The 72,089-nt window shown below is 43.4% G+C and overlaps 1 protein-coding gene across 3 annotated transcripts; it reads left to right on the top strand.

Annotated features, from left to right (window-relative positions):
- The first annotated feature begins 10,580 nt into the window (after positions 1-10,580).
- Iyd (iodotyrosine deiodinase) lies at positions 10,581-22,200 on the top strand. Of its 3 annotated transcripts, none has more exons than XM_042688300.1 (5): positions 10,581-10,781; positions 12,854-13,045; positions 14,815-14,977; positions 17,624-17,780; positions 21,661-22,200. In XM_042688300.1, the coding sequence occupies exons 1-5, from the start codon at positions 10,616-10,618 to the stop codon at positions 21,841-21,843; spliced, it is 861 nt and encodes a 286-aa protein (XP_042544234.1). In that variant the 5' UTR covers positions 10,581-10,615; the 3' UTR covers positions 21,844-22,200. The 3 variants fall into 3 exon arrangements, with proteins under 3 accessions (XP_042544234.1, XP_042544312.1, XP_042544340.1); XM_042688378.1 differs by having other exon boundaries at positions 14,818-14,977; XM_042688406.1 differs by lacking the exon at positions 10,581-10,781 and having other exon boundaries at positions 12,854-12,977; positions 14,818-14,977.
- The last annotated feature ends 49,889 nt before the right edge of the window (positions 22,201-72,089 follow it).

Genomic DNA, 72,089 nt, shown 5'->3' on the forward strand with positions numbered 1-72,089 from the left:
AAAACATGGGACATGTTTGTTAATTTTTCTTTTGTTTGGATGGTATATTAAGTTGAACCTTTTTAAGTTAGTAGAGAAATTGTTAGGTAGGATTTGTAAGTAAATTCTCGGTAGGATTCTGGGTTTGATTTGTTCACATGCTCATCTTTCTATCTGACCCTCTGGGACCTTCAGAATGTAAATAAACAAAGCTACTCCTCTGCTCTTAGCAGACTGTGAGTCCTGTACATCTTATGGAACAATCTCTATCACCCAGGTGAGAAAAAGCAAAACTAAAGCCAGAGATTTATGACAGATGGGGCTGGGGCTGGTAGGGACCCTGTGGAAGGAGAAGGGAGTTGGGGGAGAAAGGCTAGACAGGCAGGCCACCCCTCAATCCCCAACCCCCAACCCCCGCTGCCCAGGGCCCAAGCTTCAGTCCAGCTGAGCCATAGTCTCCTCGGCCAGCTGGCCTGTCCCCTGGGCTGGGAGAGGAAGCCGTGGTCCATCCCAGGCTTTCCACTGCTGGTCTGTCTGTTCACCTACCTCGCTCTGAAGCTGCAATGTCTGGAAATAGCCCATTGCATGGTATTTGCGTTAGGGCACTCCTGTTGCTAAATTATTTTTCTACATCTTTAAGTGTTTGGAAGAACCGTATGTCACAATCTAGCAGAGAGGATTAGAAGGTGCCTTCATCTATAGGTACATGGCTTGGGGGGGGGGGGAGAGTGAGGGGAGTGGGGACAGAGGCAGAGAATGACTCTGGGGTAGTAGCAACAACAAGAAGAGTTTGTTTGGAGTAACTCCCAGGGTCTAGAGGGGCCCCATCTGAAGGAATCCCTGGGGCAGCCATGGTCTGCAGGTCCTGCCTAGACACGCCTGGACATTGGGGTGGCTTCTGAGAATGATCATTGGATGGTAGATGGATGATCCCCTGAGCCTAGTGTGGAATGTTCTGGGGACTTCTTTTTATTTTAGTGGTGTAGTGGAAGTCCATAGCTTGAGATCTGGGAAGCTCCTCCTGGTCCCCTCTCTGTGGCTGACCACGCCCCCACTCTGCCTCCCTCACTGGGGGGTTGTGGAAGGGTCTTCTTCTCATCCCACTGGGAGCTGGATTGAGGGACACGGACTGGAAGGCAAGCAGCGCAGCAGGGAGCTAGGTTCTGCATTGTCCTGTGCAAGTCGAGTGGAGAGGAGCGGAAGGCCTCATCTCCACCTACCAGGAATGAACTCGGATCCCCTCCCAGGAGACCAGAGGAGACGCTGGAACTGACTTAACTCATGAGACTCGGGGTTAAATAGCTGCCCTGTGGGCGGGCGCTGGCTGCTGTGGGAGGAGCAGAGGGCACAGGGTAAAAACCTAACCTGGAGCCAAAGGCCCTGGGCTGCGGCTCGCTTCCACCAGGACCCCAGACACTTCATTCACACGTTGCATTTTTATCACTGTGGAGTTGGGGGTAACGGGTCCTTGTGAGTCAGGGGTGCTACAACCAAGTCAGTGTTCTGTCACTTGAGCCACACTCTCAGCCCCATTCTCCGCCTTTTTTTCTTTTAGCTTTCCAGAGAGGGTCTTGTGCTAACTTGGCCAAGATTGGCCTCAACCCATGATTCTCCTACCTCCACCTCCTGATGCTAAAGCCTCAGCTGTTCACCACCGCGCCCAGCTTTCCTGTGTTCCAGACTCTTCCATTCCCACGTTCTCTCCTCGGGTGCATTTAACTTGTGGAGCTGCTCACAGGCCTTGGGGACACTTTAGTAGTTTATTATGAAGGATGTTACTATAAGGGTATGAGAGAGAGAATTGTGGGGTGAGGTGTGGGAGAAAGGAGCAGAACTTCCATGCTCTCTCCAGAGTTACCATTCTCTAGAAACTTCCATGCATTTAGTCATAAGGAAGCTCTGTGAACACTGTCTTGTGGGTTTATTACGTATGTGTGATGGATACGTCCTCGGCCTCTGCGATCATCTGAACCTTTGGTTCCTCTCCTCCCTGGACTTTCAGTCACAACCTCTTCGTCCTGCCTTCATCTTGGTCTTTCTGGCGAGCAGGCCCCCATCCTGAGCAACCTCAGGGCTGCCACCATCACCAGCCTGCTTTAGCATGGGAAGACACTCTGGGCGATTCCAAGGATTTGGGGAATTTTTGCTTGGAAGTCCAAATATACATCTGATAGCTCACTTTCCATCTCCCAAAGAATCCACATTCCTGAGTCAAATGGAGGGGGACCGTGATTTCCACAGACTCACCAGGGGCCCTTGAAAAAAAAAATCATATTCAGCCAGCCACACCAGTGTTCTGTTGGAGCCCTGCTCATTTCCCAAGTTGAAGCTTTGCTCAGTGATGCCGGAAGTTCAGCCTCATCTGACCGTAAATTCCCACCTCCAACACATCCAGGCCCACCCTCATCCCAGGTTTGTATCTGTATACATGGCAGAAATAAAGTAGCACTGGGGAGCCCTCCTCCTCGTGAGTCACGGCTAGCCCCCACCTCTGGGGACTCAAGTCTAGTTTAGTTCCACTGCTCTAGTAGTGAGGGTGGTGGGAGAAGAGCAGCCATAAATGGCAGCTGCCTCCAGGGGGTCATTACCAATCTGTTCAGGGGAAATCTCAGAAGGACTGGAAATGTAGACATCACCTGGGTCTCATGCTTACTAGGCAAGCTTGAACTGAAGTCACTTTCCACCCTTGAATTCAACAGAAGCTGTGGGGAAAATCTGCCTGGGACCCAGAGTTCTGGGCTTGCAGCTTGCTTCTGCCCTGTCCTCAGTTACTTCCTATTTAGGTTTTCTTTACCCTGGTTTTGGCCTTGATTGTACCACACTAGCCCCACCCTGTGGCCATTTGGATGTAATGCAGGGCCCATTCTTCACTGGGACCTCCAGAAAAATGAATCTGTATTTGGAAATGCTAACCTCACAATTATTTTTGAGAGTGCTATTATTAAGGGAAGAGAGGAGGGATTGTTTATGGCCTAGTTTAGTACAGTAGTATCCAATCTTGGTAAAAAAAAATTCTGGGGATCCATATGGGATCCTTTTGCTTTTTTGTCTTTTCTGGTAATTACTTATACCAACAAGCTCAAGTAGGAGGAACTGCCTCAAGGAATGTTATCTAGAACATAAATTTGTGTGTGTAATTATGTGGTAATCACTGGATTAAATTCAAGTTTCATGGAAAAGTGTGAGGTATAAACAAAATGATAGTCTTCAAACAAATCCGAATGACAAGTTTTTCTGTTGTTTTGTTTTCCCCAAATAGACATCCTGGTGTAGAGTACAGAGCATAAAAATAAAGTGTGTTTTATAAAGGTTCCTTAGCTGTGGGATTTTTGTTTTTAAATCGATCCTTGGGGTATAAGGTGATTCTTCAAGCTTTTTTGTAGGGAAACAGGAGCATGTGCTGGGTGTGAAACATATTAGAATTTCTAATAAAAATTTTAAAAAGTAAATAGCAAATAGTATAAAGTAAATAATAAGCTAGGCACTGGTGATTCACACCTGTAATCCTAGCTAATCAGGAGGCTGAGATCTGATGATTTTGGTTTGAAGTCGGGGGAGGGGGGTGGGGGATGGGAAGGAAAGTCCACGAGAGTTTTGTCTTCAATTAACTATTAAAACAAAAATAATCCAGAAGCTGGGTGCCAGTGGCTCATGCCTGTAATCCTAACTACTCAGGAGGCTGAGATCTGAGGATCACGGTTCAAAGCCAGCCCGGGCAAGGAAGCTCTGTGAGACTCTTATCTCCAATAAACCACCAGAAAACTGGAAGTGGCACTGTGGCTCAAGTGGTAGAGTGCTTGCCTTGAGCTGAGGAGCTGAGGGACAGTGCCCAGGCCCAGAGTTCAAGCCCTACAACTGACCAAAAAAAAATCCAGAAATGGAGCTATGGTTCAAGTGGTAGAACACTAGCCTTGAGCAAAAAAGCTCAGAAACAGTGCCCATATCCTGAGTTCAAGCTCCAAGATTGGCACGAGGGGCAAATAAAAAGGTAAATAGTAATATATATATATAACAAAATGGGAATAGTAAAAAGTAAATAGCTAAATATTTTTCTATTGAGTATTTACTGTTCATTTATTTATTCCTTCAGTATATATTGTCAGTGCCTGTTATGGGAGGCACCTTGCTAGTGACATGCATTTTTTATTTCTTGATTATATTCAATTTCAGACTTAGTATTGGAATAAAATATAGCACAAATAATGATGCTTATTATTTCTCATGTTTGCAAATGGAAACTATTATTGGAACTATTTTATAGAGGAAACTTGAAGCCAGAAAAAACAGTTCACTAGCTTATAGTAACTATCCTTTCTCTTACATCTCACATAGGATGCAAGTATTACCAGGGCACTGGAAACCCCTCAGACGCTCCCTCTCCTCCATGGTCTCCTTCACTCTTAGGCAGGTGCTAGAAAGAGTGGGAAACAAGGGAGATGTCAGTATGCTTCAAGAAGTTTGACAGCAAATCTGATGCCAAGAACTCTGACATTCCTAAATTATATCAAGTTCTGTACACTCACATCTTTAAAAAATCAAAGTTTGGGAACTTCTGTTACTCTCTGTCAGGAAATCAGCGAGTCAGAGTCCTACTGTCTTGTCATCTATCATCTGCACATATTTACCATCTCATCCATAGAGAGGAAGTCCCACCCACAGAAAGAAGGTTCCATCTACAGAAAGTCTGCCCATCCAGAGTGTAAAATGTGAAATCAGAGATGGAATAAAATTATTAATTATTAAGGATAGGGCAAAGCATGAAAGGGAAATTCCAGAGGTCTAAAGACCCAAAGTAAAGAATGAAACAATAAACAAGTTAAACATCAGGTTACTGAAACATAGCAGAACTCAGGAAAAGCCCAGAAACCTTAGTTTGGCCTTAGACTTGGTAAATAGGGATCTTGGAAGGTGTGAAAGGTGTTTCAGTAAATAGGATGCTTTTGGGGGAGGTGTGAAAGATGTTTTGGTAAATAGGAAGCTTGGGAGGTGTGAAATGTGTTTTTAGTAAATAGGATGTTTTTGTAAATAAGCTTGGGGCATGTTTTGATAAACATCAGTCACACCCCTAACAAAGGGAAAACCTGGAATGTGGTGTTTGTTTCCGACTTATCATCGCTTTGTTTCATAGGAAACTGCTATTTGTCACTGGCCACTGAAAGCCTTTTCTGTGCATGACCACTTTCCCATATAAGCCACGATGTGAGAGAGCATGACTGCTATGCTTCCCCACCCGATGACTGGGGCATAGTCGCCCCCAAGTTCTGTGATTCTCCCTACTGGCAGGATGTATAGTCATCCGTGTGCCTTTTCCATTGATTTCTAGAAGGAATTTCCCAAGATATGGCTTAATAATTTACAGTGGAATTACTTTCTTTTCTTTAAGTATAAAAAGCTGAAAAGCTGCTAGGGAATTAGCAAAATTCCCCAGTATTCCCAAGGCTCTTTAAGTAATTCGTACTGCCTGAATCCAGAGTTAAGCTCTGGTTTTGTTTTAGGCTGTTGGCAAGCTGCCTAATTATAATATGGCAGGGATCTCTCTTGTGTGTTACACAACAATTAGTTTTGCCTGCACTTTTTTCTTAGGGAAATGGTTATTTTTAGAATGTGAGTCATGAGCTGGCAGTGACAAACTTTGAATTCTGGGTGTTGTAACCCAGAATTGTCTATTTCCTTTTCACCCCCAATATAAACCACATTTTCTTCTGTAACTTTCCTACCAATGCTTTTGACGCTGCCAATTGGCTTTTCCCCCATTAATAATGAGACTCAGCTTGCCTTGATTTCTATGGTAGCTTCTTGCCAAAAGAAATAAACACACTCACCTTCTATAAGCTCCATGGGAAACGTATGTGAAGACACGGGTTTTGTTTGGCTAAGGTAGCCACCAATACTCTCTCCTGCTGTCCTGGGACTCTCTACCTCTGATCAGCAACACCTTTCTCCTCTCCTGGGACCATCCTGCTCTTACCATTGCTGTGTGATTTCTTAACGGTAGTGCAGCGGTAATTAACACGAATGCTCTATTACACAGTGAGAGGAGGGACCTGAAGTGTCTTCATCGCCAGGAATCTAATTCTATCATGCTTGTTGAGACATTCTCCCTTCTGATTTCATTTTATTCTGCTGGATTCCCTATGGTGACAGCTCCTGATTCTCACTCAGTTGTCATTCACTTGAGGGCACTTTCTAGAAGGAGATAAGATTCTCTTTTCCTCACATGGATTCAAGTGCTGAGGGGGGGAAGACACAGACACTATCCAGCATCCAACAGAAAACAGGGTGTGTCATCTTGCTGGCAGCTGACAAAGGGTAGGGAAGAGGAGGATGCTGGGCTGTGAGGCTATTCCCCTAGAGCCCACACACCTTCCCACAGGTGGGGCCCTTAGAGCTGCCCAGGTTTGGTGTCAAGGGCTGGGTTGTTGAATGTGAGTCAGGACTCACCAAGTCTGTTGCCAGGCAAAAGCCAGGGAGCATGGCAGCTGGGCCGAGCGGCACTAGTTGGATAGCACCATAGGTTTCAAAGTCAGCCTGTCCCCTGCCCTCCGGCCACTTCAGCGCCCTTCTATTACCAGTCACAATATTTCTTGCTCTGGCCAGATACCAACAATTTTCCATTGAATGTGACCTGACCAAAAACACCGTGAAAAGTCGGGAATAGATTCTCCTCCTCCCTTCCTGGGGCCACATGGAAGGATTTCCGACCCAGCAACCTTGTAGCATTCTGACAGCCCCTGGAGGACCATGGTCTAGCCAGTTCCTGATTTTGCCAGCAGGTATCGCTATTGCTCCACGGGCCACAAGAAGACAGCCTTCCCATTAAAAGCCATGCATTCAGTAACATCTCTGTGGTGTTTGTTAAGCACATTTCTCCGCTATGACGCTATCATGAGGATGGTGTTATATGTGTTCTCACAGACCTGGCTGGGCAGGTCACCTCTGACATCTGAAATACTCTAACAGGAAAAATAAGGAGTGAGTGACCAGTCACTTGCTTTCTAGGTGAGGAAAACTACCACCAGTGCAGCTCAGTTGTGTAGCAAATGGGCCTGGCTGGCAAGGACTGCGCCCCCCAGCGGGAATGAACTTTTTCTTCTTGTTCTTCATAACAGGAACTACCATTTCCCACTGTTTATTCACATGCTTCCCATATATGTTAACCCTGTTTCTCTGGAGTAGGGTAAGAATGCCACACTGCCTCCCTTCCCATCCTGATTTGTCGCTTTCCAGTCCGATGCTCTCTTTGTGCCTCCATTTCCCCCTCTGTATAATGGCGCTCAGCCCAAAGGGCGTTGTGAAGTGTGGCAGAGGCAGAGGCTGGAGCGAGGCTATAAGCCCAGGAAGAACAGGGCCTGGCCACAAACTCCAGTAAGGGAGGGCCTGGGGGCCCTCCGAGCCTTCGGGGGACCTGGAGTTGACACTTCCACTTCTTTTCTGCCAACCTCGGCCCCCCTCCCCGCCGTCATGTAGACACCATCTTTTCTACGACCCCTGAAACGTAAGAAATCGTTATTGGTGGCTCACCTTCAAAACTGTTTCTGATCCCACCCTGAGTTCACAGCGCAGCCGTAAAGTTCCTATGGCCAAAAGGTCCCTAGACAAACAGATTGGCCAATCAGAAAGGACCAACCAGCAGGGGAGGGGAGGGGGCCATGATAACATGAGAAAACAAGTAAAACCTCTGTACATGCCAGAAAAGTCCATACCCAGAAAAGTCTTCCTGCCACCAGAGAACAAAGTGGGGGCGGGGGGCGGCGTGGAGACAACCAAGCCCCCTTTTAAAATTCAGCCAAGCCTACCAGGTGCCTGTATTCAAGTTACCCAAAGAAAATAATGAGAGTTAGGTGGCGCTGGGGAAGGTTGTCCACCCACGGCACTCAGCCAATGAGAAGCTGGGGGCGGGCCTGTGCACTAGGAAGGGGAAATGCTTGCTTTGACTCCACTGGCCGTGTCTTTCCACCAGACACCCCCCCCCCCCCATCTTGTGAGACCACCATTAATCATCAAGCCTCACGTTTGCTGTATTTCATCTCTCCAAGTCCGTTTTCTGAGCTTGGATGAGTGAATGTGTTTCTCCCAGAACTATATGCAAAGTCCTTCAACTTGCTTCCCAATGGAGACCCCTGCTACCTCTGATTTGAACCACTACACACCTTTTTTTTGAGGGAGGGGGTGGTCGGTCGTGGGGCCTGAACTCTGGGCTTGGGCGCTGTCCCTCAGCTCTTCAGCTCAACGCTCGTGCTCTACCACTTGAGCCACAGCGCCACTTCCGGCTTTTTCTGCTTATGTGGTGCTGAGGAATCGAACCCAGGGCCTCATGCATGCAAGGCAAGCACTCTACCACTGAGCCACCTTCCCAGCCCAACACACATTTTTAAATGAGCTCTCTGCCCACAGCCGTTTGTGACTCCTGACTTTTTGGCCAGGTTAATCTTCACATACTATCAAAAATGCATGCATTTCTATTCTTTATAAACTGTGAATTTGCATGTATCAGGACTTTATCCTTTGCAAAATACTGTGTATTTTGTTGGGACATCATGTAGGAACATGTTTCAGTAAACATTTGATGATTTAGAAGACTGTTTTTTGGAAAGTGCAAGGCAAGCTGGGAAGGTGGCTCAGTGGTAGAGCACTTGCCTTGCATGCATGAGGCCCTGGGTTTGATTCCTCAGCATCACATAAGCAAAAAGGAAAGTGCAAGGCATCACTGAGTCTGAACAATACAAATTGGGGTAAAACTGGGGAGAGGAAGGGGCTCTCTTCTAGTCCAGTGGTGCTCACACTTTAGTAGGCACCAAATTCACCTGCAGGACTGGTCGGCGGAACACAAGTTGCTGAGCTTTCCTCCAGAGTATCTAATTCCAGTGGCCTGGGGATGCCCGGGATTTGCATCTATAACCGGCTCCCAGGTGAAGCAGGTGGGGCTGGGTCAGATCCCTGCTCTACCTGTGAACTGCACTGCCGCCATGTGTAGCCCCTCCTTCTCTTTCCTTGTCAGGAGAGTGGAGCATCCTATAAAGCTTCTCATCTTGTGGACTCAATGGGTTGAAGACTGGCATTCTTCTACCCTCAGAGCACCAGGTAGGAGAGACAGAGACAGAGAGACACAGAGAGAGAAGGGGAGAGAGGGAGGGAGAGACCTGACATTCGTAGGGTGCTTACTCACCCGTTGAGGAGACCATGTTGGAATCAAAGCCATGTTTGCCTTCCACCAGGGGAGGCTCAGCCTTGGATATGACCTTGCGTCGGGCACTTCTACCAAGGAGGGCATTTCCAAGAAGCAGAGCTGCCTGAAGGCTCCACCTTGCAGAGACCTCTGGTGCTTCAGCACAAGAGGCTCTGGAACGCGGCCCAGTGGCCCAGCGGCCCAGCGGCCCAGCCCGCTGATCTCCGCTCCCGGCTCCACTCCCTGCTCCGCTCGCCTCTCCCTGAGGACAGCCGCCAGCATGGCGTCCTCTGTGCCCCGCTTGCAGTTTGAGAGGCTTTTCTGCATGCCCCTTAAGCTGAGCACGAGTCCGGTACCTCCTGTCCCCACACGGAGACCTGTGCACCCCACTGTCTGCCCCCTCTCAAGCTGGTCCCTCAAGGGTAGGCAAATGCACAGGAAATGTTTTTGGCTCACTTATTTAATCCTGACCTTTGGCAGACTAGTTAGCCTGTTTGGCCTCAGTTTACTCCTGTGAAAAATGAGGATAATCATGGGATTGATTGAATGAAGTTTTTAATGTCCTATGAGTGTTAACATGAATAGAATTTACCCTATGAATATCATCTCTCTTCCCCTCTCTTCTCTGTGAATACAGAGGGAGAAGACAGCCAATAAACACACACCAGGAAGAACAGAATCTGCTGATAATTCGATCTAAAACTTGCCAACCTCCAGCGTACATCTTGTAATCGAAGTCACTAAGTTAATCGTATTTTGCTAACAGCAGTCAGAAGGAAGACATTTGCTGAAGCACAGGGCAACACAAACACCTGTGGAAAGTTATGTAACCGGTCATTTAAATGGTTTGCTGCCATCTGTTTGGGATGGCAGCTTTCTCCAATGGAAGGCAATGCTTCCCCTTGTTACTCCATGTGTTAGCAGAGGCTTATTTAGGAAAGAAGACACAACTTCGGGGCAGCGCCTCTCACACACATCTTTCAAATACAGCTGAGTGCTGTACTTCTCTTTCTGGAAGTTTTCTTTCAGCAGATCTGAGTTGGAATCCTGAAATCTTTTTTTTTTTTTTTTTTTTTTTCATTTTTCTTCTCAAAATGTTCAGGGCCTGTCTAGCAAGTTGAAAAAAAATATCAGAGAAAAGTTGCACAGGAGGACGATTCAATGCCCTTCTGAGTGCTAGCAGGATTTCATGCTAGAGGGTTGGTGATGTTTCCCGGTAAGGACTAAGAACACAGTGATCAGCACCCGATTCCAAACACCGGTGCCTTGGCCCATCACCAAACCCACCCTCGCCCCGCACGCTGCACCTGCAGCCGCTGCGCCTGTGCAGTGTCGTCATGGAGTCTGAGAGGCCTGCACTTTGCTCCTTCCTGGCTCACCTCCCCGTCACTCTGGCCTTCCACTCCCAGCACTCCCTGCTTCTGTCTCATTTAAATGAAGCGTGAGCCTCATCACGGCCAGGCTCCGACCATGTCTTTCCTGACTCCTGTCTTGGTGGCTGTTGTCTGCATTTTGATTGTGTGGATCTATAAAAGTGCTGACAGACGTCTGCAGAGAAAGAAGGAGGGGACCCCAACTCCCCCGTGGGTGGATGAAGACTTGAAAGATACCACTGACCCCCAGCAGGCTGAGGAAGGTAAGGTGTGTGCCGGCCTGGCACCCCCTGGTGCAGAACTTAAGGAGAGGAAGGGGCTGGGCAGTCTTGTCATCGCTGGCACTGCTAGGCAAAAGCTGCTGGGGCTCACATTGTCCTCCTTTAGCTCTCTGAAGGGGCTCATTACAGGCTGGCAGGGCATGGGAGTAGGTTTTGATCAAGAACTCAGAAATGGAGTGCAGGGCATGGTGGCTCATGCCACCACCTTGCAAATCTGGGGCTAGAAACTGGGAGGATTGTGGGGCAAAAAGAGTGGGAGCAAAACTATGAGTGAGGCCCCCAGCTCAACCAATAAGCCAAGTGAAATGGTGCATACCTGGGCGCCCAGCTTCATGGGTGGCAGAGGTAGGAGGGCTGCAGTCTAAGATCAGTCCTGGGGTGAGGAGTAGAGAATGTGAGACTTTCTCCCCCCCCAAAAGTAACTAAAGGTGTGCAACAAGTGGTAGATAGCCTCCCTAGTGAACATGGGCCCTGAGTGCAAAACCCAGCATTTGTATTGTGGGTTAAGGACAAGCCCGGGCTCCTTCCTCCATAGGTGTGAGTCCAGTTCAGGAGAAGACACTGCAAGGACTTGGGGGAAGGTATTGAAGGTAGGTTGGAGGATGGGCAGGAAATGCATAGTAGTAGCAGGGAGTAGATCAGGGAGGGGAAGGAGCTTGAGCTAGGGAAGGCCTGGGAGAGATGGGGAGAAGTGAGGAGGATCCACAGAGAGGAGGAGGAGAAAGAGCCCTCCACCATGCTAGAAGCCTCCTGGCAGGCTGAGGTGTTTATAAGCTACACCTCCCTGAGGAGGCCATAGGCATGTGAGAGTTCTCAGTGTGCGTTCAGACCTGTGGCCTTTGATGTTTGCTTTGCTCTTGATCCCTGAAGATATAAAAATGAAACTTCAAATTGGTAAAGGCAAATCAGGGAAAATGGACCTTTGGGGCTTAATTTTGTAAGTTCCTATTTTCCTTTTGGTGTTGGCCTTGGGATTGTTTGCTATTTTGTCAGCTCAATGATGTTAGAAAGGACTTAAAGTAATACCTTGGTTGAGGGCCTGCCTAGCAAGCAGGAGGCCCTGAATTTCAAATCCAGTCCCACCAAAACCCAAAACTCATCTCATGCAGTGAGCTGAGTGATTTATTGATTTATTTTTACTTTTCACTGGTCCTGGGGCTTGAACTCAGGGCTTGGGCACCATCCCTGAGCCTCTTTGTGCTCAGGGCTAGTGCTCTACCACTTGAGCCACAGCACCATTTTGGTGTTTGAGTGGTTAGTTGGAGAGAAAAGTCTCATAGGGACTTTTCTGCCCAGGCTGGTTTTGCTCTGCAATCCTCAGATCTCCGCTTCCTGAGTAGCTAGGATTATAGGCATGAGCCACTGACACCTGGCTGAAAACAACTTTTAAAGGCATATGTCAATCATCAAAATGATTTCTCTGAACACTGCTTTTAAGTGAAACTAAATAGTAAGAATAAAGAACACTTTTGAAGCCTGTTTCTTTCCTTTCCTTTTCTATTTTTTTTTAAACGTCCGTCATGGGGCTTGAACTGTAGGTCTGGGTGCTCTCCCTGAGTTCTTCAGCTCAAGGCAAGGACTCTACCACTTGAGCCATAGCTCCACTTCCAGTTTTCTGGTGGTTAACTGGAGATAAGCGTTTCATGGACTTTCCTGCCCAGGGTTGGCTTTGAACTGTGATCCTTAGACCTCAGCCTCCTGAGTAGCTAGAATTATAGGCGTGAGCCACCAGCACCCAACAATCTGAGTGATTTTTAAGCTGATGAGTAATTGTTCCAATTGACCTAATTCACCATAACAGAAACTTGAATTTATCACTTTTTTATTTTGGTAGGTAAAATTTTCCTTTCTCTCGATGTAGAACAAGATGAGAACTTGAAGGTCAACAAAGATCATGGTCAGAATTCTGTAGATCTCTCCTTTTTTTTTTTTTTAAATTTGGAGCTGATGTGACCTTACAGACATTTTTGGGAACCTTATTTCCTTCTCTCCAGCGCCCACCTTGGGACCCAGAAAGTCGGTTGGATCTGCATCCCTTCTTGTCGTCTTTGCAGATGCTGATGAGTGGCCAGAGGTGGAAGAAAGTGTTGAGCTCATCCCGTACCATCACACTCGCTATCCAGAGGAGGAAATGGCCACAAGGTCCCGGGAGTTTTATGAACTCCTCCGCCAGCGACGGTCCGTGCGGTCCATCAGCGAGGAGCAAGTGCCCATGGAAGTCATTGAAAACATCATCAAAGCGGCAGGTTGGTCATGATCCAACATCAGCTACCAGGCTGCTGTAGAAATGGAAGGCCAAAATGTGAATAAAGCTAGGAGTGAGATCTTTATAAAGTCTCTACCCACTGGTAAGCAAGTGCCAGGAGCAGTGGTTCTGCTCTCTACATTGTAACTGTTGCGAAAATCTTCAAAGCAGATGTGACAGCTGGTCAACACTTTGACATTAGCCAACCTTCAGGAACTTTAATGTAAAAGTAAGGTTTCTGAAACATACTAGTAGAGAGTAGAGGAGAAATATCTATCTTCTTTCATGTCTTTCCCTTTAAAACAACTCTCCTTTCACACACACACACACACACACACACACACACACACACACACACACACACACACACATTTATTTTCTTGGCAACAAACTGTTTATATGACACATCCTGATTTTCTACATTTATTCTAATGAGCTAGGAAAATCTACCCTTGTAAATTTTTAAAGCAAACCAAGCAAACCTCTTTTAATGTAAATTAACACTTTCTATAAAGGGAAAAATGAAATGCTTCACAGAAAAAGGGGAGGAGCTGGAAGAGAGAGAGACTCCTATTTGGAGTCTCCTTTGAGTCCTAGTCTTTTCTAAAGCAAATTCAAGTTCGCTTGCGAAAATTATTGCACACCCATTGTGTGAAGAAATCAAGAATCAACTACTTCCTTTCAGATAAAAAGATGGCAACATAGTTTATCTAACTAGGAGTAGTTTCTCTAGATTTCCTCTTGATATCCGAGAATATACACAAGAAGTTAAAACAAATTTTGCACAATTGAGAATAATACAGAGAAAACTAGTTGCTATGTGTACAGGTGCACATATTGGTGAATCAGTAATGTGAATACCAAGTAACTGAAATCGCTCAGCAAGAAGGTAGGCATCCTTCCGTAGTTGAAGTGGTATATGCCACCTAAGAGCTCCACCGAGTCCACGGGCCTCTTGCCCTCCCTCTGTGGGTGGAGCTTGTTCTACTAAACTACTCACATGGGAGGAAGAAATCACTGATTATGAGATACCCCACCTGCGGGTCACGTGGTCCATCTTTGGGAAAGGTGGGCTCTCTTTAGGACAGAGGCCTCAGATCGAGGTCAGCAGTTAGCTCCCAGTCTCCCAGTGGAATGTCAAAAGGAATTCAAGTCCCTTGCACCAGGGTGGTACACAGGAGTTCTGTCCTGGAACAGATCCAGGAGTGAGTGGAAGGCTCTCAGAGCTATGGGAGCAGAAAGACACTGTTCTGTGTATTAGACACTCAGGAGCAGGACTTCCCTAACTCCTGTGTGACCCTAGCAAGGTCACAAAGCCCACCGTGTAGCCACTCGGAGCTTTGAGAGAGCACTAAACAATGTGTAGCATGGTTATCCTTTTCACCATTGACACTCTACCACCTCTAGTAAGGTTGATACTTCATGCTTCTTCCAGGATACTACAACCAATGGTCAACTGGAGAATTTGGGCTGTATAATGAGAGCATCCCTTGAGATTCCTCAGTGGCCATGTGTCATTAGGCTGTTTTCTCCTCCATGATGTGAACATTAGGGATATATTCCCACAGTCTTGCAACCCCTGGCCTTGCTATGAGTCAGGTTGGGAGATACCACAGCGGGAATGAATGAATCGAGTCAGCAGCTGAGTGCTGGAGCGCACTTTGAGATCATCTGACCTCATTTTGAGCAAGGACAACCTGTTATGTTTACTCTTAATAAACAGACTCACACTCCCCTACTGTTAACTTCTGGCTTTAATTGATTGGGCGCCAGGAACAGCACCGAGCGGGGCCCACACGGAGCCCTGGACCTTTGTGGTCGTGAAGGACCCGGTTGTGAAGCATAAAATCCGGGAGATTATTGAGGAGGAAGAGGAAATTAACTACATGAAAAGAATGGGACGCCGATGGGTCACAGACGTGAAGAAACTGAGGTACCAAGATGCCGCAGGGATGTTTGCCTTGCTGGGTTTACTGTTTTATTTTCGATTAGCATGTATTAAGTGTGCATATTACTGTGCTTCAGTGTGGTATTTCAACACATGCATGTAACTAGCATTGATCAAATCCCATCCCATTCCTCCTGTTTTTTTAAGACATCGGATTCTACCTCTGGAAGGAACAGAGGAAATGAAGTCAGTCTGAACCCTTGTAGACGCTCTGACCCAAATAATTGCTCCCTAAGTAAGGTGTCCAGGAGTGACTTCAAGTTTCATCATCTGGAACATGAGATTGCAAAATACTTTTCAAGGGCTTGAGTGATCTGATCTTGCAAATGATTTTACTTGGCATGCTTTAGGTCAAGGACAAGTTTAGTACAGAAAAATCTCTGGTAGGCCTTGGTCACACCAGGCTTCCGGATCTCTAAGGAAGCTAGAGTGAGCTAGAGGGAAGGTGGCTGGAGGCTTACAGGTGCGAGACTCTGGCTAACAGTATTTTAAATCATTGACCTGTTTTAGGATACAGGTAAATTGCTTAATGTTCATCTACCTTTTTGGAACTTACGGTATTTTCCCTCTCTATGTAATTTATATGCTCTGAAAATTACGTTTTCTAATATACAAATCAGAATTTTTAAATTGTGAGACGAACTATAAAGAATGCAAGGTTGCTCAACTTGGCCAAGCTAGTCTGACTCCAGAATTGATCTCCCAAACTATTAACCTTCTGCTTCTCTGTAAGGAAAAAAAAAAGAAGCAATAACACTCAATGGGATGAAGCCAGTTGCAGTATGATAAAATGGCTCCGAAGTATAACAGATAGATGCTAATAGTGTTCAGAACCACAGGAAACAATGCCCACGTGCCTCTGGCCATGCAAAATAATATCTATCAAAATGAATTCCAGGAAATAGAAACAAACAAAAGGAACCACAAAAAAATGTGCAGGTGGGCTGGGGAGTTGGCTCAGTGGTAGAGTGCTTGCCTTGCATGCATGAGGCCTTGGGTTCGATTCCTCAGCACCACATAAGCAAAAAGAAAAAAGCCGGAAGTGGCACTGTGGCTCAAGTGGTAGAGTGCTAGCCTTGAGCTGAAGAGCTGAAGGACAGCACCCAGGCCCAGAGTTCAGGCCCCACGACCAACCAAAAAAAACAAAACACAAAATGTGCAGGTGACTCTGATGTACTACAAATCAGGGAAGCATAGCCAGGCTAACATGGAAATACATCTCTCACCAATGACACAAAACGTCTTAAGGAAAATTCCCAATATATTGGATTGTATGACCTTATTAAATATATCCTTAGAATATTCTAGAATGGGATTTCTGCCCAAATGCATAGGTCAGGACAGTGGTATCAAGAAAGGTGTTCTGAGCTGCAGCAGAAGGATTCCAAGTTCACACTTTCTGGTGCACCCGCCAAAGCTTCCTTCCTGTTTTCTGAACCAAGCTTCTGTCCTTTCCTCGCCTGCTCTGTCCTGGTTCTCTCCGCTTTGGCCTCTACCCGTCTCTCTTCCAACTTCTCCTTGCCTCCCAGGTCCAACCCCTTCTGCCTGGGCTGTTACCATGGTTTCCCATGTGGTTTTCCTCCCTCTGGGAGGACTCTGTAGTTCTTGACATTTCAGGGTCAGCCTTGGTGATAGCACTGTCTGCCTCACCCTCCATCTCTTTCTGAAGTAGATCTGATTGTGTGAGTCTGCAGTGCATCTCCGTGGCTTCCCATTCGAAGGCCAGACCCTGGAAACTCTGCATACATCCCACCGCCATTCCCAGCAGGCATCCCCTCCTGCAGCTGGCCAACCCTCTGGAACTAACTATCATGCATTCTCCTTCCTGCCTCTGCCTTCTCTTACCCCTGCACCCTGCCTGGGATGTTTTCCCCAAGCCTCCTTCTCTACCTAGTTTTCAATGCCCATCCAGAGGCCATTTCTATGGATGTTTCTTAACCTTCTTGGTGTCCCTCCCAACTCTTATACCAGAGTTTGAACTCAGGACCTCGAGCTTACTAGGTTTCTGCTCTACCTCCAAACTAGCTTTTTGCTAGATATTCTAGAGAGAAAGCCTCTTGGAATTTTCTGCCCTGTCTGGCCTCAAACCTCTGCCTCCAGAGTAGCGAGGCTACAAGTGCAAGGCACTCTGGGTTTTTAATTAATTCCTATTGTTGTTGTTTTGAGACAGAATCTTCCTTTTTAGTACAAGCTAGCCTCAAACTCAATATGCAGTCCAGGCTGGCCTCAAAGTCTTGATCCTCTTGCCTTAGCTCCCCGGGTCCTGGGATCACAGCTGTGTAGTTTTTCCTGATCTTGTTCAAAATGAAAATGTCAGGTTTTGGGGTACTCCTAAAGTACATGGCCTCTCTGTTTTGTTGGCCCTCCAAGGCTTCAGTAACTTAGTAACTTGTAGCCTGTAAGAGTTATCTCTATATCTTTCAGCAGTTCATAACTTTATCATACTAGACACTAATGCATGATTTTTAAATTCAATGACCTTGTGTGGAAAGAAATGAATAAGACAAAGCTCGGGATTTCTCCTCTTTTGACTTAAATATCAAAGACAAGTAAATGTATTTTTAAAAATCATAAATAAGCTAAGGTAATAAACCAAGAGCACATGTCTTCCTGAATCTCTCTCCATTCCAGAACGAATTGGATTAAAGAATATTTGGACACTGCCCCTGTTTTGATTCTCATTTTTAAACAAGTGCATGGTTTTGCTGAGAATGGCAGGAGAAAAGTGCACTACTACAATGAGATCAGCGTTTCCATCGCCTGCGGCATCCTGCTGTCCGCACTGCAGGTATGTTGTCCATCCACAGGCCCCTGGGGGAGAGGTGAGACTTGAAGCCCCACCACAGCCTTAACAGAAAATGTCAGCTGACTTCCAACCCAGAGTCACTTGGAGACTTGTTTATCAAAAGCTGAACTGACAAGGTAGCTCCGATGTGAAAACGGACACTGGAAACCTGGATTGTTGGGTGTGATTGTTCAGTAAGGGGGAATTCATAACACTGTGTGTTGTGTTTTCACTCTTTTGTAACAACATGTAGCTTCAGCGGTTTAGAAGACACACAGGAAGAACTTCAGAGCCTCAAAGTCACAGAGTAACGTCCCTTGGTATGAGGCTGTTATTACCTGAGCTGATGGAATTACTAAAAAGCTGTAAGGAAGGCTTGAGGACAGTTAACACTGTGTTGGAAAGATGATGATATGTTCACACAGATTTCTCTCTACATAAGAACTAGAGCAGTGCTACCACAGCAGGGCTGTGGAGAAATGGAGCAGGATAGAGCTGTACCTTTCAAACCATGGAACATTCCTGGAAGGCTCTGGGGTAGGCTAGCTCAGGAGCTCTCTGCCAGGGTGGGGCCCATGTCTAGGTAGAGGATGGAGAGATGGTATAAACTCATAAAAGAAGGCAAAAAGATTTTAAGAGCGAAAGATCCTACTTTCAAGAGATAATTCAAAAGAAATATTAGGAGCTTCCTCAATCTCATAAAGAGAATTTTGGAAGTCAGTAACACCTTACAAGACGCAGTCCTGGTTGCAGAGAAGAGAAACAGGCTTTTAGACTATTTTGAAAATTGACTTGATGAAGATGGCATTTGTTTTCCTTTTTTAATCTGCTTTCTTGTTGAGTTTGCTGTCCTCTAGTGGCCACCAGGCATAATTCCTTTTTTTTTTTTTAAATTGGTTGTGGGGCCTGAACTCTGGGCCTGGGCACTACCCCTTTGCTCTTCAGCTCAAGGCTAGCGCTCTACCACTTGAGCCACAGCGCCACTTCTGGCTTTTTCTGCTTATGTGGTGCTGAGGAATTGAACCCAGGGCCTCATGCATGCACTCTACCACTGAGCCACCTTCTCAGCCCGGGCATAATTCTTTTTTAACAAATATTTTACTGAAAAGGTGATGTACAGAGGAGTTATAGTTATGTAAGGTAATGAATACATTTCTTTTCAAACAGTGTTACCCCTCCCTCATTTTCTCCCACTTTCCCTCCCCCTGACTCCTCTCCCCCACAAGTTGTAAAGTTCACTTTCAACGTAGTGTCTAGCAAATATTGCGGTTACATTGGCTCACCTTTTGTCTCACCATTTCTGTGATTCTCCTTTCCTTACCTAAATCAGATAAACTTACACACAAGACAAAGGGTACCAAAATCAGAAACAGTGACCACGGGGAATAAACCAGAGGAGGAAGAAAAAAGACAAAAGCAATCACTGCAAACAATATATTAAAAAAGAAAAACAAAACAACCACCAAAAACCTCTCTAGTTTCTATATCATGGAGTTCATTTCGATTAGGATCATTTTTTATGGTCAGATGTACATAGCTGTTGGGCTATTGTGATCCTCTGCTAGGACTATCCTCGGTGTATACTAATTATTACAAATGAGGGAAACCATGGGACCTATGTTTCTTTGGGTCTGGCTTACTTCACTTATATGATTTTTTCCCAAGCCTTTCCATTTCCTTATGAATGGGGAGATGTCATTCTTTCTGATGGAAGTATAGAATTCGGTTGTGTATATATACCATATTTTCTTGATCATTCATTTACTGAGGGGCATCTGGGTTGGTTCCATGTCTTAGCTATGGTCAATAGTCACCAGGCATAATTTTAAGGGTAGGCTACTGCATAGAAAGAAGAGAGAAATATTCAGGGAGCCTCATCTTGAACACGTGACCTGGCTCAATGAGCTCCCTGTGCAGCCCCGGACCATTTTGGCTCAGGCTTCAAGGTGGTGATGTGGTTGGAAAAGCAAAGTCAGGGAAGAGAGCAGTTGGAGAAGTGTCTAGAAGCAGCCCATTGGTTTTACTTAGGTGTCCATTATTTAGAAGCTTAAGGAGAGATGGATGGGAGGGGGATTGCCCACCCTCAGAGCCCCACGCTCCAGAGTGTTTTCAATAGGACAGTTCATTACTTCCATTTGTTGGTTCTGTGGTTATCGGACCACCTTGGCCATGTTGTTGTTCAGAATAAAATATGTAAACCTTTATTAATAACATATTAAGATATAGCATTCAACACTTTAAAGTTATGAATATGGTGATATTTTAGGAGTACCATATATTACCATGTGATATGTAAATGCAATTTATTTTCTCCAGTACTGAGGCTTGAACTCAGGGCTGCTCTTTCATCCAGGACTGGTGCTCTACCACTTGAGCCATACCTCTAGTTCAGCATTTTGCTAATTCATTGGGGATAAGAGTTTCTTGGCTCTGTCTACCTGGGCTGGCTTCAAATCTCAATGCTCAGATCTCAGCTTATTAAGCAGCTAGGACTGACAGGTGTGGGTTAACACAAGAGCCCAGGCTGGCCTTGCCTGTCCAGCCTACCTCAGCCTCTCAAATGCTAGGATTACAGATGTGGACCACGGGCACTCAGCTTCATGTCTGTGAACGTAGTGGGTGACAAATCTTAAATGTTGCTAATGCTCCTAGGATTTGTCATTTATGTTTATAACCAAGTAACTGCTAAATTTCAGTTAGAGGTTAGAGCACAAAGATCTAGTTCCTTTTCCACGTTCAAAGACCTGTTGAATTCAATCCTTGGCCCTTCGTGGGTCTGAGGATTCCAGGTATAAAACTCTGACCAATGGTAAAATGAAATAATCACATTAAGAGAGATTGATACTAACAGAAATCAGCTTTACATTAACAAAAGAAACCGGAGAATATACTTGGTGTTCTTACTGCTTGTACTGCCAAAGATTCACAGAATTCCATATGGAGTCAAAGCTGTGTCTTGAAGGCTAACTAAAATATCAAGTAACAGTGAGTAAACACATTAATATTTTCTTGGTGAAAGGTCAAGATTTGACTATTCCAAACTCAAGTACAACATGATATGACTAAAGAAGAGAAATGACATCATGAGGTAGAGACAGTCTAAGCTCACAGAAAGAAGCCAGTAGATTTTTCAATGCACAAGCTGTTGAGAACAGCCCTGCAGACGGCATAAACGCCACGGGACGATGCAGTGCTCTGTGTGAGCTCTTCAGAGGAGATGAGACCAAGCCATGCCAGGGCCCCACACTTTTGTGAATTCACATATTTATATGACCGCTATTGACAGCCAACCACAGCCAGATGGATGGCTGGAGTTGAGGGAAGAGTATTTAGCAGGAAAGTCATAGTCGAATCAGGGCCAGAATATTGCAATAGTCGACTGCAGCTACCAGCATGGCCATGTTTGGAGCATCGAGCGACCCCTTAGCTCAGAAGGAATTCTCTGGGTATTCTGCCATTCCTCGGGTACAGCCGGATCCTCACATTTCTTTTTGCTTATGTGGTGCTGAGGAATCGAACCTAGGGCCTCATGCATGCAAGGCAAGCGCTCTACCACTGAGCCACCTTCCCAGCCCGTCACATTTCTTTCTACAAAATGTAACCATTCCGAATGCTCAAGCGTGGCTGAAAAGATAAAGCTGCCATTAGTTCTTCTTTCACGTGCTTCCCCGTGCTTGGGTTGAAGAAGGCGGAGGGAAGTAGAGGAGCACAGGTGAGATTCTTGACACCTGTGACCTGAGCTCGCCTCCTCTCTGCGGTCCACGTTCCAGGAAATGCTGGTGTGAGCAGGCGCAGTGGGGATGCGAGGGAGCAGAGCTGTGATTTTAAAAATTATTTCCTGTAACTGACTTTTAACTGTGCCGCTGTCTCTCTCCCATTCTAGAATGCAGGGCTGGTGACGGTCACCACCACGCCCCTCAACTGCGGTCCTCGTCTCAGGGTGCTCCTGGACCGCCCCACAAATGAGAAGCTGCTGGTGCTGCTCCCTGTGGGGTACCCCGGCAAAGAGGCCCTGGTACCCAACCTCAGCAGGAAAGCCCTGGACCAGATCATGGTGACAGTGTAGGCAGGAGCCCGCGGGGGAGCTGCTCAGACGGGCCTGCTCTCCTCCTCTCCCCTCTGCTCTCGCGCTCAGCCAGGCCTCTCCAGGCCCAGTCAGGCCTCTCCAGGCCGGCCTCAGGGAGGCTGTTCCTCATGACACTGATCTCCGCTCTCCAGCACGTTGAGTCCAATGTTCTCACCAGCTGTGTGAGGCGGGGAATGGAGGCACAAGAGACCATCAAGGATGTCCACTTGCATTTCTTATCTACACCGGAAGTGCCTTGATGCTGTACTAAGAATATGCCCCACCTCGTACATGTTAAAAACCATTGTCGAAAATCACTGGTAGCATTTTAAATTAAAACAACACAACAGCAACCAACTCTCTTGCTGGTGCCAGTAGCTCATGTCTGTCATCTTAGCTACTCAGGAGGCTGAGATCTGAAGATCATGGTTCGAAGTCAGCCTGGGTGCGAGTGTGTGTGTAAAAGGAGTCTCTCCAATGAATTAGCAAAAAAAAAGCCAGAAGTAGAAGTCTGGATCAAGTGGTAGAGCACTAGCCTGGAGCAAAAAGCTCAAGGGCAGCACCTAGGCCCTGAGTTCAAGGCTCAGGACTAGCACCTCCCCCCCCCCCCCCCCCGCCCCACTATACCTCAGAGAAATATGTAATCAGAAAGTTTAATATAGTAAGCATTCAACTATGTGATGATTCTTCAGTTTAATTTGTAGGGAAATAAATAACTTCCCACCCTCTGAGCTCCGGTGCTCTAAAGGAAGGATATGCCTTTGTGATGTACTCTTTTACTGAACTTCGTGGATATTTTTGCAAGTTTTGAATACATATTTTACACATTTTAACTTTACATAGACAAGAGCATGCATTATATACTATTCAACACGTTTCCTAAGTCATGCTTTTAATCTACACAGGTGCAGGCAGATCTAGGTCCTTCATTTTCATGGCTCTCGACCTCTATCTGAATTTACTGTATGCTCTTCATTTTCTTTTGACATCCTGTTCCTTTCATCCTTTTTCCTTGAGTAAATACTTAGCACTTCTCTAAAGGACATATCTAGGAAAGCATTGCTGGGTTGAAGTATATTCATCCTTCCACATGAATCGCAATATCTTTATCCAGCTATTGACACATTATCCTGCAATACCTTTTTGCTTCCTAAAATACTTAAAATCCCATTTTCTTTAACGTTTCTTCCATAACCCGATGGCAAATTGGGCCGTGGTTTAGGTATAATTTAGGTATGGTGTGATTGTCCTTCATGTATCCGTGTGCTTGGTCTCCTGGCTGTTGGTCCTGGAGGATGATAGAATTTTCCAGATGGTAGGCTCTGTGGAGAATCTTCAGGAAGGTGTGAACTAAGTTAGCTCTCATGCCACCCTTTAGTAGTCTTTGAAAGAGGCCTGTTGTAAAAAGAGCAAGCTTAATCCCTCCCCCTCGTGTTCTGGTTCAAGTAATCTATCTGAGGTATAACATTATAGCAACAAAAACAAACCAGCACAAACCCTAAGACATCTCATTGGTCACACATCTCTGTGCCCCTGGTCCCTAGAACAGTGGCTGTTTGTTGAATGGTTGAGTAAATGGAGGCCCAGGGCTGTTGCGTCTGGTCTTAGTGTCACATCATGGCGACCCAGTGGAATTCAAGTCCAGACTGCTGACCCCATAAAACGTGGCTAAGAGGAAGCAGCTATTGTTAAGGCCATCCAAGGTATGGCTCTAAAGGCTCTGTCCACTTTCCATGACTTCATACTGAGGGCCAGGCACCTTTCCCTTAGTGTGTTTGTATTGCTATGAGCCAGACACATTCTCCTAGTGCACAGTGGAGTTGAAATTCTAGAAGATTCTTCAACAGATCAGGCCTGAACTCAAGGAATTAGGAACAGAGCTTCTGGGGCCAGGGAACTGCAAAGCCCCAGGATCCTGGCAGTGGCAAAGAGCAGGGGACACGAGCCACTGTGGACCCAGCAGAGGTCTCTTGTGGAAAGCTGGAGGTCACATAGGTCTTTAAAAGGCAAAGAAGAAATCACAAAGAGGCTTTTCCCTCAGCCGTCCGTACATCCCACATTGCTTTGAGCCAAGATGGAGAGCCCTAGAGAGACAGCTCAGAGGTATACACAGGCTTGGAGACGGTTGGTTTGGGGTCTTTTCCTTTGTGTTGATTCTGGCCTTTCTTTCCAGTCATTTGCATGTGGTTTCCCTCCCACATTGTTTTGGAATCCAGCCTGGAATGTATAAATTACTTACTGAGCAAGCAAACAGCGGGGCCACCAAAGGAATTGAAAATAAAACCCCCTGAAGTGGGGTTGAGGAAGGGCAGTGAGGAGGGGGAAGAGTGAGGGCAGCCTGGAGAAGGGGAGGTTAAAAAAGAAAGGCTGAGGGCATGAACTCCAAGCGACTGTGACACCAACCCCTGGTCCCGAGAGGACCTGTTCCAGCAAGCAGATACTTGGAGAGAGAGAGGGAGAAAGCGACAAGACCAGAGACAGAGAGGACACAACATATATACAGGAGGAGCCGGGGAGACCACAGACCCCAAGATCCCACATGGGTGATAGTCAAACTCCCGTGGAAGTCTGGGTTAGTCAGATTGGATTCTGCGCTGTGTCCCTCGAGTCCTTGCGTCTGTCTCTCAGGAAGATGAACATCATGGATAGATTAGTCCCTGGACGTTGAATGGTCCCCCTGGATGGTTTGAAGACTTCAGCAAAGCCTTTTCTGCATTTTAGGTGGGAGACTATTGGGGTGAAAGTATCTGAGCCTCAGATTTTGGAGCTGGATGAGCCAGCTTCAACAGAGCCCGCATAATTATGGGGAGTGTGGGCGTCTGTGTGTGCAAGGTGGGACTGTGGGAAGAAACTGAACTATTACAACTTCCACTGGTGGGAATCTGGGGTTCTAATGTCATTTCTCGTCATACAGGGAGCAGGGGAGGGATTAAAGAGGATGCTTGTTGTAAAGTTTTGGACTGAAAAAAAAAGGAATTGAAAGGCTATTTCTAAGTCCATATTCCACCAGAGGGAGGGATGAAAGACCCGTGGTATTAGACTCCAAAAAACAGATCAGAGGACACACGGGACAGACCCCAGCCAGCTAGACAGACACTGTTCTGTTTCCAGAAGAAGAATCCTAAGACAAGAAGTTGGTTACAGAAGTTATGGGGATTCTGGAACATCAAAGGGGGCAGCGAGGGAGCAGTGCGCACCCTTCCCTTCTCCCTCTTACTGCTACCGGGATGGCTGCAAACCACAGCCTTCTAGCTAGGGGCAGATGCCAGGCAAGGCAACCACAGCCAGGAATCCTGCCTGAGGCAGAGGGGCAGACATGCTCTGACTTGTCTCTCCCTCTCTCCCCGTATTCAATTCGCTGAAGCAGTCTCCCTCTCCCTTCCTCCTTCTTTCTCCTTCCTTCCTACTTTTACTTGAAGACAAAAACCTTTAAGAGAAGGAAAACATTGATAGCGTCCTAGTAATAAGAAAATAGCATACACACACACACACACACACACACACACACACACACACACACACACACACACACACACACACACACACACCCCTTCTCTGTCACTATGCCAGCAATGAGGTTATATAAGTATCTTTCTTCCCTGACCCCAGAACACCACACCACGCTGTCTTGTTTTATCCAGCTCACAGGGGGACTCATGGATCCCTGGAACCCTAGCACCTGGTTCTACTCCTGACTGTGATCTTGGGAAAGAATTTCAACATCCCCATCAGGTATTTCCTTTTTGGGAAAGGAGGAAATGGCAGCTGCGTGCCATCCCTCAAAGGATGATGGGTTCTGCTGCGTGGGGTGGGGGCGGGTGTAGGGGGAACGAACAGCCTCTGGCCACAGGACCTGAGTTCCCATCCCGAGAAGACACCACAGTGGTCCAGGGCTCGGCTGTCCTCAGGCAGAGTCTGACCAAAAGACAAAGCTGCTTCAGTCATCCTCCTCCTGCAGGGGCAATGTGTGGACTTGGAGATCAAGTCACATCCATTTTTAGCCTTTAATCAACCACGCAGGTTCTCCCAGTGGGAGTCTAGTGTCCCACTGGTTTCCTGCCAAATGTCGCCTGGCTAGAATTAAATGAGAAACAGGTAGTAGGAAAGATGAAACAAGTCCCCCTTCCCTTGGTCTCTGAATGGCATCCCAATGACTAGCAAATTCAGCCTCTGTCCCAGCACAAATCCCGTTTGAAGTGCTGCACCTTTAGAGTTAGGGCCCTGAGGTCTGAGGCCACCGGGGGCCAGGCCAGAGAGGCCCGGCCAGTGGGTGAGTATCTGGGCCCCACCATTTGGTTGGCAGGTTTGGCCAGTCTATCTAAAGCCTGTGACATGGCAGGTTGGCTTCTCAGTATGGCTCTCCATTGGTTCCAGAAAGCTCCTTTCCAATCTAGAGTCTATATTAATACCATCATTAATAATGCACTCCTTTCTGAAGGAGTAAACATTGAGCTGGTGATTTCAAAGGCATCTGTGGCCTTCTGGCTTCACAAAATAAATCACTGAACTAAAACAAGACTATCAAATATGCAAGACCTCACAGATATCAAGAGTTTGGTTCATAAAATTGAAATGAGGCTTTTGAAACTCGTCTATGTGTCACACACTCTTTTGTGTACTTGAAGCTAGTGGACTTCAGCTTTTCGGTTAGGTGTTTAAATGTAATTAAATGAACACTTCTGCCTTTCTCTTAATTAAGGGCTAAGAAATGAAGTGATTTAACTTATGCCAATTTTCACCCATACATGATTGTTTTTTCCATGTTGAAAGCAGACCTCAGAGTTTCCTAGCTTAGAGGCAGAAACTAAACCAGAGCCAGCATGAACCCTGGCAGTGACCTATAAAAGGAAAATGGTGGAGGAGATGCTAGGAAGAACAGGAAAGATAGCCACTAATTAAAACTCATACAGGATATGAAAATCAAAGGCGATGGATGGTAGCTTTCATTCTTTAAGATTTTCTATCTCAAGGCTTGTTTCCATGGCCATGTCCATACTTGATGCATATTTGTTAAATGCATGCAATGTTCCTCATTTATATCCATCAGCCCCATTTCATGCTGGTGATTGAATTCAGGGCATTGCACATGTCAGCAAGCACTCTGCTACTAAGACCCAGCCCTAGCTTTCACTTATTTTTTTTTTAAATATCTATTCTCAATAAAGATTTAAGGCAGCTGGTTAAATTGAAGTTATTTGAAAGCCACAGACCAGAATAAGCAGAAGGATTTAAGACGATAAGAAGACTACTTCTGAAGCCATGCTCCACTTCAGCACTGAGTGCAAATGTATAAAACTTAATTCAAGATGATTGCATTGCACCATGTTATCTACGCACGGGATCTCTTGAGAATTGTCCAACTGTAGCAAGACTTCTCTAAAGAGTACTTACTCTAAAGAGTACTTCTGTGTTTGTTCTTTGCCACATAAAAATTTAGCCTCCACACATTTTAACTCAGCACATGGCATCTCAGTCACAGCAGAAGTTATTTATCACAGTCATTGAGATAAATGGCTCACTTCAAAATGATAAAGTAGACTGAGGTATTGAGACATCTCCAAGTCTCACATACAAGCAGATAGGATTTGTATTGCCATTGCTATGATGGATCATGGAAAGCAAACTGGACGACATGCCAGCCAATAACAGATCTATCTTTTTAAAGATGAGTTTTGAAGGAGGCTCTCCTGGCCCACTGACTTTTTTCTGTACTTATGTGTGGTGGTTATTTATTAATTTATAGAATCAGAACCTATAATGAAGATGCTTTATCTTTTTAAAATTAAGAGGCGAATGTAGGCAAAAACTGTTAGTCCAACAGGAATTATAGGCTTGAATTTTAACAGTGAGATTTAATAGGCATGAAGAAAAGGTCTCATAAGCTTCAAAAAAAAAAAAGACCAGTAAGTTCATTGAAAAAATCTTGGGGTTTTTAGCTGATTGGTACAAGTACAATTTGAGCCAATCTATTACACAGTAGCAAATATCATATAGTCTTAAGCTGTATTATTAGGAGAAACAGCAGTGCAGCTATATGCCGCATTGTAATGCTCTCATTGTATTCTCCAATGGCCAGAGCACATTTTGTGCATATTTGAGGGCTGACTACCTGTTTTCAATATTGACACATTTTTAATACCCAGAGAAACACATCAGAGATGGTAAAGTGATGGGACCATGGCTTATTATTTTTTTTTTGGGTCCAGTCGTGGGGCCTGAACTCTGGGCCTGGGCGCTGTCCCTCAGCTCTTCAGCTCAAGGCTAGCGCTCTACCACTTGAGCCACAGCGCCACTTCCGGCTTTTTTCTTTTTGCTTATGTGGTGCTGAGGAATCGAACCCAGGGCCTCAGGCATGCAAGGTAAGCGCTCTACCACTGAGCCACCCTCCCAGCCCCATATGGCTTATTTTTTAAGAAAGAAAGTACAGGTCTGAAGATCTTGGCTTTAGGGAAAGGAGGATTGAGGACAGGGGCATCCTGACATCATTTTAAAATGTATCACATGATCTCAAGCTTTACAGAAGGTTATAAGGCAACAGACTTTAAGTATAAGAAAGGACTTTCAAGATATTACAAATAAAATGGATAAGACTTATGAAGGAAAGGAGTCCCCTGTCAGTGGGTAAATCTAATGAGAGGATTACCAATTGTAGGGAACTAGCCAGGCTTGGGGGCACACACCTGAAATTTAAGCCCTCAGGAGGCTGGAACATGGAGATCATGGTCTGAGACCAGCCTTGGGCAAAAGTGACACCCTGTTTGACAAATAATGAACACAAAAAGGACCAGGAGTATGGCTCAAGTAGTAGAATATTTGCCTAGCAAGTGTGAAATCCTGAGTGCAAACTCCAGTTCCATAAAAACAACAAGGAAACACCCACACCCAAATAGCAAGTGTTGGCAAGAGTGTAATGTAATTGGCATCTCATCATTGTTGGTGGGAATACAAACTTACAGCGACTGTGCAAAACAACCTGGCAATTCTTCCAAGAGCTAAACATGGAATTACTAAGTGATGTAGCAATTCTATTCTTCAGTTACACACCCAAGAGCATTGATTGATTCCATATGTGTGTAGAACCTGCACAGGAATATTTATAGTGACATTATTCAAAATAGTCAAGCAAGTAGAAATAGCCACTAACGGATATGCAAATAAAGCATGGGATGACCACAAGAGGGAATATTATTCAGCCATGAATAACAAAGAAGGAAGAAAGAATTGCAATATTACGAGAGAGATGAACTTTGAAAGTGAGAGAATCCAGACATCAAAGGTTGCCTGGAGGATTCCATTTATTCCACTGACCAGGCACCGGTGGCTCACACCTGTCATCCTAGCTACTCAGGAGGCTGAGATCTGAGGACCACAGTTCAAAGCCAACCTGGACAAGAAAGGTTGTAAGACTCTTTATCGCCAAATAACCACCAAAAAGCTGCAAATGGAGCTGTTGCTCAAGGGATAGAGAGCTAGCCTTGATCAAGGAACCTGAGTTCAAGCCCCAGGACAAGCACAAAAAAGAATAAAAAAAAAAGAATTCTATCTTCATGGAATGTCCTGAATGGGCAAATCCATAAAGACAGAAGGCAGAATTTTGGTTTCCAGAGTCTGGATCAGGAAAGGGGAATGAGAAGCTACTGCTGTGGGTCCAAAGCGTCTTCAGGGAGTAATAAAAGTGTTATAAAATTAGTCTGAGGTACTATACAACTAATGAGCAGTGACCTTTCAAAATGGTGAACTTCATGTTATGTGAATTGTACACCAATAAGTACCAATAAATGTCAATGATTTGGAATATTCTGATTTCAAAAGTAGACTTTGTTATTTTGAAATAGTTTCTAAGATAAACTGTAACTCTTTCTTCCCTGGAGAATATTTCCTGGTTTTTTTTTCTTCTTCTCTGGGTTTCTTCTACATCTTTCAGCATTAAGAATCCTGGAAGTTGTGCCAGGTGCCGGTGGCTCACACCTGTAATCCTAGCTACTCAGGAGGCTGAGATCTGAGGATCACGGTTCAAAGCCAGCCCAGGCAGGAGAGCCCATGAGATTCTTATCTCAAATAAACCACTCAGAAAACCAGAAGTGGCTCTGTGGCTCAAGTGGTAGAGTGCTAGCCTTGAGCTGAAGAGCTGAGGGACAGCGCCTAAGTCCAGAGTTCAAGTCCTACAACTGACAAAAAAAAAAAAAAGAATCCTGGCAGTTGAGCAGGCGTTTAAGCAGGGCCCTGTCAACAAATGGGGTCATTTCAGAGCTGTGGACAAATTTGAGTCCTGAGTTGAACACAGGTCAGAACATGGGAGATTCCGAGTACAGGAGGGTACAGCTAGAAGCTTTAGGGCTGAGCTCCAACACGAGAGCTGGAATTATTTAAATTACATCCAAATTGCAGAACAGGAAATTTGTAAGGCTCGTCTTATTATCCTGTGTATCTTAAGTCTAGCCTCTGCTTATTTGAAGTTGGCCACTGAGTTTGGGGTTTCTTCTGTGTTCCCATTAGTTGTTCCCTGTAGTGTACACCAAGTGATGATGACATTAGAGGTTTGAAATTAGGTGTTTGATGTTTGGGAGCGATCATTCTGGACCTAGCATAAATAATCTGGAAGGGCTGCATGAGGATGCCATATATCCTATAGCTAGGAAGCACCTTTTGGAACTGAATCTGATTCACATGGAACCACTAGGTGGCGCAGTTGTGCTGGATGTGAGCAAGACTTGAGCAGGGATGAGGAAAATGAGTTTTGCTAGATAACTTCATCGGATACTTAAGGAGCTGAGTTTACTGGCTTTTTTTTTCCCCCCAGAATTTTCCTAAGTGTTGGTAATTTATGTCTTGCAAATCATATAAATACAAAAGTGTTAGTCATTGAAAGCCATAGTTAAGTCACTCCAGCCAGGCTATAAAAAGGGCCACTTCTCTTTGTGTTTGGTTCAAGTATTTTGACTATTCCTCTGGCACCCATTCATTTGTTTTCCATACAGTTCCATCAGCGGCCCTGGGTTGCTTTCCCTTTGTACACATGCTGCTAGAGAATAAAGTGACTCATCTTTAACATACTAAAAATTCTTTAACACCACATAAATTTTCTAAACCTCTTAAACATGTCATTCATTTTTCTTTTGTACTGTTTTTTTTTTAGGGAGTTGCAGTTTGGGGAAGATGTTAAGGAAAAAAAAAAGAAATGTCCCCAGACATAGAATAAATGATGTATCTTATTTATAGTTTTTAAAGGGGGAAGCTTCATTCACAGGCAGGGGCTACACTGGCAAGGCCGGGCAGGTTAGACAGCTCCATGATCACAGGTGATGATCATCTTAACACAGCCCCTTGCTCCCATCAGAGGTCACTACAGACAAACACACTTGGACCCCAGGGAGAAATTTGGGAGGTCTTCATCTGGGGCAATGAAGTTCAAGTCAACGAAAGAAAACGACTTACGAGCAAGCATAGACTCATTTAGCCCGAGGCCCTGGTGCCAGCCATGTGGCTAGTGGAGGAGTCTAGTGTGGAGTCTAAAAGCCACAGCAGCCTTCAAGCTCCGAAGCCCAGTGGAAGCTGGGAATTCCAGGTCAGGAAGCATGAAGAAGCCCCACTGAGGTGGTGGTAGCTCCAAAGTACAGGGTGCTACAGAAAAGACAGCACAGTCCCAGGCACCAGTAGCCCATGTGGACAATCCCAGCTCCCAGGAGGCTAAGATCTGAAGGTCTACGTTTGGAAGAAAGTCTCCATCTCCATAATAACCAGCAAAAAACCAGGCATTGCTTGAGACATTGCTCAAGTGTTGGGAGGGAGGGAAGGAGAGAGAGTAAAAGGAAGGAAGAAAGAATGAGAAAGCAAGCAAGCAAAAAAGCCAGGGAGAAAGAGAACAGCGTATGTGAGAGGGAGGAAGGTAGATTGTTGTCCAAGCTCTCCCCTTCGTGGTGCTCGGTGTCCCCAGTTTAAAGACAAAAATGAAATCTAAATTATAAAAGAAGGGTGTGATCTCAGCTTTTATTGGATTGAGAAACAGCCCTTGATTGTGCAGACAGGATTTTAGAGGCTATGTATAAGTGTGTTGCTGAGGTCTCCAGAGATGACCTTTAATTCTAGAACTCTATAGTTCAAGATTTTGTTGGTTTCCCCCACCCCCCTTACTGGCTCTGTCTTTGGGATATAAAAAGAACTTTGTGGTACTGTGATATTTATTAAGTGGTGCAGTGCCCTTAAATTCTGAGTACATTGGATCAATTTTTATACAGTATTGCATCTTTGTAGCCTTTAATTACTTTTTATTTTTAACTCGTACCTTCCTGTCTATTCTTTTGATCCAGCTGTCAGTAATAAGTTGTGACATTATACATCAGCAGCTCAGCACACTTAGTATTATTTTTTTAAATGGCAAATACTATGAGAAAACACAAATGTTAGGAAAGTAAACAGGGATCCAGTTTCATCCTGATGAACTCAAATCTCAGGATGGTGAAGATTGAAATGTGATTTGTACTTGACATTACTCCCGGCAAGCAATGCTGACTGCATTAAGAAAAATCCCAAACATGCCAGGACTCCACACAATGAAAGTTGATTTCTTGTTGTCATCTCAGTACAGTGTGGATGCCTCAGGTCAGGAAGGAGCCCGGCTCCGCACACTTACCCAGGATCCCGGTTCTTTGGACAGAAACGCCTTTTTCATCCTACCAACCAATGAAAATCAAAGGGAGAAGGTAAATAAGCCACACTGCACATCTAACTTCTGTTTACATTCCATTAGTGTGAATAATAACAGAAGACTGAAGTCCAGGAAGAAGAGAACCTGGATATTAATGTAATATATTCTGGCATCTATTAAACACACACACACACACATACACAGGACATACTGAGTTCAAGAGGTCACTGGACTCTTAGTTTTGAGATAGGAAATGCCAGTTGCCCTCTTTAGTAAACGATGAGTACCTGCCCGCTCACGCCATACCTATTAATACGAAAATTCTGGCCTTGGGAAATAGTGTCCTCTTTCCAGCATCTGTCTAAACTTAAGAAATCTGGGCATAGTATAGACCAAAGGGCTTTTGAGTAAAACAGTATCTTTTCCAAGTTGGTGTAAGCCTTTTATTAACATGGTAGTTACTCAAAATAGCTTTTTCTTTAAGTCCCTTGTTGATGTGGGTACCACCAACAGTCCTGCAGCCTGGTCTAGTCATATCCTGTGGCCATGCTGTCTCCTCTCATGGCTTGTGGGAAATTCAGAGCCTGTAGCCATGGGAAGGGCTCGCTAGCAAGAGGCAGGAGGACCACACTTGGCCCTTCGTCGAAACATCAGGGAAATATGCCCTCCCTCCCAGAATGCTCAAGTAGCGGTCCATGCTGTTTCCCATTCCAGCTGCTGAATGGTCATCTCCTAGATGAGGTGACTTATAAACAACACACATTTCTTTCTTACAATCCCAGAATCTGGGAAGTCCAAGGGCAAGGCTCTGGCACCTTGGAATTTGGTGAGATGAGTTCGCTTTCTGGTTTCCTGGATTGCCGCCTCGCTCTGTGTCCTCACACGGCGGCAGGGGAATGGCAGGACCTCTTTTATAGGGCATCCGTCTCGTCTACGAGGACTCTGCCTTTGTGACCTCTTTACCTTCCTAAGGTTCCACCTCCTCCTCACATCAACCTTCATAAACTGAGATTTACAGTGTCTCGCCAGGCTCGCTTGTGGATGTGGTATGCTCTTGTGGGTTGAGTCGCTGCAGAGATTGTGAGGGCTGCAAGGCTTCAAATATTTACCATCTGACGGAGGAGAGCAGGAGTGTGCTGACCTTTGGTCCAGGAGGGAGGGACACTCTGCGAAGTAGCATGAGGCCAGAGCGTGCAGCGTTCACGAAGAGCCACCTGCTCTGAGCACCATCCTCAGAGCAAGCAGGCTGTGGAAGAGAAGAAGAGGCGGAGAGAACTGGGGGAACCAATCCGTCAGGTGGCTTTGGGTCTTACGTAGACATGGCTGCTGAATCATGAGGGACCCCAGCATGTAGAGAACCACACTAGAAAGAACGGAATGCCAAGCCCCAGGTGAAAAAATAATGGGTGAAGTTGGCTATTTATCAATTTGGGACGATGGAGGCCCAATGGTGGGGGTGTAGAAAGTACAGAGAGGGAGACACAGCCCTTCATGTTACTGTAATATCAGCTTGCTCTGCCATGTAGTGTAGTTTATCAATGATTGTATGAAAAGATCTTATCTCTGTTACTTATTTTCCAAATCCTTAAGGAGTATCTCCAATGGGAAGTCACCCTTTTGTATTTTCTCAGCTTAAGTACCTAAAACTATGATAATGTGCCCCAAAGGCAATTTGTAATCAGTAAAGGATCCTTTCAGTGTCAGCTGATCTACTGAAGTAAAATTAGGGCAAGATCACACTAAGCTAGTTTAGATAGCTCAGTGTTCTTTGCCTCAGTGTTAATTACTATTTATAGGTTATTTCATAAGTGGTTTTCTTAGTTCCATGTCACTGTTTGTGTGGAGTTGGGTATGATATTGAGTGATCAGTTTAACAAACAGGTCAGTTGTCTCTGTTCTAAGGAACCTTATTATAATCGATCCCCTGCTTGATGAACTCTAGGTTATTCTACTCATAGTCTCAGGGAGAAAGGACTAAAGATTTATAGTGTGCCCTGGTCTTCTTTAATAATTATTCATTCAGACGGTCTTCCAGGAAAAGGCACGGTCCCTGAGAATGCTGGGAACTGTGGGAAGATGGGGAGCAACTAGGTCTGCACTTAAGACCAGCAAAATGACTAGAAAGCATGCGGAATGCTTTCTCAGTGCTATGTTGTCTTCCATTATGTGTTTTGGAGGAGTTGAGTCAAAATTTATTCTTCAAATAAAAAAAATTAACTTGAAGTATTTGTACAGAGCAGTGTATCGGTACAGTTCACCTTGACCCATGCCGCCTCCTCCATCAGTCTCTCCCCATCCATCCCCTCGATTGCCCAAGTTCTGTTTTCATATATATTCACCAAATACCCTGACTGTATTCACCTACCCTTCCTCTCTCCATTTGTCTGTCTCCCCCCCTCCCCTTCCCTTGACCTCCCCCTATACAAAACAAATTTCCTCTTCCTGGAATTATTTTTAAATAAGAAACATGATGAAATCTAAACCATTCAAAAGGCCAAATTAAATATTCATAAGGCCAAGTCCACATCCTCTCTGGGCAGCCATCCATGGGGAGGTGGGCTGTCTGCCTCTTCCATTCCACCTGCTCTGCTTTACCCCTAAAAATCCCGGCTTGCTAAGAATCGGTGGAAGGGTAACACTGCAGAGCAGATAGGACCATTCAGCTTACTCGCTTGAATTAGTTTGAATTAGAGGACCAGCCACAATCTTTTTTAGTCAGTAATGTTGAAATAACAAGGCTTCCCCTATGTGAATTGAATCAGGAGCGAGAATTTTTGTAACAAAATAAAACAAAACACCACACGAACTGTTTTCAGTGAGTTGAATACCCCATTGGCTTGCGCATGGTACCTTTAACTATTTAGATGGAGCTGTGTAGAGCCAGCAGATGTTCCTGCAGGACGTGGCCTCTGACCTTTAGAACTTCTTGCAGGAAGAGATGCAGTGACAACAATGACAATGCAGTGATAACAATGTCCCCACCCGCCTCGCCTCCACTCTTCCCTGCTGCCCTGCTGAGCCAGCTGAAGGAGCCAGGGCTCCGGCAGGCACAACGGGCTGCAGGCCCTGAGCCCTGCCCTCTAGGACCTGCTGTGCTGCTCAGGGGAGATAAAAGGCTGCCTTGCTGTGTGTGTAGGGGGGTAGGGTGGGGGTAGGGGGGTAGAATGCCCATGTCACACAGCTCAGTGCTGGTTGGTATTCATGTCTATAATGCTGCCATCACATCTCTTGTCACCATTGTCCAGCGTGGCAGTACAAATGGCCCAGCTTTTGCCTCTCGGACTTATTCTCAGAGTAAATGATAGAAAAAGAAGCAGGAGGGAATTAGACATAGCCATTATCTCTGTCCCTCAGAATATATGGTATTTCCCACCACTAACGAATATTTAGAGGAGGAGAGATGGAAATCTTGAGATACCTAGGGGCTTTCACACTTTGACTGGCTAGCTGTCTATGGCCAGCCTGAACCCTCCAGGAACTAGCCTGATGTCATTTTCATCCGCTAGGCACTGCCGTCCAGGAGGGTGGAGCCTTTGGTAGGGTGGGCGGAGCCTGGGATGGGGAGCCAGGGGGTAGGGTCTTAGGGCCCCTGCTGGATACTTTCTGATAGTGCACCCGCTCTCTAGTTCTAATCTCTCTTAATTCTTCACTCCTTTTTCAGCTCTATTTTTTTCCTCTGGCAGAGGTTTTGGTTTATTCTTGTAGAATATTTGAGTTTATATTAATATGACCAATGGTTCAAGAGTCAGAAAGGTGTCTCATTTATGTTTAACTACTGTGTGTTCAGAAAGAGGTGTGGTAGGGGGGTGTACTACTTGGCTTTCTATTACTGCAAAAGACTATCTGAGATCGCTGACCTGTAGAGGGAAAATGTTTATTCTGGCTTAGAATCGATCCATTGCTTTAGGCCTAAGGCAAGGAAGTACCTCATGGCCGAACAGCATGATGAGGCCAAACCCCTCACCTCATCATGATTCAGGAACAAGAAATAAAGAAAACCAGATGTGGTGGTGCATGCCTGTATTCCAAGCACTTAGGAGACTGAAGAAAGAGGATCAAAGGCCAGCATGGCAAGACCCTGTCAGAGAGAGAGAGACAGAGAGACAGAGAGAGACAGAGAGAGATAGAGAGAGATAGAGACAGAGACAAAGACAGACAGGAACAGAGGAAGAGAGAGAGAGAGATCAGCCTGGAATCTGTGGGGGTCCAGAGTCTCCTTCAAGCACCCTCCAATGATCTAAAGTCACCTCCCACAAGACTGCATCTCTTAAAGGTTCTATCACCTCTCAATAGTGTCATTTTAGGGACCAAGATTTTAAGATATGATAGTGTGGGGGACATTTAATATCCAAATCATGGCAGTGGGCTTGGGAAGCAGAGAGAGCCTCATACCTAGCTTCTGTGGTAGTTCCTGCCTGGCACAAGGTTATTGTCCCTGTAAGCTTCTGTAGTGTCACTTGGAGCCACTGCCTTACCTATCTACAGAAGAGACAAAACCTTCGAACCCTTACCAAGCACCCACGAACACCCACGAAGCACCGCAGTCTTTAAGCATTCCACTTTCCTGTGCTGAAGGGACACCTGAAGTTTTCCCTTTTCTAGAAGATAAATCTCTGCTCTATGTTTAGGCATGAAATTAAGCTGAACTTTCAACTAAATTTTTAAAAGAGAGCATTTAAATTCACATGGAACAATACCTGGTCATTCATTACAATACTTGTTTCAGAATTAGCCCTGTTTGGATTCTGGGCATTCACACACAGTCAGACTAAAGAAGGATACTTGTAAGGAAGAAACCCAAAGATGTCATTCATCTGAACATTTCACATACGATTTATCGAATTAATTACGAGAAATGGAAACGTTTTTTTCTTTTTCTTTCTTTTTTTGGGGCTGTGGGTAGTATTTTATTTGCTTTGGTTTTTTTTTTTTTTAGGGGGAAAAAGGGGAAGAGAGGAAAGGAGGAAGGATGAACAAATGCAATCATGCTATGCAGCATATACTATGTGGAAACTGAACTGTGTAACTTGGGTGCAGGGATGGGAGGGAGACCCTGGGGAGAAATGAAGGAAGGGGTGACATTGTCTGAAAGAGAAATGTTCTCATTGCTTGACTTAGGAAAGGGTGACTCCTCTGTATAGCACCTTAATAATAGCAATAAAATTAGTATTCACCCCATTTTACATGACAACATTAAGCAGGGCAGCAGTCGCTCTGCAGCCAGACATGGTGACAGACGCATGACTTTGTTCTGGGGGTGATGTGATGCTATGTTTAGATTCTGTCTAAGGAGGAACTTGCTGTTTAGTTTGGATACAATGTGGAAGACATTCATCAAAAAGGAAGGCTTTATTCTATGCTACAGGATAGAGAGGACAAGAGGGCGGGTAGAGAAAACAGCCGCCTGCTCAGACTCAAAAGGAGAGTTAAGGACGTCTCTTAGCGGAGGCAGCCTCTGCTCCACTGTCCATGGGATGTCTCCTGTTCCTCTCTCATTGTCCCCATTGCATTTTAATGCACATTATCTGGGTAGACACCTCCTATGGCAGCATCCTTAGCCTGTTGCTATCACCAAATAATTGAGGCTGGGACATTTATAATGAATAGAAGTTGGTTTAGTTCCCAGGTCTGGAAGCCGGGAAGTCTGAAGGCATGATCCTATGTGAATGCCTCATTGCGTTATAGCATGGTAAGGGCAACCCAACAAAAACAATGTGCTGGCTCAGGTGTTTCTTCCTCTTCTTTCTAATGACCTCATCTAACCCTAGTTGGCTTTCCAGTTTCTATGTCTAAATGCTGTTAACATATGAAGTTGAAGTTGAAGTTCCAAACACATGAACTTTTGGAGACCCAGCAAGTTGTAGCAGCCCTAGGCCATTTTCACTTACCCAAAGTAGCAATCCATTCTCAATCCACAACTTACTTGTCCTCTGTGCAGCTTTTAGCCAATTGAACACTTGACTTCCAGGTCACCAAGTACATTAGTTTTCTTTTAGCCCACTGATCTTTCCTTCCCAGTCTTCTTTTGATGCGTTATGAGACTCAGTCCTCAGCCTTCCCGGGGCAAGTATAGCCGTTATCATAGGAGCCAATGTTGTTTATAGAACAGTGGTTCCCAAACTTGTAGCTCTGACCTCAGGTCCTGACCTCTGGATAGCTGTCAACTTGATTTCTACTGGGCATCACAATTTGTTCACAGCCAAACAGAATCTATCATCCTAACCCCTACCCCTGCTTTCTCCACATTATGTTGTAATACTGTTAGTACCCTTGAAAGGGATTAAAAAGGAATAGGAAAACCTTTCATCAATCTCAAAGTGTACATATTCTAAACTCTCTAGCTCATTGCTAGGAAAAAAAAATAAGAACACAGTCTAGTTCAGAGAACAAGTCAAAAATTCTAAAATGTAGTAGATATTGAATGAATAGTGAATAAATGAATAAATAAGAGAAAGGAGGGACTTAAATTGCCATCATAGATTTTCAGGGACCTATTTTTCTGGGTATATATTTGGCAGCATGTAAATATTCTAGAATGTAAGAACCTTGCTCTGGCTGGTCAGATGTCTTGCCTGCCACCTGTGGTTTTCTGTTTGAACTCCAAGTTGAGCATTCATCAACAAATGGGCAATAATCCTTTGATACTGAAATAGGAAGCTTTTTGTTTTTTAAGTTACAAGTATAGGTAGAATTCACTAGGTCCAGCAGATCTCCCCCTCTACTATGCTAATTCAAAACTCTTCAAACTCATCACTTGGTTCGGGTGCTTTTCAAATGGCTCAGCAGTGACCTTAGATGTACTTATTGCCTCTCATGTCAGCTTTCCCTCTCTCAGAAAATTACCCTGAGAAGATAGAGGTCATGTGTTAAAAGGTCAATTCAGACCATTTCTATGTAGGCCTGTAAAACAAACTGGACAGTATCAGTGTTAGACATTCTCTTTTTGCTCTTGGATTCTTTTCTTACTTCAATCTTTTAGGTCATCTTTCTTTGGCGAACCATCTTTTAAAATGACCCCAAACATCTTACTATTGGCCATGTCAGTGGGAGGGAGGGTGAAGAAACCAATAGCAGAGGGGAAGTGTGAGGTCATTGAAGCATGATGTCACTCATCTGCCTCTCAGTGAAGCCACGCATTACATGCTGCAGGTTCCTTTCTGAGGTACAAGCAAGGGCTGGGCCCTGAGTCAAGCTCCACCAACAACACTGAGGGGAAGTCAGCTGTTCTCACGCGGCGACCTGTGACTCACAAGGGGTAAGAACAGGACCGGATATGGTGAAGAGGAAAAAGGACAAAGGATAATGGAAAGGCTTTCAGTGGCCACCTCTGCTAAACCATGGAAATAAGCCTGGGTCCCTTCCATGCCTCTGGGACTTTCCCTTGCCTTTTCTTTCCCTTCATTTTCTGGCTGTAATTCCTTTCTACTCCCATCCCCAAGTTCTTCCTCTCCCGCCACCTCTGTTCTTGAGGCCTCGTGGGTTGCTTCCCACACTGTGGGCCTCACCACTCCGTTCATCGCTCCAGGAATCTTCTGCCTGGAGGAGAGGAGACCAGAAGTGAAGATCAGGTAGTGGGCACCCTATGCTACTGCCATCTCTGGCACCTCTTCCTCCAGGGTGGCTGTTATAAGCAGCAGGAGTGGGAGAATGCAACAGAACTCAGACATTCTTCCCCACCCCCCAAACTCTTACAGCCCAGACTTGTTGGCCTCAGTTACCCCCGGGGAGGGGGGTTGCTGCTGTACACCACGGCCATAGTGGGGTTTAGAAGTGATCCTTCGTTCCATCACCAATGATGTTAGGTGAGGTGAGGGACAGAGTCAAATTGGGGAATTACCAGCTAGGCTGCTGGTGTGGACGTTGTCATATAATTTTATGCTAATGTATTTAATTTTATGCATTTAGACACACAAATACATGCATACATAGTTTTCTTCTTCTTCAGAAATAGTACAGATTCAACAGGACTTTGAGGCTAGGCTAGAACCTAGTCACTGTATTTTCAGAAGCCCTAAGCATAGAGAAAACAGCACAATCAATTGCTAACTACTTGCATTATTTAAGTATCTGTACTGACTTGCAAAGATAAATCATTGTATATGATTCCCTTTTCTACTTAGCTTTTTGACAATCCATCTTGAGTCCAGGGAACTGCATGTATGTGCTCCTATTCTTAGCAAAAAACCCCACAAAGATGAGGTAGTTGAAGAGGAAAATTGCTAGATGGCATTGACAAGGGTATTGCGGGCTAATTTGGGGTTCCAGCTGAGGGCTAGGGGCTTCATTTTCTGAGAACTGCTTGTGAGGTTGTCTTGTGTGATTCTGTTTTAGTGTCTCCCGCTTCAGGATGTTCCGGCTACAGGCACTGCAATTGGAGTGATATTTCTTTCTCCTGCCTTTGTGCATTACCTCAGTTCACCCAGGAGACACTGACACACAGCCATTGCTGTATTTCCGTTATACATCAGGTAGAAACTCTAAAGTGATATGGACTGGTCTTGAATGTGACTTTTGTCTCAATACTTACATAGAAGTATCTCAGAGTGACAGAGTGAAAGCCCAAAACAAAGACAAAAACAAAACTAGGCTTTGGGTCAAGAGAAGAGAAGAAAGAGTCCTGAAATCAAACTGGGCTCTTCCTTCCCCCTACATCTCCCAGGGCAGAGAAGTCTTAGGAGGGAAGGAAGAGGAAGATAAACTCTGTGCTCTAGGAAAGTGTAAGTAGTCTTTTCCTAACAGCAGTTCTCACTGTGGTGTCAGAGAACCAATGAACAGGGCTCTCTCAACTGCTGTGTGTCCTAAAATAGTGTCATTGTACCATTCTGGGTATCAGCTTCCTTACAAGTAAACAGAATGAATGTCCATGGCAGCTGCCCACCAAATCACTAACTTTCTTTCTTCTTGTCTGTGATAAGTCAGCTCTGCTCTGATGGCCAAGGATTCTTGTAGATGGTGGCCCAAGAGCTGAATCTCACTGGTCTGATTCAAGAGCAGCAGGTATGCTGTTTTAGTGATTGGGTTAGAGGCGGGCATGGTTTACGGTTTATATTGTGCCCCCCAAAACATATGTTAGAGTACTAGAATGAGACTGTATTGACATAGGGTCCTTATGGACATAACTGAATTTAATTGAAGTCATTGGAGATAAGTTCTAGTCTACTAAGACCAGGGCCCTTATAAAAGGGAATTTGGGCAGAGACATAGAGTAGAGGGAATGCAACATGAAGAAGCACAGGGAGAAGATGGTCATGTACAGGAGAGAGGGGGGACACCTTCCCTCAGCCCTCAGAAGGAGCTGGCCTGGTGACTTACTGGCCCTTCTGACTAGACTTCCAGCCTCAAGAACAGTGAGACAAGAACTTTCTGCTCTCTAAGCCACTTAGTATGTGGTGATTTGTTTCACCAGCCAACAGAAATTAACACAGAATATTCTGCTCCTTGTGCTCAGCGAGGAAGTCAGCTCTTTTATATAAAAAGCAGCCACATTCCCTTCTTGCTGCCTGGCACCTGACGAGAAAGCTCAGGGCTTGGAGTTCTGGCCGTCATTCTCTTTCTGTGTCTGAACATCCTGGGCCAAAGAGGATCTTCGGAGGGTAGCAGAGTGGGAAGAGCTGGGGCCTAAAGGGTGCTACAGAAACACCCATCAAGTAGGGAACGACTTTCCAGCTTTGTATTTCATAATAAATTACACAGCTGTGCCGCACAAATTCCAGTCTTTGGGAACGGGGTTATTTAAGCCTTGACAGAGTGGAATTTTAATTATTCATCATTACATGTCATCAATGTTAGTATTTGTACCTGTCTTAAGGAGTGAGTAGAAGGAAAAAGGAGTTGTTGTAACATAAAGTAATTCTGGAATTTGTTAAAGGCATTTTCTATATCGATCAAGATGATCAAGTGATGTTAGTTCATTGTATTGTTTATGTGATGTATAACATTCATTGATTTATATATGTTGAACCATTCTTGCATTGTTGGAATGAAAGCAACTTTGATTGTGCTTTCTGATCTTTTAAATATGTTGTTAAATTCAGACTGCAAGACATTTATTGAGACTATTTCCTCAACGTTCATCAGAGATTGATCTATGATCCTCTCTTTTTTGTTGTGTCTCTGTCCAGTTTTGGAATGAGTGTAATACTCAAATTGTAGAATGAGTTTAGTAATGTTCCTTCCCTTTCTATATCATGGAAGAGTTTTAGGAGTATTGGTGTTAGCTATTCTTTAAAGGTCTGATAGAATCCAGTTGTGTATCCTGGTAACTCTGGGCTTTTCTGAGTTGGGAGATTCAATTACTATTTCAGTTTCATTGCTTATGATAGATCTGTTTCAGTGATTCGTTGTTGGTAGGTTGATCACATGTAAAAATTGATGTATTTCTTTTAGATTTTCTATTGTATTTGAGTATAGGTTTTCAAAGTATTCTCTCATGATCCTTTGGATTTTTTAATATTTGTTTTTATATTCCCCTTTTATCTCTAATTCTGTTGATTTGAGTTTTTCCTTACTTCTTATGGTTAAGTTAGGTAGGAATTTGTCAATCTTGTTTGCTTTTTTGAAGAACCAACTTTTTGTTTCATTGATTCTTTGTATAATTTTTTGTCTTCATTTCCTTAAGTTAAACCTTAAGATTTGCAATTTCTTTCCATTTTCTAACTTTGAGTTCAATTTAGTTCTACTTTTCTAGAAATGTTGGACTGTTTGAGAGTTCTCTGTTTCTTTCTTTTATCCAAGCATCCAAAGCTATAAATTTTCCTCTGAAAGGTAGGTGGTAGGTATGTGGTAGGTTGTGGTTGTGGTAGATATGTTTTTATTAGATTTGAGGAATTTAAAAATTTCTCCTTTTATTTCTTCATTTTTTTTGATCCTCATGTTATTCAGTAATGTGGTGCTCAGTCTCCAAGTGTCAGAGTATTTTCCATAACAAGAATGGCTACTTCTGGCTGTTTTCTTTTCTTTTCTTTTTTTTAATGATCGCAAATATATTTATTACAATTTACAGATTAGTTAACAGGTATATATACAAATAGAATTTCAACAATAAAATTCCAACAGACTGACTACATTTAAATCACTGGATCTGAAGAAGCCAATTAGAAGTCTGCCAGTACCTAAACTTCACCTTCCATAAATTATAAAAAAATAAAATCTGATGGGTTTGACTTCTAGTTAGATGGAAGAGGTGTTATCACATTTCATCACTGAGAAATAGAAATGCTCTCTGTCTATACAAAGCTCTTCTCATGATACATTCACATGTAAAGCACCATGACATGACTAATGTATAAAATGTGCACGAAAGACCTTCAGGCATTTTATTCTTAAACATTGGTTAGGGGACTCTTAACATAGAGAAATTGGATAAACGGACAAGAATTTTGGCTTGCTCCTTCAGTACAATTTTTTTTTTTTTGGAGACAGGTCTTATCATACCTATCAGTCTGCCTTAAGAGTTGCTATGTAGGCTAGGCTGACCTTAAACTTGAGATCCTCTTGCTTTAGCCTTGCAAGTGCTGAGATTACAGGCATGTACAACCATGCCCAGCTTCAATCTAATTTTTGGCTTACTCTAAGCCTGGTAGCCAGGAAAACCACTGTACAAATTATAGGCAATATTTCTTTTTCATTTGGTGGCATGGGGGATTGAATTTAGGGTCTTGTGCTCAAAAAGCAACCTACAGTTGAGCCCTAGTCCAGACTAATTTATGGTCCCTTTGTCGTCATCACAATCTTATCACTTCTAAAGGAGAGAGGAAGACATGGGAGATTCTGAACCAGGCTTTTACTTTTCTGCAAGTGGGAGCAGTCTCAAGAGAAATCCAACAAGTGTAAAGACGTCCTATCACTTTAAAATTCACAGATGTGCTAGATTTCAGAAACACAAAATGTAACTGAAGTTTCAAATCATCTAGTATGCTTAGTCTTATTTTAAAAGACCACCTATGCATTATCACAAGGCTTTTACCTAAGTGAACGACCCAGGCCTGAAGCACCCTTGTTTTTCCATTGTGTTCAGACTCTGTGGTTGCCTACGTGGAGGGACCCAAGCCCCAAGGTCTCTTCAATAACTTAGCCAGCTTCCATATGCTGTACTCTCAGTGTGTATAGTAATGAATATATATACACTAACACCGGAGGCAGATCTCAAGAGCAAACCAGATGGGAATAAAATGATTCTGGCTGTTTTCGTTGTTCATATTTTGAAAGTTTTTTTTTTTTTTTTCATTCTTTAACTCTATGTTTGTCTTGATCAGTGAGGGGTATATCTCCAAATTGCCAGCCTACATCTTTTTGTTGGATAAGTATGTCTGTTAACATTTAACATTAGTGCCAAAATTTGTTGTATTTCCTGACATTAAAAAATTATTTTTGATTATTGCCATTCCGGCTTGGCTAATCTATACACCTACTAGGAGTCATTCTTTTTACTTTTATGTTTTCTTATTTCATGAGGACGATTTCTGTATTTTTGCAGTTCTGGTTTAATAGTCATAAATTCCTTTTGCATTTTTGTGTATCACAGAAATTTTTTATTTTAAACAATAACTTTGCTGGGCATAGTCTAGGTGGGCTATTGCTACATCCAAAAGCTTGAATTATGTCCTTCTATGCCATCCAGCAAAATTTGTGTTGAGAAATCTGCTGTTATTTTAATGGGCTAGTCATTGTACTTATCGCCTTTCATGGTCAGATACCAATATTCTTTCTTTATTTAGTGTATCTATGGTTTTAACTATAATGTGTCTAGGAGTGTTTCTTCTTGGATCTTGCCTGTTTGGTGTTCTGTAAGCCTCTGCCACATGAATGATTCTCTCTTTTTCAAGGTCAGAGAAATTTTTGTTATTTAATTGACTAGGCACTCAATACCTTAGTCTTTGTTTCTTCTTCCTTACCTATGCCCATAATTCAAAGGTTTGATCTTTTGATGGAGTCTAAGAGGTCTTTTTTTTTATTGTGAAAATATTGTACAGAGGGGTTACAATTACATGGGCAAGATAATGAGTACATTTCTTATCAAGCATTGTAGCCTCCTCCTTTGTTTCCTCTTCCCATCCCTTCCCATCCTTCCCCGCCCCACCCCCAATCCTCCCCGCAGCCCCCCACCAACGTTGTGAAGTTCGTTTTTGACATAACGACTTGTACATCTCATTGTTGCAATAGGTCTACTTGTATCCCTATTTAAACGATTTGTTTTTCCCCTTCCCCTCCACAAATTATACCGACATCAAATACAGTGAAAGCAGGAATTATACTGTGGGGGAAGGACATACATAGCAACAAAGAAATAATCTTATAAATGTGTTAGAAACAATCGCATGAAAGAAAAAAAGAACATTTGAGTACATATCTTAGGGTTCATTTCCCTAACATCACCTTATCTGACCTTTTCTGCTTGACTCAGACATATACTAGATATTGCAAATAAGGGAAACCATGGGACCTATGTTCTTTGGGCCTGGCTTACTTCACTTAATATAATTTTTTCCAAGCCTTTCCATAGCTAATCCTTATTTTCAACCTCTGATCCTTTTCAAATCCTTCTTATCTATTGATTACAATTTTGAGTTTTAAAAAAAATTTGGGCTATTGACCTCTTTATTTCCAGTATTTCAACTTGTTTTCGTTTCAAGATTTTATATCTTGATTGATTTTCTTTCATATCTTGCATTGCATTTTTTATTTCATTCAGCTCTTTGTATTCTCTTGTTACTTTCTTGTATTCTTTTGTTTGAATCTTCTCTGAATTTATTCAGCTGTGTAAATATTATCTTCTTTATTTCATTGACTATTCTTGTCATTTTATTGAATTTGTTTGAGCCTTCTTCGTCTATATATTGCTTATGTCCTTTATTGCGGAGTCACTGGTACCTGTAATCATTGCTATGTGGAAAGTGGGAATATGGAGTTTCAGGCCAGTCCCAGGGGAAAAATTAGCAAGACCTTCATCTCAATGAAGAAGTCCATAATGATGATGTGTATCTGTAATGTCAGCTACTGGGATGTTAAGATAGAAGGATCTAGCCAGAGACTATCACCATGAGCAAAACCACTGGACTAGACCTTATATGCAAAATAACAAAGGTAACAAGGTTGGAGTGGTAGAGTACTTGCCTAGTGAGCATGAGGCTCTGAGTTCAAATCCCAGTATGGCTAGTGGTGGGGAACACTGAGTCATTGAGATGTAAGAAATGATTAGGCCTGACTCTAAGTGGAAGCTGGGATGAGGAGAAGGAGAAGGGCTGAATTGGCCTCACGCTAAGGGTGTTTCTGGCTCAGCATGCTCCTGGGCCTGTCAGACAGAAGACACGCATCACTGTTTGCTCATGAGTCAGCCAATGCACCTTCACATGAGTCTTTGAAAATACTTTTATTCTATTAGGAAAATCAGTATTTCTTTGGATGAATTTACAACATCTTAGATGCTGGTGTAAAAAGGAATGATTGCGACAGATAAATTTGCGATCTATCAAGTATTTTTGACACTAGAGGACATGCACATAATTGAATTACACTCCACTAAATGTGTTTATACATTTTATGAATTCCCATTTTTGTCTGAAATGTATATAAAGTAGGATGACAAATAGCCCAGGAGGAAAGAAAATATCTCATTAGTGACAGAGAAATGCCTCTCAGGACAGAGCAACTTTTCAACAAAATCCTCACTCTGCAGTGGATTTTGCTAGGCTCTTTTCCAAATTAGCCTATTAAATCAGTTTTATTATTTTTTGGTGAGGAGAGATTCAACAATAACCACTTTTATTCACCTACAGAAGCACATTCTAGAAACATCCCAGTGAGTGCTTAAAAACAAAAGTCTTTTCATGCTTAGTGTTGCCTTCCACAGAGTCCATAAGCAGGTGCTCTAGAAAAACAGAAGACACCAAAAAATTCAGAAATATACAACTTTGTCCCATTTATTTCTTCTGAAAATTCTGCTTCATAACTTGAAATATGAAAAAATTTGGCTTATAATCTAGTTATGATTCTCTAGTTACAGAATTCTTGACCAGAAATTGCCATTGTGCATGTAAAATTATGGGTTTTAAAGCCACACTCAAAGATTATTTGGTAAAATACACAGGAGTGAAGTTTGGTTTTGCTTCTCTTTTAATGGTCTGATACGTAGAAATACCAAATATAATCTCAAGCATATCTAACTCTGCATTAAGACAAATGCTGTGTCTTCACAGTTATGAAAGACACTTCTTGTTTCCTTCTGTGAGAGAATCATCAGGTTTTATTTTTCTTTTAGTGGTCAGGAGATAAAGTGCAAGAACAAATAGATAATAATCTTAAGGCTGTTGGTTAGCTAATTGGTTGGTTGGCTTTTTAAAAAGACTGAAAAAAACAAGTTCTTAAAGTATTTGTTCCAAAGGATTCGCTAAGGCTTATTTTTGTTCAAGTGAAGGAAGTTGTTCTAGTTTTTTTACTTCCAGATTCATAGCCATGCTCAAGATATGTATAGAGGCTACTTGAAGGAGAAGGGGGAGGAAGGAGGGAGAAGTATGAATGTGGTAGAGAAGATGAATTGTTTCAAGGTGTACTTTGGGCTTATGTGGAAATACTACATTGAAATCCCCTCAGACTCCAATGTATGTTAATTCAAAAATAAAAGTTTTAGAGGATGTATATTGGACCCAACACATACTGAGAGATATTTTGTGGTAGATTTGTTTTTCTAAAGCCATGACATCAATTTGTTTCCTTGAATTTCCTAACTACTTTACCCTAAATATACAGTACAGAGGATGTTGAGGAGAGAGACAGACAGACAGACAGAGACAGAGAGACAGAGAGACAAAGAGACAGAGACAGAGACACAGAGAGACAGAGACAGAGAGATGAGACAGAAACAGAGACAAAGACACAGAGATAGAGACACAAAGAGAGATGAGACAGACAGACAGAGACAGAGACACAGAGAGAGACACACAGACAGGGACACAGAGAGACAGACAGAAGGAAAGAAAGAAAGAAAGAAAGGAAAGAAGAAAGAAAGGAAAGAAGAAAGAAAGAAAGAGAAAGAAAGACAGGCAAGAAGGAAAGAAGGCAAGAAGGCAAGAGAGAGAAGAAAAGAGAAAAAACATTTCCATAGGTGATCTTACTGGTCACTTCTGGGGAGAATGCTCACCACATTTGCTGGGCACATGAGAGCAGTGGAGAAAAGGCTTCAACTTTCCTAGGTGTCCAAGAGGCAGACTTCCAGGTAAGGGAGAATTGTGAAGACAGGTGCTACTCGCACCACCACATGAGGAGGCTCAAGGATGGAACGTGCAGACAGGATTGTTCAGCTGACACTGGCCTTATCAGAGCTAGCTCATGCAATGCTCCCACGTCTGAGGGGTATTGGCTGGCATAACTGAATCCCTCATTGTGTAACATAAAGATGCCATTCTGCCTGTCATCGAGGAGCTAATGAGCTGTAGGGCCCATCTTTGTGCTGTTGTACAGAATTGACAAGAACAACAAGCCTAGAAGCCTGTTTTTCTAATCCAGGCATGTGAAATATTTCTTCTACCAGGGACTATTGGTGAAGTTTTGAAGTCAAAGAAAGGAGCTATTTCTCCAGGATGGGGCCTCCCTCTTATATTGAGGGTGTTCTCTGTGATTTCCAAGGGGCAGGCTTATTTACTTCTGGTCTTTTTCCTCCTCGTTTCATTATCAGCCCCTGGAAATGACTTTATAATGGGTTGCCTGATTGTGTTTGCTATTATGAGCATAATCCTCAGACCAACCCCTCAATCCTGAGCTTCAAGATACGAAGCAAGGAGTGGTGCCAATCCAGAGAAACTTTTCTCTGAAGAAGGGATGGCCTCCCTGCCACACCTTGCTTGGTGCTGGAGCCCCAAAAGCCTCTTTTGATGAGCCAGTTCCTTCCTGTGTAGCAGGCTGTTTCCACACCTATGACCCAGAACCAAACAAGAGTCCATGTGTGGCCATTTAGGTCTGTGAGAAGTCAAGTGGCCACCTTGTTTTTTCTTATTGTTTCCTAATGTTCATGATTCCTGGCAACTGAAAAAAAACTTCCAGGGGCAGGACTTCCGGTGGGGTGGACGAGGGAGGAGAGGAAAGTGAGGGAAAGCTTGCTGACAAGATGGAAAAGGCTGCCCGGAGGTCCTTGAATCAGCAAGAGTGCACCTTCCTTCCCGTCCCTCTCCAGGCCCCGGTGCTGGGGTCAGCAGTTCATGCATAAGAAATCAGGATTCTTTGGAGCAACTCATGCTGCCAAATCCACAATGACAGCCCAGGCCAAACCCCCTTCTAAATTTGAAGGTCATTTGCTCTGCGTCAAACACACTTGACAATTGCTCAAAGGGAAATGTAGAAATGAGTCAACTTGCTTTGAATTAACACTATTTGGAACAAACCATTCAATGATATCCATACACGTTTGTGTGCCTTTATCTGAGCACTGCAATTAAGCATGACGTGTATTATATACTTCTCAGCTTATGTTCTACAAAAGGCAAGTCTATGAAAATGATTTACATATAACATTTAGTCTAGGTAACTGAACAGGATCAAAGGCAAGATGTGAATGCCCTGTGTTCATGTTCCAATTATCCATGGTGAAGGAGACAAAGTTGTCAAGGTAGTAGGGACCTCTTCTTTCCTTCCTTTCTTCCACATCTCATCCTTGTACATCACTTTCTCTTCAGGGAAGATGGTCCTGGAGGAAGGGAGTGGGGGATGTGTCACTAGACATCCAACCCTCAGTGCTGTGAGATTTGGGCAGGCTAAGGCAGGGTATGGGGAACCTGCCCAATGGATAACTGATACTTGGACACCTAGCTCTGTGAGAACAAATACATCCAGTTGTTCTAATATTCACAATTGTTAAGGGAAAAGGAATGGGTTTATGCTATGAATTGTAAGTAAAGAAGTGTCCACACTGTGGGTTCATACAAGACAACATCTAGATATGTCTTTTTCAGGTAAAAGGAAAGTGAGTTTGCCCTGTTATTTCAGCTGTGAGCCATGAGGATGTCACTGGGAGAGAAATTTAACTTGTGGTGATGTTAGCTGCTCTGTCTGAGGCATTAGGCAAAGTCAGCCTTTCAGGATCCTCTTCAATCCCTCCATGAGCAAAAGTGGTATATGAGCCGAGGATTTGTCACATTCATTGGATTCTCGAAAAATTCGAGGCATTCCATATAATTTTCAGTGGAAGTCCAATGAGATGGCTAGACTACGAAGTAGGTGAAGATCTTCATAGTATGGTATTGATTGCCCAGCACAGGTTTTCTAGAAGACGTCAGAGCTGGCTGTAACCTCAGCATCCTCACAGAAGCCCAGAAAGCTCTACCAGAGACTCCTTGAAGCTGGCTATTGACACCAAATCACCTGGTGCCCTTGAACGTGGCTCAGCAGAAGCCCATGTAGTTAGCTTTGAAACCTACCAACAGCTCAGTTCAGACTTCTGCCAGCATCTATGCCTCCCCTTCCTACTTGGTATGCATAATACTGGGAAATATGAATAATTGTCGTACTTATCACTAGGAAAATGAACAGCAAGAGGCCAATTCTGCCCTATCTTTTCTTTTCTCCCCTCTCTCCCCAATCTCCCTTTCTGCTATATCTTTTCATTCTTTAGCACTTGCTGAAACATATTTTGTTTGTCTATGTGCTTGTTTATTTTTTTGATTCCTGGATGAGGATGCAAGCTTCTTGAGGGTCTTTGAAGGAGATGGTAGAACTCAAGCTTCTGAGTTGCTTTCCTGGCTCCTTATATATGTGTTTTGTTCTACTATGTGATCTTGCCAATGATATGCTAGTTCACAAGAGACCCAAACCAATGGGGTCATCCAATCTTGGTCTAGAGACCTATGAGCCAAATGAACCTTTTTCTCTATATAAATAAATTGCCACATGCATTTTGTTCTAGTAACATGAAGCTGACTAACACACACTGTGATGACTATAGGCAACAGGTAGGTTCTGTGTGTTTTTATATCATTATCAAAGGAAACAGCAAATGTTCTCTTTAAGGCAATGGATATATTAATCAGCTGGCTTAATCATTTCACATCCTGGTTTTTGAAAAAAAATCATAACATCACTTTGTGCTCATAATTATATACGATCATAATATGTCAATACATATAATATGAAGTTGAAATAAAAATTAAAGGGAACACTATGGCTCAAGATTAAGAAAATGAAGTTTCTGTCAATTCATTCACATTAATGACATTGTTTGTAGAAATTCTATTTGCTTTTGGCATGTGCTCTTTTTATACTGAGTAGCCAGGAGATTTATAAGCTTGAAGTGTATACACTTCAATTGTTGGGAGGATTTGAGATTGAAGTGATAGTATATGATCATGGATGTATCAGGACTATTAGCTTTGGAGACACTTGGTAAATTCTATGTCACAGATACTAAAGAGGAATAAAACTTAGTTTTTCAAACTAGTTAAAATCCACACCCTCATTTAAAATCACCACGTACTTATGGAGTGCTTGATAAAGGCTAGGCATTATTCTGTCATTTGTATGAAGTCATGCAACCTCACAAGAAGCCTATGATGTCAGTACTCTATTTGAGAGATGATGAAACTGAGGGTGATTTACTTCAGGTCCCACAGCTCCCAGCTGGCACAACTAAGATTCAAACCTCAAGATCTGTCTACTCAGTGTGAATCAGGCTTTCCTCTGGTCACAATGGGTGGCTGTCTCCTAATTAAGTTCTTTATGCTCATGGTTATCCAGTTCAGTCTAGAAGTCAGGATAGCGCACAGTATTTCTTTCACAAGGTTAACAGTACTGGAGGAGCCAAGTTCTTTCAACAATTCAGGAAGCCATAAAAGTGAAGGGAAATGTGTTGTTCTGGTCAAACTCAGGTTCTCTGTGACTGGTTTGCGTTTTTGTTTTGCCTGTTGTTGAATTTCCCCCCCGTGTCTGTGCTCTCTGGCTGGTATAGACGAGCCCCCAGTTTTCCCTCTATTTAAACAATTCAGGATGTGAAGTTAGTAAACAGTTTAGGTGAGTGAACATATGTTAAGGAAGTGGAAACAGCTGGTGCTGGGGAGGTGCAGAGTAGCCCAGGGTTGCTTTTACTCAGGGGAGTCATTGGCAAAGCTCCAACCCTAGCCTGGAGCGCCCCTTTCACTCCTGTGGGATTCACTGCTTCCCTCTTCCTCCTGTCAGCTCCTCCTTCCCAAACTACCTTCCTCTTTCTCCTCTTTTCTAAGAGGTTAGAGGAGGTGGTGGCTGTTACCATCCCTGACACCTAAAAACTTTCAGGACACAGTTGAAGAGGAAATGGGTTCTGTTACCCATTGAGTCTGGGGCTAGAGCAACAGGGGCAGCAGGCCCAGAGGTTTGGGAGTACCACCTGCTGCAGGAGGAAAGGCATCGGAGGAGATGACAAACACTCAGTAGGGCAGCATTCTCCCAGGGTTGAGTGGAATTATGGTTTGTGAATGAGGTGTTTCCTCCGAAACCACCCATGTGTAGTAGGCTTGGTTTCCCTCATAGCCCTGTTAAGAAGTGGAGCTTTGGGGAAGTGATGAAATCCTGAGGGTTCTGACTTCACCAAAGGATTAATTCCTTCATATGTTCATAATACAATGACGTTATTGGGAGGTGGTGGCAAGTAGGAGGTGGGGCCTAGTAGAGTAACTAATGAGCAACCCTGGAAAGAGCCACCTGGTCCTTGGCCTTGTCCTCTCCCCTCTCTGCTTCTTGGATGCCATAGGTGAGAAGCTCTGCTTGACCACACCTTCCATGCTGCTCTGCCTCACTGCAGGAAACAGGAGAGCCAGCCAACCACTTTTTTAAACCATTAGTCCAAAAATAGAACTGTCCTTATTTAAATAGTTCCCTCCATCTCAAGTACTTTGGAACAGCAATGAAAAAATAGACAGAAAAACTGAGAGACAGTGTGGAACCAAACTTAATGATTCTCTTCCCATTAGTAATAACAGCAATAATAACACAAGGGCACTTATAATGCACTTGCTGCTTTACAGTACCAGTCTAAGTCTTTACATAATATGTTTTACCCTTCTCTTCCTCACAGCCCTTTGAAATGTATCGGTATGGATGGATTATGACTATTATTTATCACTGTTTTACAACTATTGCTACTGTTGCCTATCTATTGTACTAATGGAAAAAGAAGGGTTAGGTAAATTCCCAAATGCAATACATTAAGTGTTCAAGCTAGGCCTCACACGAAGGTAATAGGTTCAGAATTTAGGCTGTTTTCAGAACCCAATGTTATGCCTGGCATAACTGTCATGGACTTCATCCACTTGACAAATTGGTATATTTTCTCTCTACTACTACGTGTGTGTGACATGCTCAAGTGAAGTTGTGTAGCAGGGTTTTGATGTACTCTAATTATTCCAACAACTCCATATATGATCAAGTACCAGCTACAGGCCTCTGTTAGTGAACACATCTTTTCCACATGTATATAGTTCTTTGGATGGGGGCTCTGCTAACTTGAGTTGAGAAATAATACTGGAAATACAACTTACCTAAGCACTTATCCATTTACTAACCATGTTAGATCCTAATCCAAACACCAAGGATAAAGAAAAGGAAAAACTTAGTCTAGTTGAACAGATCATTAACCAGTCATCACATACAACCACAGATAAACCCCAAATAAAGGATGCTTCAAGAATCTCTCCCAGGGGCTGGGAAGGTGGCTCAGTGGTAGAGTGCTTGCCTTGCATGCATGAGGCCCTGGGTTCGATTCCTCAGCACCACATTAGCAAAAAGAAAAAAGCCGGAAGTGGCGCTGTGGCTCTAGTGGTAGAGTGCTAGCCTTGAGCTGAAGAGCTGAGGGACAGCGCCCAGGCCCAGAGTTCAGGCCCCACGACCGGACCCAAAAAACTAAAATAAAAAATAAAAGAATTAAAAATGAAAGCTGTTAGTCATCAGTGATTTAAAATGTTTTTTTCGGGCTGGGAAGGTGGCTCAGTGGTAGAGCGCTTGCCTTGCATGCTTGAGGCCCTGGGCTCATTCCTCAGCACCACATAAGCATAAAAGAAAAAAGCCGGAAGTGGCGCTGTGGCTCAAGTGGTAGAGTGTTAGCCTTGAGCTGAAGAGCTGAGGGACAGCGCCCAGGCCCAGAGTTCAGGCCCCACGACTGGACCCAAAAAAAAAAAAAATCTCTCCCATCCTCTGGCAGGACACAGCAGAGGTGGAAGGGAGGATATTGGGGTGTCTTCAAGAAGAAGCAGCGTTTATATCTTGTCTTGGAGGGATGAACGGTGTTGAGTTAGTAAATATAAGGTGCATTTCTTCCCTCTAATGGAGCAGTGAGACACATGGTTGTCCTTGTGGGCACACATTGACTTGATTGTGCTTCTGACACAAACTCCCACAGTGTAGCAAATGAGAAGTACATGGAGGCAGCATTGTGCAATGCTTTTCAATGTTGACTAATGAAATGAATCCTGGCTCTGCCTGATATATGTGAATGTTAAAGCCTTAACCCTTAGGCCCTTCGGATGGGGACTCTGTTATCAACAGGGTCTATAGAGAGGTAATTTAGGCAGCAACAAGGTCATCAGGGTAGGCCCTACATCCAATATGACTGGAGTCCTTATGAAAGTAGGCAGCTAGAGCACAGACACACAGAGGGGAGACCATGTGAGGACACAGCAAGAAGATACCACCTGCCAGCTGAGGAGAGAGTCCTCAGAATGACACTCCCCCTCCAAGACCTTGATCTTGGACTTCAGGCCTCCAGAAATGTGAGTCTCTGTTGTTTAAATCGCCCAGTGTGTGGCATTGGTTACAGCATCTCTTGGAACTGAAGGCTGCCTTACCTCCCTAGCCTGGGCTGAATGAAAGTGCCCTTTGTGGGCTGGATATCCATGAAGAAATTTCTGGCTGAAAGCACTGTGGTTGGCAAATAGGGGGTTATGGAGGAAATAACACCCAAGTTTCTTGTCTTAAGAGACTGGGTGACCCGAATCTTCACCCCCCAGCAAGGATTATGGGTCTCTTGGACTCCTGGCTCCATCAGAGCTTCAGAATGCTGCATGGTGCTTATTTTGGGCCAAAGTTCTAACAAGAGGACATTGCAAAAATGCCTTTATTTGCAATATCTAGTATATGTATGAGTCAAGCGGAAAAGGTCAGATAATGTGATGTTAGGAAAATGAACCCTTAGATATGTATGTTAATGTTTTTTTTCTTTCATGCATTTGTTTCTAACGCATTTATAAGATTATTTCTTTGTTGCTTTGTATGTCCCTCCCCCACAGTATAACCCCTGCTTTCACTATATTTGATGTCAGTATAACTTGTGGAGGAGATGGGGAAAAACAAGTCGTTTAAGGATACAGGTGGACCTGTTGCAACAATGAGAAGTACAAGTTGTCATGTCGAAAACGAGCTTTACAACGTTGGTACGGGGGGGGGGGGGGGGGGGGGAGGGGGAGGATTGGTGGGGGGGAGGCTGGGAAGGGATGTGAAGGGTAAACAAAGGAGGAGGCTGCAATGCTTGATAAGAAATGTACTGTACGCATTACCCTGCCCATGTAATTGTAACCCCTCTGTACAGTATGTTCACAAAAAAAATAAAATATAAAAAACTGCACAGGCACAGTGCAAGTGGGATGTCAAAATCTAGATGTCAAAGCCTTCCAGAATCTTCTCTGTACTAGAAGTGGAATTTGGCTAATGAACTTTATTCTTTCCAAATGAGACTGAACTCATTCTTTCCAAATGAGATTGCAACTTATTTATGGAAAGCTGATGAATGGACACTTGTAATCTTGGAAATTTTCAGAGTAATGTTTTTGAGGTAATCCTTGAGCAAATTGAGCAAATAAGTCAAGATGGGTGTTTTCCAAAACAGTAAAAGAGAAAATTGCTAGATTTTTCTAGCACAATTTCTAGCCTAGCATGATCTAAAACTTAAGTAGAAGCTCCCCCCGCCCCAACACTCCCCAATTCCTTCTAGTAATAAAAATTAAGAGATGGGATAGTGCTTCTTATTAACTAGAAATTCCTTGTAATCACAGTGATAATATAATTTATCTTTCAAACAAGGACCTTTTTTAATTAAAAGAAGACACAACTAGAAATTACGCCTGGAAAATTCAGAATCCAGGGTTATTCTTAGTAAACATGTAATCATTGCATTACACAAACACATGTTTTTTGCACTGCTTACAGCTGCACTGAGCACCCTCCCAAAGCATTGTTTCATTCTGTGTTAAATCTTAAAAGCCACAGCACATTTCATTTTCTCCAGACAAAGGTATTTGGGTAAGCACAGGATATCATACATTTTCAGTATTTCCCAGTGCTCGGTATTTCCCGGTGCTTTGTCACATGACAACTGCAAATTTGGGTACCATATCTGGAACGCCACATCCTCTGAGTGGAAGTTTTTGTAGTAGAAAGGATCATAGGCCAGGAATTGGAAGTTCAAAATTTAAGCTCCAGCTCTGCCCACTATCCAGTATTTGAATTTATTTTTGCTAAAAGGTGGCTGTTGGACCGCATGGTTCCTCTAACATATCAAGCAGCTTAGGGGCAGCCATTGACTTGGATGGAGTTGTCCTGGAACAGCATTTACAGAACTCTTCCTAAGACTGAGGAAACACCATGGTTTTAACCATGGTTAAAATTCAAGGAGAGAGGGGTTAGGAAGGTGGCTCAGTGGTAGAGTGCTTGCCTTGCATTCATGAGGCCCTGGGTTCGATTCCTCAGCACCATATAAGCAGAAAAAGCCGGAAGTAGTGCTGTGGCTCAAGTGGTAGAGTGCTAGCCTTGAGCTGAAGAGCTGAGGGACAGTGCCCAGGCCAAGTTCAGGCCGCCCAACCGGAAAAAAAAAAATCAGGAAGGGAGTGTGGATAGAAGATGTACCAGCTAAAGTACACATGCAGGACCATGTCCAGAATCTAGCTTAAGGTACACGTACATAGCTGAGGGATAGAAAATGAAAGGGAAATGTTGACTACAAGATTGAATGGGTCTGCCAGTTCTAGGCATCTATCCTGAATAACAAGAGCCAAGATACAAGGACACATGCACCTCCATGTTTATTGCAGCACTGTTCACAATAGCCAGGATATGGAAACAACCCAGATGCCCCACCACAGATGAATGGATCAAAAAATGGTGGTACCTATATACAATGGAATATTATGCAGCCATTAGAGAGGACAAAACAATGGCATTTGCAGGGAAATGGATGGAACTAGAAGAAATCCTGTTGAGTGGGGTAAGCCAAGAACAAAGAGACAAATGGCATATGGTCTCCCTGATAAGTGGATGTTAAATCCAAAATGCAAGGTGATATGACAAAGTAAACAAGACTCAAGAAACAAAGGACTTCCACTTGTCTGGTCTAATCATTACTAAATGACCCCATGCTGCTGACCACATATATACCATATATATGGCATATATGTACACATCGGAGGGAAACTAGGAGGAGGACAGAGAAACAGGGAAACGGGAAAACATACAACAGCGGGACTCATCAGCTGCATTGGACATTGATCAAAGCAAACTAAGCAACTCAATGGCAGCGATGGGAGGGAGGGAATGAGCAGGAAAGAGGGAACAGCTAACACTAAGCAAAAGGAAAAGAAATGTATATATCACCTGATGTGAAAGAAATAACTGTATTGTCAAAGCTCATAGAACTCATAAACTTTATAAACTACGATGAAGACAATTTGCCCCATGAAGGTTAGAATGCGTTTGTGACTTTAGCTATCACTTATCCTGCAATACTGTGAAATTTGTGAAATTTATGTAATCACTTAACCACAAGAAAACAGATTGAATGGGTCTGAATTGTTGAAAATAAACTTTAATTTATGGTGACAGAAAATGGACTGGGCTGCTTCAGATGGGAGGTTAGGGGAGTTCAGTGGAGCACAGGGAACATTTTGGGGGGATGAAAGACGTCCACATAATTAAGGATTGCTTAGGAGTATAGTCACCAAAATATGCAAATAAAACAGGTATGGTGTGTTATAAGTGAATTGCACTTCAATAAACCGTGTGTGTGTGTGTGTGTGTGTGTGTGTCCTGATGCTGGGGCTTGAATTCAGGGTTTGAGCTTTGTCCCTGGGCTTTTTGCTTAAGGCCAACACTCTACCACTTGAGGCATAGCTCCATTCAGACTGTTCTGGTGGTTAGTTGGAGATAAGAGTCTCACGGACTTTCCTGCACAGGATGTCTTTGAACTGTGATCATCAGATCTCAGCTTTCTAAGTAGCTAGGATTACAGGCATGAGCCATCGGTGCCCAGCTAAACTTTTATTTTTTTTAAGTATTGTGAAGCAATTCACACTAACACCACGACATCTAAGTATCTACTTCCTGGAAACTCCCAAGTCTACTTATTTACCTCCTACTGGGTAAGAAGCATAATTGTCAACGTTGAGATTCTCTTCTGTGATTAGACAGTAGGCTCCCATAAAAGAAGATTGAACCACAGAGCTACATCCCCTGAAATCACTGCCAACGAAGCAGTGGCTAATGAGGAATGATCTGCTTCCCCATGTTTGCCTTTCTAACTTTGTCTCCTTGTATTCCACTTTTCATCAGTGATTCTTCTATATCCTGGCCTTCTGGCCAGGAAGACCTTGGGCCTGAGGCTGTGGGAATCTGCCCTAGCAAGAGCCCACACTGGACATTGCAGCTGTAGCTCAGACAGAGGAAAGTGCGTGGGGTGGAAGATGAGCCTGGAAATGTTAGTTAGCCTCAGATCGGACCCGAAGGGGTCACTGTGGGATCCAATTTTTCCTGAAAGACAGTGAGCTCTTGTAGGTTTATAAGCAACATGGGCTTCTCACTCACCGGTCTCAAACAGAACATGGTACTTACTTCAAGATTTCAAGAGCTGCCAAGTGAGTTATCTGTCTAGGGTATGGGGTGTGCCGTGCATGCTGCCTGCATATCACTTTCAGGACTGAAGCGTGCGTGCTCAGGACAGCTGGAAGTGTTGGCTTCTGGACGCGCCCGGCTGTGTCCACCCGTCATTATTCCTGCAGGAGTGGGCACTCTCAACCTCGATTCCCTTGCTCTTGCTAGTCCTCTGGCATATCGTCCATGTTTCCCATTTCTGTAGAAATTCTGTGTATCCTGAATGACTTCTCTGGGGTCTGCTCTTACCCTCGGCAGGATGTAATGTTTCCAGAGCTCCTTGCTCACAGTGTGCATTTGTGACTGAAAGAGTAGGTTCTGTGTATCATCTTATGGCTGGCCATTTCCTGGCTGCCCTGCTGAACTGTGCCTTCATGAGGTCCAGGCCAGATCACATCAATCTTTATGTCACCAGGCATTTGCATAGAGCTAACACAGGTATGATTATTAGATTACATTTGCTAGTGAATTGAATCTGGTTCTGGTGTAAGTGAAAAACAAACCCAGGCTGACATATGCACATTCATTCTTTCACAAAACCTCTATTTGTTGTGCATACAGAAATCTCATGAGGAAAGTCCTTTGTACAATTAATTTATACTATTAAAATATTTATTATAAAATAAAATAATAAAATATTTATTCTTTGCATAAAAAGATTTGTGCTAGTATCACTTTCATTGTGAATTTTGAAAGTAAAAATGTAATTAACCTAATCCTTTTCTTTTATCTTCCATCTGAATTGGGATGTTTTAACCAGGAATGTATATGACTTATATGTCTCTAAAGAATGTATGTGTATGTGTGCTTGCATGCATGTGTTTTGTGTGTGTGTGTGTGTGTGTGTGTGTGTGTGTGTGTGTATGTGTTTGGAAATTCACAGACACTCTGATTCATTCATATATAGTCTTCAAAGCATTAAGCTCCTGGATAATGAAGTTAGGAAGATGGAGTGTTGTATTCCATGAGCATAGAGCTTCAGTTCTGCAAGATGAAAAGTCCTAGAGATGATTCTCCCAAATATGAGTATCATTAGCCCTACTGAACTGTGCCCTAAAGTATTTAACAAAATATGATATATGCATGGTTAAGCTTAGTGCAATTAATATATACCAAATAAAGTGAATGACAAGAAGAAATATGCCCCGTTGGGAAGTGGGTATCATCAGGGGGTGGGGCCAACAAGGGAGGTAGACGAGGATAAATAAGCATGCTGGAAGTAGCTCATTTGCATGTATGAAGATGAGTAGAACAATAAAACCAATCAAAATTATTTTAAGAAGGGAGTAGGATGAGGAAGATTGATAAGAGGAGGTTGATCCACATCCATGCTGTGTGTGTCCGTGTGTGTGTGCTGTGTGTGTGTGTGTGTGTGTGTGTGTGTGTAAATGGCACAATAAAATCCTCCTTGCACAATTAATGTATTCTAATAAAAATTTGAATGATTAAGATGGTAATTCTTATGTTATAGGTTTTTTAAAATCGTAGTTAAACTTTAAGTTTCAAAGAATATAGACCATGAAAGAAAAAGAATATTGTAGATCTGCTGATATTAAATGATGCGAAATCTGATGATGGTAAAAAAAATGAAATAAAGTTAAAGAAAGCAACAGAAAAGAAGTGTGCAAATATAAAATTACAAAAGATTCATGTCAAGAAGGGTGTGAGTACTCCAATAAAGCAACAACTGAAAAAAATACAACACTGCAGTACGGAAATACCAAAACAACCACTTCCATGTTTTATACTACTGTTTAGTAATAATGAAAATTCATGAATTTTCCTTAAGGAAAATGAAAATAAAATGTCCTATAAATTTTAAAAATTGTATTTTTTAGCTTTTAAAAAAGTATTATCCTCAGAATAGTGGAAGCAACCAAATAGTGCTGAGAGGATAGTTTTATTTAAACAGTTTCAAAATTATAACCTGGTTTTTGGTTTAGCACTAAGCTTACTTCTTTTTAAATTTTGATCATGGCTTTGACAGGCATTTACAATTTTTTTCAGGTACAAAATATTCAGCAGAAGGATTCTTAACATGAAGTTGCCAGTACTTAACTATTAAAAATACATAAACCTAGATTGATATGCACACATCATTTGCCTCTATTATGAACCAAGTGTGTGCATTCTAGATAATAAACAAGACATTCAACCAAGAAAGAAGCTTGGGTGCTACAATAGTTTAATCATCGAAGGCCAAAGCCAGGCTAGGAAAACAAAATTGAGATAAAAAGAGAATATGGTAGGAAAAAAAACAAGACACTAAAAACTCAAAGTAATAGCCATGCACCGGTAATACAGGATCACACCTGTAATCCAAGCTACTCAGGAGGCTGAGATCTGAGGATCGTGGCTGGAAGCTAGCCCAAGCAAAAAAGGTAGTAGGACTCTTATCTCTAGCTAACCACTGGAAACCAGAAATGGAGCTGTAGCTCAATGTGGTAGAGTGCTAGCCTTGAGAAAAAAAACCTCAGGGACAGCGCCCAGACCCTGAGTTCAAGCCTCATGACTGACCAAAAAAAAAAAAAAATGGAAAAAGAAAAAGAAACAACTCAAAGTAAAAATGAGAAACTATTGTTTGCCCAGTGACCACACTGGTAGGCACATGCACATTTGGATGGCAGCCAATCACCAAGGAAACTTATTCACTGACAAAATACTTGCAACAGATGTTTGTGGAAAGTAACCATCACTAGGAAATAGGTTGCAGGTTTACAAGCAAGCAGAAAGCACAATGACCCGCGTTCTCAGGGCCATACATGGAATGTGTGACCTCATTGACCAGCTTTCACCCCTGAGGGAAGAGGGCTTTATGGCAGTTATTGGAATGGGTGGCCCCACAAGATCAAGAGAAGTACTTTTAACCCATCATCTTTGTCAGTTTCTCCACAGATCCTCATCCTCCATAGCTGAGACTCAGACCCTTGGCCCCATACTACAAATTCTATGTAGTTCGTCTCTCATCAAATTTGCTGCTTCCGTTATTTGCACCTCATACATCATGAACAAAAGCAGTCATGCCTACCTCCACAGCCGAGATAGAAAGCAATGGCATGAGATCCCTGTAGGATCTCCACATTCATCAGCCCACATTGGCGCTCAAGGCACTGCATGCGGAAGCAATGGCTACAGACTGGCCTCTTTCCAGTCTAACCAGTAGCTGCTCTTCTTCTCATGCTGTTCTGGGGTTCGAGCTCAGGACTTGCTACTTGCTAGGAAGGCACTCTACCCCTTGAACTTCTCTGCCAGCCCAGTCTTTGCTCTCTACTTGTGTCTCCATGCGTTTTCCTGCTTGTCCTACATTTCCCTCGCCCCTCTGATCACCTGCTTTCTTTAGCAAGCATTATTGTAGCTCATCTTACCTGGAATGACACTGGGGTTGGTTCTCATCACAGATCACTCTTGGCCGATAGCAATTCTGGTGTACTTTCTGATAACCAATTTTTGTAAACGTTGTCATAAAGGGCCACGCAAATGTAAGAAGTTCCTTTAAATTCTTCGAGTTCCCAAGGTGAATATACATTGATCTGATTCTGAACGTAAGGTTATTATCATTGAAATTTCTAGCAGTGAGGAGTCGTCCAGGGTAGGGTCCAAGATCCTATCTGGTTCCTAGGTTAGTCAAACTATGTCTATTGGTTACTTGAGTTTGTAGCCAAAGAGTTCAGTTTCACATTGAATTGTTACACCAGAAGCGATCAAATCACAGTTACTCTTTCTGTCTACCCAGGGCCTAACCAAAAATAATGGACACATTCCCGTTGCCCTTCATCTATTCCTCAAAAACACTCTCATTCAATGTCAGGAATTTGCTCCAGAGTCTGAATTGGCTATACACCTTTTTGACAGAACGCAAAACCATTCCTGCTTGCCTGTTGTTTCCTGAAGGATAAACATTGACCTAAAATCCTTTTTGTCAATAAGCCTGGAAGGAACTCTTCTTCACGTGAGCACTTTTTCCGGCCCTGCTGTGGTTGTTTGTAGCCTCAAAGGCTGTGGCAGGATGTTTCTCTGCTAAGTCGTTCAGAGCTCTCATCCCTCAGATGTCCTTGAACAACTGAATAGAAATGATGTAATAATGCTCTCAAGCTCCTAGCCTGCATTCAAGGAGAATAAAATGCCTCCTTGTGCCTAACTACATAGCCCTGTCCAGTAAACAGGGAACCATGTACATGTGTATGCATATATTATATATGTATACACACATATCTATATGTATATATGTGCAGGCATATGTGTACATATTAATATATATCTGTGTGTGTTTAAATCTGGAGCTTTATCTCATACATCCTTACACTGATACTAGAACAAAATTGTCCTGTTTGTTGCTAAGAGCAACTTAATATTTTTGAGTGTTTACAACATACCAGGTAAAATGGCTGTGTCATATAACCCTTTGTAGTATGTGCTATTTTCCAGGTTAGTAAACTTAGTCTGGTTGGACATCACACAGGCATCTGAGCTGAGACATGGACTCAGCTCTGTCTGGCTTCTCAGCTTTCTTCCCACTTCCTCTCTGTTTCTTGTGTAGGCTGCTTCCTATGGAAGGCTCTTCCCCTCCCCGAGGTTTGCCCAGTCTGTAAAGCCTATGGAGACCCCATTTTTCCTGAAATTTCCATCCCCCTGATACTGGGAGCTCTTGACTTTGGTGGGTGCTGCAACCAAGAGGTATTAGCTATACCAAGCCCTAATCCCTTAACCATTAGCACCTAATGCTGGCATCTTGGAATTGGCCAGGTGGGGTTATTTAGCCTCAAAAATCGCCAAGCAATAGAAATTAGGGCTTTCTTTTGAAAAGCCAGTTATTAACCCTTTACCAGAGCAGTACATCATCCCCAAAGTTTAAACTGATGTCTGTCTGCCATGTATTTCTTCCTTTCCAGCTTAGTTAACTCTCCCCATATGTAGCAACATGGCTTAATAATACTACATGCACTTCCTGAGGAAGGACCTCATTTCCCTGTGTCCTCCTCATCTCTAGAGAACGCAGGGAGTAGAAGCTGTCAGCCAGTGATTGGCTGGTAAATGTAAGACCCACCCACCTCTTTGCAATCCATTTCCATCCACTCTAACCCATCTCTCCTCTGGTGCTATTTGTGATTTATTTTTTTGCTGAGTTGAAACTGAGCTTCCAGCCTGGCCATTCCCCAGCTTTTCAGGGCTGGAGTTAGTTTTGTCTCCACTTATTTCTCTCATTCTCTGAATTTGTTTTCCATGGCTGCTACAAGTTACCATAAAGTGAGTAGCTGTAAACAGTATAAATGATTCTCCATTCATTCTGGAATCTGAAAGTCCAAAATGAAGATGTCAGTATGACTGTATTCCCTCTGAAAGCTCCAGGAAAGAGTCCTGCCTTGTCTCTTCCTGCTGCTGGTGGTGATCCCGGGAAGTTCTCAGTGTGTACCAACAATGCTCCTCGGTCTCTGCTCTGTGGTCATGGGGTCTTCTTGTTCTGTGTATCTGTACCCAGGGTTGCCCCTCCTCAGATATGTCCTACCAGACCGAGGGCCAAGTCTAATCAAACATGCTCTTATTTCCCCTGGCCAGGTTCTGCTCCAACTCCATACTGCACCAGACATCTATGGATGCCTTTAATAAAGGTTCTTCCTGGTCTTCTCTCCAATATGATGTGCCACAAAGTATTTATTTCTTAAGCCAAGCCGAATGGGCAGTTGAAAAATGCCAGTAAAATAAATAGGAGAGAGATCACGGCGTCCTCCATACTGTGGATATTTTGGTTCTTATCTTCCGCCAAGTCTCTTGTACAAACACAGAACTCAGAGCCCCATTTTAGAATCTGGAAATTCGAGTTTGGGAGTGGGGGGACTTGGAAGTCTCCATAGCTTAACTGTCTCATGAACAGAAAACAATTTACATCGCTCAAGGGCCAGGCACAGTAACTCGTGTTTATAATTCCAGCTACTGAGAGATGGAGACTGAGAGAATTGAGGTTCAAGGCCAGTCTAGGTCTTAGCAAGACCCCATCTCAATCAATAATTGAGGCATGGTGGTATATACCTGTGTTCCCAGTATGCACAGCAGGCTATAATAGGAGAATTAAGGTTGTAATAGGAGAATTAAGTTCTGAGGTTGGCCCTGGCAGAAACAGTGAGACCTTACCTAAAAAATATAATTACAAAGAGTGATGATAAGGTCCCATCCAGAGGCAGGGGGACAACTTGTTCTGAGGGAGAGGGCTAGTGATGGGGGGGACGTGCACCTATGGAGTTCAGCTCCATCAATACACCATTGATAATAGCTTCTCTTCAATTCTTCACTGTGCCCCATGAGCAAGTTCCCGTTGGATTTGCTCCTAATTTCAAAAGACCTCAACAATAAAAAAAAAGATATTCAAACTCTTGAGATAAAGGTAGTCAGAGGTGTAAAGGTACCAATTGAAGATCAAACATATCCCCAGAAAGATACCACTAAGCTGAGGACAAGTCAGGATATGGGGATTTATCCGACTCTTGCCAGTTAGTCATTAACTCAGTTTGCCAACAGAGTTTGCCCTGTTCCTTTAATGGAAATGGAGGGACCACGTGTGAGTCCTGGGAAACTAGGGCCGCCTGAACTCTAGCCTGAGCTTTTCTTTGGGGCAGGGGGCATAGATGATATAGTCAAGATTTTTCATACAGGTAGCTGGGGGCTGTTGAGAACAGACACCTTGGCCTGTTTTTTTTTAATTTTTCATTTCAGGGACAGATCCTCTCCCACCCCAAGGTCTCAACAGGTGTCCTGGACACTGGAATACTTCAGTGTTCAAAAGCCCAAGAAATGGAGTAGATTCAGCAGTTTTTACATCAAGGGTCACATCAAATAAGAAGAAAAAAAAAAAACGCAGGTCAAAAGGAAGCAGGAAAAGGAAAACAAACTACACTTTATCCACAAAATGTATTTTTAAATATCGCTTTCCTGTGCAGCTGTCTGGCTTGATTCCTCTATTGAGAGCAACAGCTGTTTTTTTTAATGTATAACAGAAAATAAATTATTTTCAAGCTGACTTCAGAATGAGAATCTGTTAGTATTAGAAAGGATCTTCTAATTTATGCTATTAAATGTGTGTGTATGTGTGTGTGTGTGTGTGTGTGTGTGTAGGTGAAGAGGCCACACAGGTAACCAGCTGGCCTGTGATGGCTCTGGTGGGAGTAACCCACATGCGCATGCTCATGATGGCCTACAAGTCACACTGTCATCAGAGAAGTAGAAAGATGTCCCAACCCCTACCCCTGGTTAGGTGACACTGACACAGATGCCTTTTAATAACCTCACAGCTAATAATCTCACATTCCTGATTTAATCATCTTCAGTATTTTCCCATACATTTTAAGAAAAAATGCTTCCCGGTACAAATCTCACTTTCCTCGTCATCCTCAGGTCTCATCTTCCAGCAGACCGACATCATGAGTGCTAGGCCAGTCAGAACCTCCCAGGGAGATCCTGTCTCACAAAACAAAACTTACTCACAGAATCACAGGAACTATAATTACTTATAGCTGTAATCGCTTCCTTTCCTATAGGAGGCGAAGGTTGATTGTGATGCTCTGACTGAGTAAAAAAAATAAAAGGAAGCCAGGCGCTGGTGGCGCACGCCTGTAATCCTAGCTGCTCAGGAGGCTGAGGTCTGGGAGTCACAGGTTGAAGCCAGCCCAGGCAGGAAACTCTGTGAGACTCTTATCTCCAGACTGCAAGTGGTGCTGAGGTTCAAGTGGTAGAGCACTCGCCTTGAGCTGAAGAGCAGAGGGACAGCGCCCAGGCCCAGAGTTCAAGCCCCACGACCAACAACAACAACAACAACAACAACAAAGGAGACAAACACATCCTAGATGACAGCGACCCACTTCACCTACACCTTCTTTGTCTCCTCATTGAAACCTCTGAGATTCTTAGCAGGGGTGATGATGTCACCCCACACCCTTCTCAGGGTATCTGTCCTTAGATAAGCCTGAGTTCCTTCCCACCATCTCTGTCTCCTGAGCACCAGAGAAGTAAGCAGACAGATTTCAGTCTGATGCGGATGCTGGATAAAGCTCCACCCATTCCAGCCCCCAGTTGGCTCATAGTGTTGAGAGCTGAGACTTCATACTGAGTTCATCAATAGGACACAGCCCCAGCTAACAGATTTCTTGATCTTTTATAGTCTGTCTATTGGCGTAATCAAGAACGATGGAGTTTTGATGTGTGGCCTGTGAGGGTAACCTTGCTGACCTCGAAGGTCCCCAAGAGATATCCTGGAAATTTTCCTCTGTAGCCTGGCAAGATCAGTCACTCACTTTTGAGAGTAGACTGGCTAAAGGAAGGACTGTGAAACCTATTGTTTCATCCTCATGTGTAAAGACTCTGGATCACATGCCCATCTTCATGTCCACGTTCACAGCTGTGGAGTGATTCCCTGAAGTTCTGCTTCATGGTGTGGAGAGCTCTGCCCAGCTATCCAGTTGGACTCTGCAACTCTTTCCACTAGCGTAAGTGGTGGGGAATATGTGACTTAAGAAAAGGTCATGGTCAAATGGAGAGAGGGAGGCTGGGGAGTACAGTAATGAAATCTCAGGTACATGTGTGAAAATGGAGCCAGAGGAGAGATAGGGTTGGGAGAGGAGGGAGAGGAATGGATGGAGCGGCACTGATCATGCTTGCGTTACACTCAAAATCCGATCCATTGAACTGAGACTCTTTTGTACAACTACGTAAAGGTAATTTTTTTAAATGGAAAATAGTCATGTAGATGAGGTCATTTTGACCAAAGCACATTATACTGAAGCAATTCATTTATGTTAACAATTTTTTAATATTTTATTTTCTTGTAACGATGCTGTTCAGAGGGGTTACAGTTGCATGAGTGAGGTAATGAGTACAGTTCTTGTCGAGCATTGTTACCCCCTTCTTTGTTTTTCTCCTACTATCCCTTCCCTCCCCTACCCCCCACTTCTTCCCCCCCATGTTAATGATTTTTTTAACTATTTGATTTAAAACTTTTTTTTTGTCAGTCGTGGGGCTTGAACTCTGGGCCTGGCACTATCCCTCAGCTCTTCAGCTCAAGGCCAGTGCTCTACCACTTGAGCCACAGAGCCACTTGATTTAAAACTTATACATGACTTAATTCTTAAAATTACATAAGACTCGCATCATTACTAAAGAGTGAGTGCAAGACATGTAGAAAATAGTCAGGTGCAGTGCTCGGATATGCATCCCTGAGTGAACCAGAGCACAGTGCAGCCTCCCTCTGGTCTTCTGCACTGTGAGCTCCTCGTGTAGGGTGCCTGCCTGCCTGGTCCAATGACAGGTTCTCCTCCTTCTCCCCCTGCTTCTTCCTCCCGTCTCTCCAGCCTCATCCCGACTCTGTGGCCCCCAGCCTCATCTCTAATCCCGCCTGGACTTCCACCACATCAAGGGGTCAACCCAGTGTGTTCTTTCCATAAGAAGAGATCAAGAGCGATGTTCAATGTACACAATAGATTCATACTGGATTGAAAGTGCTAGTAAATTATGGCAGCAGGTGCCTCAGATATTGTGAAGCTAAGCTTGAGTGCCAAGCCTCGCCCTCTGCTTATATGTGTAGCCCCGAGAGTGGTCCCTAGAAACCTCGGTGAGGGCAATCTTAAATGAGGCAGAGGCAGAAGATGACATCACCAAGTTTGGGTTTTGCATTTTGGTAGTATTGGAATTTGAACTCAGGGACCTCTGCCTACTAGACAGGTGCTCTACTTAAGGCAGTCTCTGGGACATTTGTTCCCTTAGTTACTTTTCAGATAAGGTCTTGCAATTTTCCCTAGGGCCAGTCTGGATTGAGATTCCCTCATCTATGCCTACCAGACAGCTGGAATTACAGGCATGTACCAATGCTACCATGTCTGGTTTGTTGGTTGAGATGAGGTCTTGATCACATTTTGGACCAGGCTGGCTTTGAACCACAAACCTCCAGATTTCTACTTCCTGATTAAGAGAAATTACAGGCATAGTTGCCCTCAAGAGTTTTTTTTTTGTTTTTTTTTTGGGAGGGTCGGGTCGTGGGGCCTGAACTCTGGGCCTGGGCGCTGTCCCTCAGCTCTTCAACCCAAGGCTAGCGCTCTACCACTTGAGCCACAGCGCCACTTTTGGCTTTTTTCTTTTTGCTTATGTGGTGCTGAGGAATCGAACCCAGGGCCTCAGGCATGCAAGGCAAGCACTCTACCACTGAGCCACCTTCCCAGCCCTCAAGGTTTGTTTTTAAGAGATGGTTATGCACTGATTAAAATATAAGTAGCCACAATACTTGTGGAACTAATCTACTGTATTTATCCTTCCAGATTAATTTTTTGCCTTCTGGATTGCTCTTTTTATTCTTCCACATTTCTTCAGATAATGAAAATGTTCTTTTCAGAACATATCCTTAAGCCTATGACCAATGGAAAAAAATAAACTAGGGGGGAAAAAAGTAGCCAGAACCCATGCCAGTGCGTGGGCTCATTATTTTATTAGGAATCATTTTTTCATAACTATGTATTTATTCCCTATGGGTGTGTTCTGGATTCCATTGCCATTGTCCTTTGATGGCCAGCAATGTCTTTCCATGAAAATGCAGTGATGTATCTGAAACACCCCCACAGCCTGAGCCTAGCCAACTAGAGAGATCATGATCAGAACAGATACTCTTGCTTGCCCTGGCTAAAAATCCCTTCCTGCAAATGAGACACTCTGAATTTTGACACAAGAAGTACCTTCCTGATGTTAGCAGACAAAAAAAAACTGTTTTGGGGGACATGACCCCCTACATCTTGCCTTAAGCAAATAAATAAAAGTTCTACATCTAGTGAGTCATATGAGTAAAATGTAGAGTTAAGAAAATTTTATTGGATTGAAAAATACCACATTCCCTTTTGGTTGAGCAGGCAGCCTGCTTAAGATGATTTTGTTAAAGGAAAAAGGAAAAAAATTGTCTATAAGAACCTTCCTGTCCTGGCGAGAGGCCCTGGGCTCAATCACTAGTTTAAAAAAGACATATTCTAGCTATTACAAATGAGGGAAACCATGCAGCCTACTTTTCTTCATTTAATATGATTTTTTTCCCAGATCTTTCATTTCCTTATGAATGGGGCAATGTCATTCTTTCTGATGGAAGCATAGAACTCCATTATACATCTTCTTGATCCATTCATCTACTGAGGGGCATCTGGGTTAGTTCCATATTTTACTATGGTAAATAATGCTGCAATGAACATTGTTGTGCTGGTAGCTTTAATCTGGCCTTGCTTGTGATCATTTGGGCAAATGCCCAGGAGTGGGATTGCTGGGTCATAGGGGAGTTCTATAATTAGTCTTTTGAGGAACCTCCATACTGCTTTTCAGAGTGGCTGAACAAGTTTACACTTCCACCAACAGTGTAGTAGCATTCCATTTTGGCCGCCTCCCTGCCAACATGTGTTCTTATTAGATTTTTTTTAATAATGCCCATTCTAACTGAGGTAAGGTGGAATAACTAGAATATGTCTATGATATTTGTAACAGGGGATCACAATAGCCCAATTGCTAAGTGCATAGGACCTAATATAATGAAGCATATCAACATGAACTCTAAGAATTGGAAACAAGAATTTCTTATTATGTCCTGTATACAGTTATTTCTATTTTTTTCTGTTTTAGTTTTTCGTACCCATTGTCTTGTATATAAGTTTATCTAATCCACGGAAGGGAAAGGGAATCACAGAAACAGAGGACAAAGGATGAACTAATGCAACGATGATACTCACTAGCACTATATGTTGGAAATGAACTTTACAATTTGGGGCGGGGGGCGGGGGGGAAGGGGAAGGGAGTGGTAAGCACGAGAAAACGAGGGAGGGAGGTAACAGTGTTTAAAAAGAAATATACTCATTACCTTACTTATGTAGCTGTTAACCATTGTTCCCCCTCTCCCTTCATCACCTTTACAATAAGATTTTTTTTTTAAAAAAAGAAAGAAATCTTCATGAACCACGGAAGGAAAACAAACTGAAGTGTGGGTGACATAATAATATTTCTCAGCAAGAACTATAAAACACAAAGTCTCAATGCAGTAGAAAGATTCCAAATAAAATATGTCTATGTATTTCTTCATGGGATTCAATGGATGTTTCACAAAACTTAATGATCCTACCAATAAAGGTATGCAAAGTTCTGTCAAACAAACTCTATCAGCTATAGCTGCAGTACTCCTAACCTTTAGGGGTATTTTCTTTCAATGTCAGTTGTGTGTGTGTATGTGCTAACATATGTTCAGAATTTGAATCTTTCACTTATGATATAACTTTAATCTAATAACATAACTTTTCTGGCATTTTGCCTTCTCTTCTGAAAATGTGTATATAAAATAGAAAGGACCTCATAGATTGGTTATAAGAACTAAATAAGCTAAACAAACACAGAGTAAATACCCAGTAAATGTTAGCTTTCTCCTCCTCCTTTTCTCTCTTCTTGTTCTTCTTCTTTCTCCAATTACTTACTTTGTAATTTCTTACTTTGTAAAAATCCCAATTTTTAAAATTTCCTCTATTATTTCTTGAATAACCCATTCATCATTCAGGAATGTGTTGTTCAGTCTCCATGAGGTTGAATATTTACTGTTATCTTCTAATTTTATTCTTTTAAAGTCTGACAGGATACAGAGGCCTATTTCAATTATCTTGTATTTGCTGAGTCTTGCTAAAAAGGATGTGCTTTGTGTGACTTCTAAATAAAATATCATGTAGATGCCTGTTGGTCTAGGACATCATTTAAA

The sequence above is a fragment of the Dipodomys spectabilis genome, unplaced genomic scaffold, assembly GCF_019054845.1.
Source record: "Dipodomys spectabilis isolate Male_0828 unplaced genomic scaffold, ASM1905484v1 ptg000001l, whole genome shotgun sequence".
In the NCBI taxonomy this organism is placed as follows: Eukaryota; Metazoa; Chordata; class Mammalia; order Rodentia; family Heteromyidae; genus Dipodomys; species Dipodomys spectabilis.

Coding starts and splice junctions, on each gene's coding strand:
- Iyd (XM_042688300.1), top strand. CDS start 10,616: ATGTCTTTCCTGACTCCTGTCTTGGTGGCTGTTGTCTGCATTTTGATT. Junction 10,782..12,853: donor CCCCCAGCAGGCTGAGGAAG/GTAAGGTGTGTG, acceptor TCGTCTTTGCAG/ATGCTGATGAGTGGCCAGAG. Junction 13,046..14,814: donor AAACATCATCAAAGCGGCAG/GTTGGTCATGAT, acceptor TTGATTGGGCGC/CAGGAACAGCACCGAGCGGG.